This window comes from Bufo bufo, chromosome 4 (genome assembly GCF_905171765.1).
Source record: "Bufo bufo chromosome 4, aBufBuf1.1, whole genome shotgun sequence".
NCBI classification, from domain to species: domain Eukaryota; kingdom Metazoa; phylum Chordata; class Amphibia; order Anura; family Bufonidae; genus Bufo; species Bufo bufo.
This window is the reverse complement of record NC_053392.1, coordinates 300291342-300363430: the sequence shown is the minus strand read 5'-3', so window position 1 is coordinate 300363430 and position 72089 is coordinate 300291342. Positions and strand designations below refer to the sequence as shown.

At 38.9% G+C, this 72089-nt stretch overlaps 1 protein-coding gene across 1 annotated transcript; it reads left to right on the top strand.

Moving 5' to 3' along the window:
- The first annotated feature begins 17860 nt into the window (after positions 1-17860).
- TBX18 (T-box transcription factor 18) lies at positions 17861-62198 on the top strand. Its single transcript, XM_040428722.1, has 8 exons — positions 17861-18216; positions 19380-19569; positions 21055-21156; positions 25324-25495; positions 41670-41837; positions 44393-44457; positions 47624-47718; positions 60594-62198. The coding sequence occupies exons 1-8, from the start codon at positions 18045-18047 to the stop codon at positions 61310-61312; spliced, it is 1683 nt and encodes a 560-aa protein (XP_040284656.1). The 5' UTR covers positions 17861-18044; the 3' UTR covers positions 61313-62198.
- Positions 62199-72089: the final 9891 nt, after the last annotated feature.

Genomic DNA, 72089 nt, shown 5'->3' with positions numbered 1-72089 from the left:
CACTGGCCAATCAGCTTTTAGCAGCGCAAAGATCCTGCTGCTGATTGGCCAGTGTATCGCTGGCAGGCAGCAAGACAGGACGCTGGAGCAGGCTAAAGCAGGCTAAAGCACAGCACAGAGGCGTATACCTGCCTGAGCTCACGTGCTGCCCGCCATTTGCCGCCCTCAAGACAGTCAGCCAGGGAGTGCAGCACCCTCCCCCCCTCCATAGTGTGCCACAGCAACTTAATAAAAAGTTCATATAGGGTTGTAGGATCATAGAGGACTCTTAGGCCTCTTTCACACGGGCATCATGTTTTTTGCCCGGATAAGATGCGGGTGCGTTGGCGGGAAAATGCACGATTTTTCTGTGCGAGTGCAAAACATTGCAATGCGTTTTGCACACGCGTGAGAAAAATCGGCATGTTTGGTACCCAAACCCGAACTTCTTCACAGAAGTTCGGGTTTGGGTTAGGTGTTCTGTAGATTGTATTATTTTCCCTTATAACCATGTTATAAGGGAAAATAATAAAGATCGGGTCCCCATTCCGATCGTCTACTAGCGACCATGTGTGAAAATCGCACCGCATCCGCACTTGCTTGCGGATGCTTGCGATTTTCACGCGGCCCCATTCACTTCTATGGGGCCTGCGTTGCGTGAAAAACGCTGAATATAGAGCATGCTGCGATTTTCATGCAACGCACAAGTGATGCGTGAAAATCCCCGCTCGTGTGCACAGCCCCATAGAAATGAATGGGTCAGGATTCAGTGCGGGTGCAATGCGTTCAACTCACGCATTGCACCCGCGCGAAATACTCGCCCTTGTGAAAGTGGCCGTACTCCTACTCCGGGGGGGGGGGGGGAAGCCTCCCTAGCATTGCGGGTGAAGCTGGGGAGGCTCATTTCTGACGCAGCCTGCTATTGGGTCCAACCCCCCATTAGGCATAAGTACTATCTGTATGCAGTGCCTGGGTATTTTGGGGGTCATAATAGGGGTTAGATAGCCCCTTTAACTGGAGGTTTTTTTGTTTTTGCATTTTCTTTTTTCTTCCCTATCTTCCTTGAGCCATAACTTTTTTATTTTTCCGTTCACATAGATGTATGAGGGCTTATTTTTTTACGGGAGAGGTTGTATTTTAATATGGCATACAATGTAGTGGGAAGCGGGCAAAAAAATTCCAAATAGGGTGGAATTTAAAAAAACCCCCACTATTTTTCCACCATTTAACGCTTTTTGTTCCTACGGCATTCCCTTTGCGGCAAAACTGACCTGTGCCCTTCATTCTATGGGTTAGTACGATTACAATGATACCACATATGTATAGATTTTGTATGTCTAAATAGTGTAAAAATAAATAAAAACTTTGAGAAAAAAAATTTATTAACTTTTTTACATCACCATATTCTGACCCCCATAACTTTTTTATAGTTATATCTACTGAGCTGTGTGGGTGCTCATTTTTTGCGGGATGCACTTTTTTTATTGATACCATTTTGGAGTGTGTGTGACTTTTTGATCACATTCTATTCCATTTTTTGCAGTAAGTGAAGTGATGAAAAAATGGCGCTAGTAGCAAAGGGGTTAGGATGTGGAGGATAGGCTATGTCAGGCCTTAGCACAGTGGACACATGCAGGAGGAGCAATATGTATGCGGGCTCCTTCCCTGCACTCGTTCAGCTGTGATTGCATACATATCGCTCCCTGTGTCCACTGTACTGTGCCCATTCTGCTAAAGCCTGACATAGCCCATCTATGCCTGGCTTTACCAAAGCAGACAGGCAGGAGCAGTGATGTGTGCTGTACATCACTCACTGCAGCCCCAGTGAAATCCGTACTCCCATACAGCACTGTCATATCAGCGGTGTATGAGAGTACGGATTATAAAGTGCTATAGGCACCTGAATTCAGCATCCGGTTTCGGTAGAACATGTATACATTTATTTATTGGCAAATGGGGGTGTGGCAGGGGAGGGGCCAGGATGTGGGATGGACCAGGGGTGGGTAGTGGGCGGGGTTGGGGGACCCAATTCAGATTTTTGCAATAGGGCCCAGTGATTTCTATGTATGCCCCTGCCTGCTCCTCTTCATAACTCCGACGGATTCACCGCCACAGATAGGATTTATTAAGACCAGCATCTAAAATACCAGTCTTAATAAATGTGAAAAAAATGGATCATGTGACAGACCATGTGATGAGCACAGTGACGTCACCACAGGTCCTTTTCCTCCTGGTCATCAAAGAAGAAGACAGAAGAGAAGTCGGGCTGCGCGAACAAGTGGATGAGGTGAGTTAAAAAAATTTAACCCATCCATCCCTATTTTACTAAGCATTATGTATTAAGAATGCTATTATTTTCCCTTATAACCATGTCATAAGGGAAAATAATAAAGAACGGGTCCCAATCCCCATCATCTCCTAGCAACCATGCGTGAAAATCACCGCTCATGTGCACAGCCCCATAGAAATGAATGGGTCAGGATTCAGTGCGGGTGCAATGCGTTCACCTCACGCATTGCACCCGCGCGGAAATCTTGCCCATGTGAAAGAGGCCTTAGCCGATTTATTTTGATCAAAACACATCTATGCCCACCTACCCAGCGCCAAGGTTGTCTCAGGTCAGGCGGGTCCTTTGCTAAACCTTCCTAAGCCATTGGGCTTCTACGTTCAGGAGCGCAGACTCCGCACATAATAAATGTGCCCCTTAGTTTTAATAAATGACTTCTAAAATGTTGTTCATATTAACTTTATAGTAATGAGCAGATGTGTCCAAGTAATAAATTCCCATGAATTGCCATCCTCTCATCCTTCTCAAGAATATATGGTAACTGCTAAACTGCTGAAACAGTAGGCAAAATTATACAACAAAAAAAAAAGTAAAATACTGGTACTAACTATGACTTCTGGATAAGCTACCACAGTAGGAAAGATTAAAGGAATGCTAAAGCAGGCATTTTTGGCAGCTAGACAATTGGTCCTTTAACCAACAGATGGCAGCCCGCTCAAAACTTTTCAGCTTGTCATATGGTCTGCATGAAAATATTAAATTATATTTTGCCACAAAAACCAGCAAGCAAAATGTATTAAACATGACTAGATTAAATAAACTTGAACCGCTAAATATTCTAGAGTGTATTACAGTACGTGTAATATTTCTTGTGCCCATATGGTAATCAAATAGGCAGATGAAATGCTTGATTCAATAGATCAGGTCAGGCTTGGCCAAACTACGGTAGGCAATATCTTTGCTACAACTCCTATCGGGGAAACCTTGTCGCCTTGAAAGTACTGTAGGTAAAGCTTATCCATACCTGGAACAGTGGTGGTGCTAAAGTGTTCTAAATCTCCAATTAAATCTGAGAAGAAAATTTTTTTAAACAGTAGACAAAGACCAGAAATAATATAAAATGTGTTAATATATCAAATGCAACTTGAGACATGCCCAAGAGCAAAAACGGACACGTTACTTAAAGAGAGCCGCACTGTCAGTTTCACGTATTACCCTGGAATATAATTTAACATAAAGAGGAAGTCAGCTTTATTTCAGAGGTACATGATGCACATAGCTTTTGGCAGCGCTATAACACAGTGTATGCCTGGAATGTAATAAAGCTTATCCGGCATGGAGAAAAATGAGTAGGATATTAACTAAATTAGAACTGCCTGATTTCTAATGGAAAAACCATACGCTATTCATATTTGACCTAATTTCACAACCTCGGCATAATAAAAATAACACTTTCAGCTCAGCAGAAGCATCCAGGGAAGGAATAAAGAGAATTTCTACTGTTTAATCACATTAATGTCCTGTATTGGTGTGACTTTAATAAAATAAAATACAATGTGCGAGCTTCTATTACGTGTCGGAGGAAAATGCCTTCGGAATAAGGTCTTGTAGGAGAAGGTGCCTAGAGCATGATTGGTTTACAGTTACACATCTGACACATAGATCCATTCCCACCGTTTCTGCCGTGATTTAATACGATTACTGAGTTTTAATTTAGCTCAGAGGCAACACTTATATTGGGTGACAAATAAAATAACCGAAATCAGGATCTTTGATAGCCTTCCTGTTACAGCTAACAGCTCCTCACTCAAACGCCGATTTCAAATAGGTTTCTTTGGCTCGAGTTGGTCTTGAGAAAATGTCAGCTCTTTAACACATTCCCTGCCAGATGTTGAACTATACTTTTTTTATTTTGTCTGTTTGCAGTCTCCTTTTTTGTGCATTAGCAATTCTGTAAAAAAAAAATATATAAAAAAATTCAGGAAAGATAATACTTTCTACAGATGGTAAATACGCGTTGTCTTTTTTATGGGGGGGTGGGAAGCATTATGAAGACAAAATAGGGTGAACGAATATAAAGCAAAAAGGCATTTAGGTCAGATTGTTATGTCATTTTTTTCGTGGTTTACTCCGTATACAGGACACAACAATGACCTCATTTGAAGGGCATTTACTTCTTCAGATAGAGTGCACCATCACAATTTCAAAGCACAAACTCATAGGCATTATCCATAGCAATTGTGTCTGCCACACCTTGCGTCTCCACCTGAACTGAACTGGCTTCCTGAATAAGCACTAATGTAGTGTCTTGGACTGTATTCAGATGATGCAGCTTTTTCAGTTGCTATGGATAATGCCTATGAATTTGTGCTGTGAAACTGTGATGATGCACTCTATCTGAAGAAGTAAGTGCACTTTAAAGGGAGTCTTTCACGCAGATTCACCCTATTAACCTAATAACAGTGTTATGTCCACGGCATCCCCCCTATTAAAACTGTTCTTACCATTAGTTCCTTGCTAGCATCGTTGTGCAGAAAAACACTTTTAATCCGTTGCAAATGAGGCTGTGAAGGTGCCCAGGGGCGGAGTTACAACGGCCGGTGCCCAGGCCCCTGAGTCATTTTCATACGAAGCCACTCCCCCTCCGCCGCGTCTGCCTGCCCTTAGTCTCTGCTCTAACCTCCCTCCTCCCATCCGTAATCCCGCGCATGTGCACGGTAAACTGCGATGCCCTGGCCCGACTGTGCTCATTCATCGGCGCATGCGCGGGATTACGGACGGGAGGTTAGAGCAGAGACTAAGGGCGGGCAGACGCGGCGGAGGCGGAGTGCCCCTGGGCACCTTCACAGCCTCATTTGCATACGGATTAAAAGTGTTTTTCTGCACAACGATGCTAGCAAGGAACTAACGGTAAGCACAGTTTTAATAGGGGGGATGCCGTGGACATAACACTGTTATTAGGTTAATAGGGTGAATCGTCGTGAAAGACTCCCTTTAAATGAAGTTGTTGTTGTGTCCTGTATATGGAGTGGACTTGTAAAGATTAGGAGTGTCCTCTCACACACCATTACGCAACTTTGCATTCTTTGAATTTGTTTATTACGTTGGAACCAGATGTTTGCTCGTTGTCAGTAGAACAATGCATTATGCACTCTAGTAGTAATGAGCAAATTTCTGTTAATTCGATTCAGGTCCATTTAGATTCGACCAGAATTGAAAGTGCTTCAGATGCAGTGATGGCCAGTTCGCAGTGTTCGCCAGCAAACACATACGATCTGCCATCTTAACTGACAAGTCCGGAGAGGCACAGGTAAGTCCTTACCTATGCCTGTGCGAGAGCCGGTCTGAAATGAAATGCGGTCTCCGGGAGCAGGCAGTATTTCCTAGAAATTAGAAAGAAAAAAAACACTTTATTGTGATCTCTTTGAATCCACAACATGAGGGCTCATACACACAACCATATTTTTTGTCTGCATCTGATCCGGATTTGTTTGTGGGTCGGATGTGGACCCATTCACTTCAACTGGGCCGCAAAAGATGCATACAGCACACCGTGTGCTGTCCTCATCCGTATGTCTGTATAGACATAGAACATGTCCTATTCTTGTCCGTTTTATGGACAAGGATAGGACTGTTCTATAGAGGGCAGGGATCTGCAGTTTGGATCCGCAAAACAGGCTACGGTCATCTGCAAGAGCCCTAAGGTTGACATCTTTAAAACTGAATATATTATTTATGTAATAATACCTGAGACCAGTGGTTTGCATCTTTTGTTAAGTGCAGAGACAGAAGTGTGTGGATGCCTAGAGCATAGAGAAGACCACTGTAATATGGCATTCAATGGACAATGCCACAATTTTAATCATCCCACAGAAAACCCCCATATGGATAAGATATGCCATAACATTATGACTGGTGTAGATTTGACCTCTAGGACTCCCACCAATTATAGAAGAAAGGGATCTGGGTCATTGCATGTCCCCACTCCTGGCAACCTGCTGTGCAGGGAGTAAAGCCTCATTCACACGTCCGTGCCCAAATCCTTGGCAGGTGGTCAGTGATGCATCCGTGAAGCTGTCTGTGAAGGATCCGTGTTGGGTCCGTGTGTCCGTTTTTTGCTGTCCATTTTGCATCCGTGTTTCACTGGCACTGAACAGCTGAAAAATAATTTTCAAAGAATCTCTTCTTAATGATCCGTGAAACATGGATGCAACACGGATGGCATCCGTCGTTTTCATGGACCCATAGGCTATAATAGGCGTGATGGATCCGTGAACACAAACAAAATAGAGCATGCATCCGTGCTAAAAACACGAATCCATGGACCAGGCTAAAACACTGATGTGTGAATACACACATTAAAAAGAATGGGGACATGTGCTGTCAGTGAAGAACACGTACAGCACACGTCCGTGAAACTCTGACGTGTGAATGAGGCTTAAGTGCTCATGCACACGATCGTATGTATTTTGAGGTCCGCAAAAAAAACGAAACGGGCATGGAAAGAAAATTCGTTTGTGTGCATGAACCCTAAGGCTGCTTTCGCAGTCAGTGTTTGGTCAGTGACTTCTGAGCCAAAACCAGGAACGGGTCAAAAACACAGAACAAGTGCAAATCTTTCCATATGATTATACCTTATCTCTGTGTAACCTTCACTCCTTGGCTAAGAATCACTGATGGAAATTGCTGACCAAACACTGACTGTGTGAAAGCAGCCTTGGGTTAGGGCTCATGCACACAAACTTATTTTCTTTCCGCTTCCGTTCCGGGGTTTTTTTGCGGACCGTATGCGGAACCATTCACTTCAATGGGGCTGTAGAAAATACAGAAGTTACTCCATGTGCATTCCGTTTCCGTGTGTCCGCATGGCTGTTCTGCAAAAAAGTAGTGCATGTCCTATTATTGCCCGCAAATCACGGGACGAGGCCCCATTCAAGTCAATGGGTCCGCAAAAAATACAGAACGCACACGGAACACATCCGTATTTCATTCGTATTTTGCAGATCCATACTGTAGAAATGCTATGTCCAGCCCATATTGCTCATGTGTTTGCTGATTAATAAGTTACTGTTTCTGTATACGATCGGCAAAAAAACGATCAAATACGGAAACCATACGGATATGTTTTATGCAATAACGGAATGGAAGAGAACTTAAATCAGAGGAAAAAAAACTCAGATACTGAACAACGGATCAGTGAAAAACAGACCGCAAATCAACAACGGTCGTGTGCGTGAGCCCTTGAGTTGTAGTTTCTCACAATTGTAAAAACTTAAGGACATGCGTGCATTAGTTTGTCTTTGATTACTGCTAACATGGTGCAGACTGAGTATACTTGGGAACAGTTTGTCCAGTAAAAATGAATAGATTCATAATCTGATCCACTGCATTATGATCACTGATTTTCACAAAAATATACTATGAATGCTGCCAGTGCACTACAAAAATATACTACTAAAATGTGTTGTCTGTAAATACATTGCTGATGGTGGCATTCAAACTGACAAATATGGGTTAGGTATGAAATACCATGTGATGTCAGGTAATATAGCAGATATTTTGATCCATTTTTCATCTGGCATACCAACTCCAAAACATTTTTAAAATATAATATATCATGTCAATATATGTATGAACAAAAGACAGGCATAAATATATGGAAGGCTACATGTACATCTTTGCAATCGCATTTAGAACAGGTGTTTCTTACACACAACACTACTAATACATGACGCCTCATGATCAATAAATCATGATGACCCATACACTCTCCATTCATTAGAATAGCTGATGGGTTGTATCAGGTAAGGTCTGCTGGCAACCCACTTCTATTACCATGGCTTCTATGTAACAAAATAAAGGATACAACTTAGGCTACATTCACACAAACGTATTTTGCGGATAGGATGTAGACCCATTAATTTCAATGGGTCCACAAAAAATGCGGACAACACACCGTGTGCTATCTGCATCTGTATGTCTGTTCCGTAGCCCCGGAAAAAGAAATAGAAAATGTCCTATTCTTGTCCATTTTATTTTTATTTTTTTGTTACAATGGATCCGCAAAACACATATGGTCATGTGAATGTAGCTTAAAATGATGGAGATCCCAACAATTCTACCTGCATTTTTAATCCTACAGCACACACTGTCCCAGCTGATCCTATGAGAAAGTCCTCTTATCACTATAACCTGTGCACCATTTGTTTAGCAAACTGCTCACATTTGCTGCCTCCACTGGTGTCTGTTATGGTGGAGAAAGGACATGATCCCTACTGACAAATGCATAGATAATTGACCAGACTTCTCTGCCTTTGCTGCTGCCCCTGGGAAAATAACAAATTGTGCCACTGCTACCAGACACAGCAATACCAGATGAATCCATGGTGAGGATTCATGGTCAGAAAATACTGACCTTTCCCAAAGGAAAAGGCATTACTAATACTAAGTACTCTTATCATGCATGTTTTGTAAAAAACAGCAAATCATTTGGTTCCCCACAGTGAAAACTAAATGTATTTATATTCACATCCATCCAAAGTATGTGGAACTGTACTTCCATCCCTTCAGCATCTAGCAGACTGACGATTGTGTGGGCTGAGACATTATATATTCATCCTTATAGAGAAATGTAACGGTAATATGTATAATAAAATATATTATAGCTGTACTTCACAGAGTATATTTAACTGTAATATTTTTAATGACATATAGCAATTACATTATCACATATATTGTAAATATATTTACATTGCATACACTCTAGTTGTAAAGTGTTAATCACATATATTATAGCTGTACTTTATAGCATATATTGTAACTGATATTTATAACTACTTATATAATAGCTGTAACATTATAATCACATATATTGTAACTGTAATATTCATAATTACATGTGTTATAGTTGTAATATGTATCATCACATATATTGTAACTGTAATATTTGTAATTACATATATTTTAGTTTATAAAATGTATCATCAAATAAATTGTAACTTATATTCATGATTACATATAGTTGTAATATGTATTATTACATATATTGTAACTGTAATATATATAACTACATACATAATAATTGTAATATTTATTATTACATATATTGTAACTGTAATATATATAACTACATACATAATAATTGTAATATTTATTATTACATATATTGTAACTGTAATATATATATATATATAACTACATACATAATAGTTGTAATATTTATTATCACAAATATTGTAACTGTAATATTTATAATTACATACATTTATTTACTATCACATATATTGTAACAGTAATATTTATAGTTACTAGTTGTTACGTTATAATGTCATATACTGTAGCTGCAACTTTATAATAAAAACCTGTATTATAACTAATATGTATAATCTCATATGTTAAAGTTGAAACTTTATCACCTTATATGTTGTAACTAATATTTATAATCATTTATCATTGTAAATGCAACATTTCTAACTTTTTTAAACATAAAGGGTAAATGTATCTTTATGGTCAGCTATGCTACAACTGATCACTGACCGTTCCCAAAGGTAATATAATGCAGAAGAACGGCAATCTCCCCTCACATCTACTGTGCTAACATTATTGTGACTATAATATATATATATATATATATATATAACCTTCGGATTTGTAGTTTCAGAAGAGCTTTAATATATATATATATATATATCATCACTGGAAGAGGTCGAACAACTGCATCCATGTGCAAAAAAGGAATACCTATATAGAGTAGCTACCCAGAATGAATGCTATGGGATGTCGATGTAGTTATTTCTTTATCATACCTGCAAATTTCATTTTACCGAAAGAGAGCTCTGGGGAAGCTTGGATGTGGGTCTTAGTAATTCGTGTAGAATCGCTCTATACAGTACATCTGGTCTCCAGTTCTAAATGATTTTGTGAACAGATACAGAAGACTCATGAGCAGAAGTAGGTTGTCTGGTTTTCCACCACATTGCAGGTAAAAAAACAACAATAAAAAAAAACAACATGACAAACACAGGGCGAAGAATAAGAAATGTATTTAGCTGTGCTGCAATTTATAGCTTTTTCCTCTGCATCTCCTACAAGTCACAGAGCTTTCCAGCCCCATGTCTTCTGCCTGACTTCATTATAGAAATATTTCCAGCACTTGCTTCCACATATGCAGACAAGCTGAGCCCAGGGTGGATCTGTCATGATGATGTGCTGGGTGATGAGTGTGTAATTGTCACGTTATGTACTTGTAGAGCTATGATGGCTGTCACAGGGAGGTGATCTATAGTCAGCTTTTCTCCATGATACAATAATGTTATGACTTGTGCAGCCACTATGACACGTGTGCTACAGACCATTACCTTCACATAGTGATCAGAGTGATAGCATGGATAGTAGAGTGATCAGTTCCCCTCACATAGTGATATGGATAGTAGAGTGATCAGTTCCCCTCACATAGTGATAGCATGGATAGTAGAGTGATCAGTTCCCCTCACATAGTGATATGGATAGTAGAGTGATCAGTTCCCCTCACATAGTGATAGCATAGATAGTAGAGTGATCAGTTCCCCTCATATAGTGATAGCATGGATAGTAGAGTGATCAGTTACCCTCATATAGTGATAGCATGGATAGTAGAGTGATCAGTTCCCCCCACATAGTGATAGTATGGATAGTAGAGTGATCAGTTCCCCTCACATAGTGATAGCATGGATAGTAGAGTGATCAGTTCCCCTCACATAGTGATAGCATGGATAGTAGAGTGATCAGTTCCCCTCATATAGTGATAGCATGGATAGTAGAGTGATCAGTTCCCATCACATAGTGATAGCATGGATAGTAGAGTGATCAGTTACCCTCATATAGTGATAGCATGGATAGTAGAGTGATCAGTTCCCCTCACATAGTGATAGCATGGATAGTAGAGTAATCAATTCCCCTCACATAGTGATAGCATGGATAGTAGAGTGATCAGTTCCCCTCATATAGTGATAGCATGGATAGTAGAGTGATCAGTTCCCCTCATATAGTGATAGCATGGATAGTAGAGTGATCAGTTCCCATCACATAGTGATAGCATGGATAGTAGAGTGATCAGTTACCCTCATATAGTGATAGCATGGATAGTAGAGTGATCAGTTCCCCTCACATAGTGATAGCATGGATAGTAGAGTAATCAATTCCCCTCACATAGTGATAGCATGGATAGTAGAGTGATCAGTTACCCTCATATAGTGATAGCATGGATAGTAAAGTGATCAATTCCCCTCACATAGTGATAGCATGGAAAGTAGAGTAATCAGTTCCCCTCACATAGTGATAGCATAGATAGTAGAGTGATCAGTTCCCCTCATATAGTGATAGCATGGATAGTAGAGTGATCAGTTCCCCTCACATAGTGATAGCATGGATAGTAGAGTGATCAGTTCCCCTCATATAGTGATAGTATGGATAGTAGAGTGATCAGTTCCCCTCATATAGTGATAGCATGGATAGTAGAGTGATCAGTTCCCCTCACATAGTGATAGCATAGATAGTAGAGTGATCAGTTCCCCTCATATAGTGATAGCATGGATAGTTGAGTGATCAATTCCCCTCACATAGTGATAGCATGGATAGTAGAGTGATCAGTTCCCCTCACATAGTGATAGCATAGATAGTAGAGTGATCAGTTCCCATCATATAGTGATAGCATAGATAGTAGAGTGATCAGTTCCCCTCATATAGTGATAGCATGGATAGTAGAGTGATCAGTTCCCCTCACATAGTGATAGCATGGATAGTAGAGTGATCAGTTCCCCTCACATAGTGATAGTATGGATAGTAGAGTGATCAGTTCCCCTCACATAGTGATAGTATGGATAGTAGAGTGATCAGTTCCCCTCATATAGTGATAGCATGGATAGTAGAGTGATCAGTTCCCCTCACATAGTGATAGCATGGATAGTAGAGTGATCAGTTCCCCTCACATAGTGATAGTATGGATAGTAGAGTGATCAGTTCCCCTCACATAGTGATAGTATGGATAGTAGAGTGATCAGTTCCCCTCACATAGTGATAGTATGGATAGTAGAGTGATCAGTTCCCCTCACATAGTGATAGCATGGATAGTAGAGTGATCAGTTCCCCTCATATAGTGATAGTATGGATAGTAGAGTGATCAGTTCCCCTTACATAGTGATAGCATGGATAGTAGAGTGATCAGTTCCCCTCATATAGTGATAGTATGGATAGTAGAGTGATCAGTTCCCCTCATATAGTGGCATTTGTGTAATTCACAAATGCCAATTTACAATGCCATGGCATGCTGGGATTTGTAGTTTGACAAGAGCTACAGACATTGCTTTATCATATTCCATATTGTGATTTAACCTTCAAGCACTGGCCATTTACTACATGGGAGCTTGTGACTTGTGGCCCTTTGCAAGGGTGGTGGGCATTTGGCTGTACATATGCCAGGATCACCCGCTCATTGATGAGACTGGAGACTGTTGCTGATATGACTTCTAGCTGGGCAGATGAGCTCCATAGTCCCTATCAGTGTGGCAATGAGGACTAATGCTCCTCTAGGCTGAGGGTCTGGAGATTCTGGAGGGGACACTTGTTAGGTCGGCCGAGCAGTCGAGTCCTCCATGGAAATGATCGGATAATCTCATCACCGGAGGCACTGACTGCAGAAAGAGATCTAGAAACCCGGCATATGGACATCTATGTGGACTGGAATGATGGCGATCCATCCACAGCTAATGCTGGAAGGAACGATGACCAAGGATTATAGCAACAATACCAAAGTGTTTACTAAGTGTTTTCACTATTAAATAATAATAATTAGTAGTATTAGTATTATTAGCATTATCATTACGTCTAAGATTGCTGAAAACTATAATAAACTTACTGCTGTAAGGAATATAATGGGAATGATTAGATTAATGATTAGATGATAAGAGCAGATAATATCAAGCACTAAAGTTAGTACTAATTCAAATATTCATAGTAATGTTATTACTACAAAAATGAACTACACAACTAATATTAATACTACTTTTACTAACATTACTGCAAGTAAGACATATATATATATATATATATATATATATATATATATATATATATATATACAGTTTGGAATACCCAATACAAAGTTCGGTGCAAATCCCCAGGATAGACCCATCAATCCTTCCTATAGAAAATTTAAAAAAATGTAAGGTCCTGTATGGATGAAGATGTCGATGTATCTGTTTGTATTATATTGACACAGTAGAAGAACACGAGTTATTTCTAGGTGTATACTGTGCTTTCCAGTAAGTGCATATTATAGCACCGCATGCTTTTATTACTGCATTGTTGATACATTACACTATATATACACTCATACAGCTACACACACAGGGTAATGTTAGCACTTAGCACTAGATGTGCAAACAGATTGCTGCTGCTGTGCACTATATATATTATGTTTGGGGCTGTTCATTCATATGATGGAAAAACAAAGGTACAGCACAGAGACCATACAGCAGCTATTAGTAGTTCTACTACTCACTTTCGACTAGTACACCACTTTTGTACTTTATTATAATTCGTTTATATATATAACAGTTACACATTCTCTCTTTGTTTTGTATTGAGATACACATTCTGTTCTGTATTAAGATATGAGAGTATTATTACAAATATAAATTATAAAAAAAATATACATCATAATTTGTCTTTCCAACCCTGGTGCATATATATATATATATACGCACAGTTTCGTCTGAATAAATGAATAGTAGTGATAATAATATCTCAAGATACTTGTACTATTGAATGATACCTGAGGCATGTGGCAGGGAGTGAGTTAAGGAAATGGAGCTGGGCCACATGTGTACAGAGGCTGGGAGCCCCAGGTTCTGAGAACTGTGAGTGAGGGGAGACTGGGGGGCTGTGTCAGGAGAGCTGTGAAGTCCTCCATCCCATTGCACCTCTACACATTTAACAACTCCCAGCATAAACCTTGTCAACCTATAAAGAGGAAGCCTTAACTTTTTATTAAGGTGCTAAATTCAAGTCACTGTGCTGGAAACAGCAATCTTCTGCTTACAGGAAGGGCAAAGCCTCAGCTGCTGTGATAAAATTATACTGTAATTAGGTGAAAACCTGACTAATTGGGATGAGGATACAAGCATAGAAGGCTGAGCAGGGCCAACAAGAGCCTACCATTGTAATGATGTTACTGAGACCAGGTGATATCTCCATGTTCTGCTAATTCCTGTAGAACATATCCAGACCCTGGGGCCTACTAAGGCCATGTCCTCCATACTCAGTGTCAGCCAGCCTCCTCACACAACTTGTCCATCCTCTGTATTGGTCACCTTAACACAACATAGCCTGTATAATTCTCTCAATGGCTGCCATGTATGCTGATCCTATGGTGATTTCTAGAAGAGAAGTTTAGAAAGTCATCATTTGAGTGGATGTTCTTTATGTGATAAGGTCCTTCCTTATACATACATGCATTCATACTTACTGAGCTTTACACATAGGAGTACTGGACACCGAAATATCAGTAGTCATTGATGATGGTAATCAATATACATAGGAGCACAGGACACAGCAGTATGAGTAGTCTCTTATCATAATCATTATACATAGGAGCACAGGACACATCAGTATGGGTATTCACAGATGATCATTACACATAGGAGTACAGCACACTGCAATAATCACTGATGATTGTTATTAATATAGATAGGAGTAAAGGACCCTGCAGTAATCACTGATGATGGGTAATAATATACATAGGAGTACAGGACCCTGCAGTAATCACTGATGATGGCTAATAATATATATAAGAGTACAGCACACTGCAGTAATCACTGATGATGGGTAATAATATATATAGGAGTACAGGACCCTGCAGTAATCACTGATGATGGCTAATAATATATATAGGAGTACAGCACACTGCAGTAATCACTGATGATAGGTAATAATATATATAGGAGTACAGGACCCTGCAGTAATCACTGATGATGGGTAATAATATACATAGGAGTACAGGACCCTGCAGTAATCACTGATGATGGGTAATAATATACATAGGAGTACAGCACACTGCAGTAATCACTGATGATGGGTAATAATATATATAGGAGTACAGGGCACAGCAGTAATCACTGATGATGGTTAATAATATATATAGGAGTACAGGACCCTGTAGTAATCACTGATGATGGGTAATAATATACATAGGAGTACAGCACACTGCAGTAATCACTGATGATGGTTAATAATATATATAGGAGTACAGCACACTGCAGTAATCACTGATGATGGTTAATAATATATATAGGAGTACAGCACACTGCAGTAATAACTGATGATTGCTATTAATATACTTAGGAGTACAGGACCCTGCAGTAATCACTGATGATGGGTAATAATATATAGGAGTACAGCACATTTCAGTAATCACTGATGATGGGTAATAATATATATAGGAGTACAGGACCCTGCAGTAATCACTGATGATGGGTAATAATATATAGGAGTACAGCACATTTCAGTAATCACTGATGATGGGTAATAATATACATAGGAGTACAGCACACTGCAGTAATAACTGATGATTGCTATTAATATACATAGGAGTACAGGACCCTGCAGTAATCACTGATGATGGCTAATAATATATATAGGAGTACAGCACACTGCAGTAATCACTGATGATGGGTAATAATATATATATATATAGCTAATATATATAGGGGTACAGGGCACAGCAGTAATCACTGATGATGGGTAATAATATACATAGGAGTACAGGACCCTGCAGTAATCACTGATAATGGGTAATAATATATATAGGAGTACAGGGCACAGCAGTAATCACTGATGATGGGTAATAATATATATATATAGGTAATATATATAGGGGTAAAGGGCACAGCAGTAATCACTGATGATGGGTAATAATATATATAGGAGTACAGGGCACAACAGTATTCACTGATGATGGGTAATAATATATATATAGGTAATATATATAGGAGTACAGGGCACAGCAGTAATCACTGATGATGGGTAATAATATATATAGGGGTACAGGGCACCGCAGTAATCACTGATGATGGGTAATAATATATATAGGAGTACAGGGCACAACAGTATTCACTGATGATGGGTAATAATATATATATAGGTAATATATATAGGAGTACAGGGCACAGCAGTAATCACTGATGATGGGTAATAATATATATATATAGGTAATAAATATAGGGGTACAGGGCACCGCAGTAATCACTGATGATGGCTAATATATATATATATATATATAGGTAATATATATAGGGGTACAGGGCACAGCAGTAATCACTGATGATGGGTAATAATATATATATATAGGTAATATATATAGGGGTACAGGGCACCGCAGTAATCACTGATGATGGCTAATATATATATATATATATATAGGTAATATATATAGGGGTACAGGGCACCGCAGTAATCACTGATGATGGCTAATATATATATATATATATATATATAGGTAATATATATAGGGGTACAGGGCACCGCAGTAATCACTGATGATGGGTAATAATATATATAGGAGTACAGGGCACAACAGTATTCACTGATGATGGGTAATAATATATATATATATATATATATAGGTAATATATATAGGAGTACAGGGCACAGCAGTAATCACTGATGATGGGTAATAATATATATATATAGGTAATATATATAGGGGTACAGGGCACCGCAGTAATCACTGATGATGGCTAATATATATATATATATATATATATATATATAGGTAATATACATAGGAGTACAGGGCACAGCAGTAATCACTGATGATGGCTAATAATATATATAGGAGTACAGGGCACAGCAGTAATCACTGATGATGGCTAATAATATATATATATATATATAGGTAATATATATAGGAGTACAGGGCACAGCAGTAATCACTGATGATGGTTACTAATATACATAGGATTACAGGGCACCGCAGTAATCACTGATGATGGGTAATAATATATATATATATATATATATATATATATATATGTAATATACATAGGAGTACAGGGCACAGCAGTATTCACTGATGATGGTTAATGATATACTTAGGAGTACAGCACACTGCAGAAATCGCTGATGATGGGTAATAATATATATATATATATATATATATATATATATATATATATATATAGGTAATATACATAGGAGTACAGGGCACAGCAGTATTCACTGATGATGGTTAATGATATACTTAGGAGTACAGCACACTGCAGAAATCGCTGATGATGGTTAATATATGAGTACAGGAGACTGAGTGCCGTAGTCCCTGCTGATGATTACCCCTATCATGCAGTAGTAGTACTGGATGCAGCAGTCATGGTGTGGGGGATGAGTAGATAAATCTTGGTTAGAACTTTAGACCATTACATTCCCTAACAGCCCAATTAGGACGTAACCCCGCCCCCTGTGGAGGGCTGCACTTGTGGTTGGTCAGAAGCGAGATGATTGACAGCCACCAGGCCCCTCCCCGTCCCGCCGCTTTATTGTCACTAATGAGCAAGTTGTGCCGGCGGTTCTCCTGTCTCCGGCGCTGACAGATCAAGGCTACAAACGTCAATTAGCGGCTGCGATACCGCTGCTTCCCGGGACGCGGTACCGGACGCGGGGATCTGGAGGGGAGAGGCTGCCTGGATTACACTTCTCGCACTGGGGCATGTCATATATATGTGCCGTGTAACCGCGCTGTAGATGAGACATGGCAGACAAGAGGAGGTCACCCTGCACCATGAGCCTCAAGGCGCACGCCTTCTCCGTGGAGGCTCTCATCGGGGCTGAGAAACAGCAGAAGAAGAAGAGGAGGAAGCTGGAGGATGGAGCCGGGGAGCAGCCGGGGGTCCCTGAGCTCCCTGCCTGCAGCCTGCCCCCCTGTAAGTGCCCCCTCTGTACTAGCTGTCTCTATGTACTTCATCCTTTTATACTATTCTTGTTCTGCTTCTTCTGAGTTTTTGCAGCATGTAATCTTGCTGTAGATCTTTAGATATTTTAGAAGTTTCCGAAGTTTTTGAAAGTTTTATAAAAGTTGCCAAAAGTGTATAAAAGTGCACAGCGCAATATAGTTTACAGATAATAGTCATATTTCTCCTTAATACATTATATGTGGGGAGAGCAGCAGATATCATAGAGTGGTGCCCTGCGTGCTGTGAACCACTGTACCAGCAGAAGATAGGGCGACAATATCGGATGGGGACACAACTATTCAGATATAAAACATGAGATAACTGCTGGGAAGTAGAAAGTACAGCAGTTTGCTGAGTTCTGCTCTGAGGAGGGATTTTATAAAAAAAAAAAAAATCCATTAAAGGGACATCATGATATCTTGGCAGCAGATTGAATCTATCAAAATCTTTGTTCTTCCGGGTAGTGGTCACAAAATATGTGTAAAGAATTGAAAATATTGTGTTACTATTCAGTTTAAGGCCGATGGTTTTTTTTTATGTCATTTTTATAAGTTGAGGAATCCTAATATCTATGGAATACAAATTGCTGCAAAATACATAAGATTTCTATCAGTTCAGTAATGATTTTATTGTAATTTATTTTATGTCTTTTCTATCCTATAATTATATATATATATATATATATATATATATATCAATTAACATATTAACATATAAAGCATTTCAGTTAAAACTAATAAAAAAAACTAATAATTAGTATGTCGCACAAAGCGATTTCTGATAAAAAATATATATATATATATATACTAAACTTGCAGCATTAATTGTGTTATTACTGGTAGTAGTGGTATTATTACCATTTTGCTTATTTGTTATATTTTCCATATGGTATATTTTAATATCTATTGGCAAATTATTTTCAATTTGGTCACTTGTTTTAGTCATTCTAGGTTCATAATCTATATCCATAGTCCCAATCCCAGGTTTTAAATAATTTGAGACCTCATGTAAAAGTTATCCACCGGCAGTGATGCTTCGGTATCCATCAGAAGTGATTTTGGTGTATAGAATATGTATGATACAACTAGTGTATGGAGGTGGTGACCTGATTTTTGCACTGTGTGGCCCTGCAGCTCCCAGCGAAGATGGCTATGGTGGAGTGAAGGCTGCAGTTGGAACTTGTAGTTCTCCCCTGTCCTCTCCTGTGGTGGCTGCTCCTGGGGGACCTGCTGCCTCTGTCATTCGTGTGGATCTTCAAGGAGCAGAGTTATGGAAGCGATTTCATGAGATCGGGACGGAGATGATCATCACCAAGGCCGGGAGGTGAGGATGGTCCACTAATTTATTTCATTGATAGATAGATAGATAGATAGATAGATAGATAGATAGATAGATAGATAGAGCCAAGTCCACAACTCTCCTTCATGATGCTGGATGTAGAGCTGCTGCCAGAAGGCCAGTGACATCTCACTAGACAAGGTTTGGCACTCTCATCTCCCTGTGAATGTTTCCATCATGATGTGTTGGCTGGATAAACATCATACACTGTAAATCACCCCTGCCATTACATAGTCTGCAGGCTACACCAAAACCTGAAGCCATAACTGCTCACACAAACATTATGGGATATTCACCTGGAGCTGATGAGAGGACCTTGCCTTGAAAGCCTCAGTTCTGTTCTCCAGCCAGTAATGAGGGAGTAAACAAGACCCAGGATTAAAGTGAAATATGGTCCTATCAGTCCAGCATTCAGGTTCATGGGAGGGTTTATAAGAGTCCTCCAGCCAGGGCTCTACAATGTATATCACTGAGGGACTATGAGACCACCACAGGTGCCAAGAAAAGTTAACTTAGGTCAGGAAATAGGGTTGCTGTTAGAGTAATAGGGGACCAGCTTAGACTGGACTGGGATATCAGATCTATAGATATATTAGAATTGCCCCCTTTACACTAAGTGGCCATCTAATCCTGAAGATACTTATGAAAACATCTAAAAATTTAAAGTAGACCACATAAGTCCTTACTGTCACTAGTCCTCAGTAGCCTGCCTCTTGTAGTATTGGATGCTAGTAGGACACATGCTTAGCATTGAGTACATTGATTCCTGTACATCTTGTTTTACGGAGCCCTCTAGGGAAAGCTGGCTTGTGTAGATGGACAGCAGGATGGGGTCCCTGCATCTAAATTGAAGCTTACAGAATGATGAAGTGACTGCAGATGGGAAGTCTGCTCCAGCAGTTGGAGTCATGTAGCAGCAGCCTGCTCATTAGAGCAGCTCCATGAATTGGGTCTTCTCCTGAAAAGACACGGTTCAAAGACAGATGTACAAGAAAACCTGGATATTATACAAGGAACTCGGCTTATTAAATATTGCACAAACATATCTGATGAAATCCATATGTTCCAGACTACATTTCCCTACCTCTATAGCAGCCATTCTGCACAATGCACTGTTTGTCCAGTGGAGCCTCAGCCAAACCTCCATGTTCTACAGGTGCATAGAGGGAAATATCAGGAGGACACTTTCTTGGCTCTCAGTCTGCTAGGCAGTATTCATTCAGTATTCATTGAAGGCTCCCACTGGATGGACATTGTGTCATAATAAATCACCCATACACCTTAGGAACACCCTAGAACATCCAGCACCCTGTCCTTACTACCATTCACTGTAAAGGGAAACGAAACATCCAGTCTAATTCAGTTTGATTCAATATTTATTTGTTAATTATTTATTGTTGTATTGGCTAATATTTATTTTATTGCTTTTAAACCTTTTTTTTTTTTTACTAATATGGACTTATTTCACAGGCGAATGTTTCCAGCAATGAGGGTGAAGATTTCAGGACTAGACCCTCACCAGCAGTATTATATAGCCATGGACATAGTTCCAGTTGATAACAAAAGATACCGGTAATTATTCAGTTATTAGATATTTCATATTATTTGGTGACCCACATTGCAGTGGGATGTTTGGCATCCGGGCACAGTTATATGTTTTGGTATATATATATATATATATTTACATATTTTTATATATTATTTATATTTTATATATGTAATATATATATTTACATAGTGTGTATGTATATATATATATATATATATATATATATATATATATATATTGGGTATATATATATGTACCTATATATATATGTGTATAGTGTGTGTATATGTGTGTGTATTGTGTGTTTGTGTGTGTGTGTGTATGTATATATATATATATATATATATATATATAAAAGCGTGTATAGTGTGTGTGTGTGTAGTGTTTGTGTATATATATATATATATATATGTGTGTGTGTATATATCTGTGTGTATAGTGTGTGTGTATAGTGTGTGTGTGTATATGTGTGGGTATAGTGTGTGTGTGTGTATATATATATATATATATATATATATATGTGTGTGTATAGTGTGTGTATATATGTGTGTGTATAGTGTGTGTGTGTATATATATATATGTGTGTGTGTGTGTGTATATATATATATATGTGTGTGTGTATAGTGTGTGTGTGTATATATATATGTGTGTGTGTGTATAGTGTGTGTATATATGTGTCTGTATAGTGTGTATATATATATATATATATATATATATATATATATATATATATTAGTGTGCGCGTGCATATATGCAAAATCTGGTATTTTGCGGTAAAGAGTTGATATTGTCATATAGTTCTCCGAGGATCTTATTGGTATCGGTGATTTACATGACATAACTATACTTTAGTGAATTATTATTTTTATTTATGGCTGTTTTCTTGGCATAGTGTCAGGTATATTCATTATGATGTACTAAACGCTTCCGACTTTCCTGGTGCACACACAAAGCCCTGGAAGAAATGTTACGGGTCAGTGTAATGTGAGCGGTTTTCAGCACAAAGGATGATGATATTGATGGTAGTTTATATTGTATATTTCCTAGGACCACCGGTTGTATTATGTATTGAATGTAAATGAAATTAGCTTTTTGATATTTAGACAGAAATTGGCTTCATTTGCTGATTCTTTCCTCAGCAGTTATTGCAGGATTGCTGGGGGAACGAACACTGCTTACAGTGGAAACGAACTGACATACACGTTCATATAAGACAGAGCTTTATGTCTTATGTCTTATGTATCCATTTTATAGAAATCCCTGTAGAAAATGTTACCCGCTCTGTGAGGGCTGGATTATTCTACATTTCTTTGCATCGATTATGTGTTCTGCCTCCCCTCTCTATATTTTCTGCTAGAGCTGATTTGTGTTTTGTTTCAACCATATGATCCATTTAACCATTTCTTACTGTAGACATCTTTGGCTGTGGAGCACTGCAAATAATAACTGAAGCTATGACAGCTTGATAGATATAGATAAAAGGTAGATAAGTAAATAGATAAAAAGTAGATAGATACATAGATAGATGGTAGATAGACTGACAGATAGAAGGTGGAAGGGTGACTAGATAGATAAGTAGAGGGAAGGTATAGTATATATATAGAGAGATAGAGAGAGAGTAGATATGAAATAAATATCTGGCTAGATAGATGGCAGATAGATACATAGATTGAAGCTGGACAGATGACTATAGATGGCAGATAGATAAAAGACAGGTAGATATGAAGTAGATAGCAGGTAGATAAATAGACAAACAAGCAGCTAGATAGATAGAGATAGATAGATAGAAGAGATAGATAGATAGATAGATAGATAGAAGAGATAGATAGAGATAGATAGATAGATAGATAGAAGAGATAGATAGAGATAGATAGATAGATAGATAGAAGAGATAGATAGAGATAGATAGAGATAGATAGAGATAGATAGATAGAGATAGATAGAGATAGATAGATAGATAGATAGATAGGTAGGTAGTAGGTGATGATAGATCAGAGGTCCGATAAATAGATTACAGAAACATATTCCAATAACCCATAGCTAGGCACTGCAAATGCAAATTAAAATTGTTTAGCAGGAAATTATAGTGTTTACATATTTGTGCATTAAAAGTCCAGAATTATTACACTAATAACAGATATAGACAAGTTATTTTCGATGTAATACTTGATATTTTTTCACTACAGTACCCAGTGTCATGCAGATTTTATAGTCTAAATACAATATTCCATTTGCTGAATGAATTACTAAAAGAGTACATCTCAGCTCCTATCTTGGATCTGTGTGGGATTACTTTTCTGCCGGCAAAGTTCTATACTGTTATATACCTGCTCTCTCTCTATTGTCAAAGAGCCATCATACCCACTGCACAAAAATAGCAAAATGACAAAAGAAATGTTTTCCTTTATTAACATGTTTGGAAATTGGAAGTGAACAAAGAACTATAGAATCCTATAGACTAAAATATACATTCTCTATAGAGTTGTCAAGTGGATATGATCTGTTATTCAGTTTATATCAGTATGTAGTGTCATGCTAGATTCACACCACACTCCTCAGTTTTAAAGTAGTTTTTTCTTTCTTTCTTTCTTTCTTTCTTTCTTTCTTTCTTTCTTTCTTTCTTTCTTTCTTTCTTTCTTTCTTTCTTTCTTTCTTTCTTTCTTTCTTAAATAAAAGCCTTGGAGTAGATTCAATAGAAAGTATAAGGCTGGAATCACACAGGCAATTTTTTTTTTTAAATCAAACACAAAAGTGTCAGCCTTCCCTTCTTAGTTTTTCTTCCACTGCTGGCTTTGACACAAAAAACTGCATCCAAAAAAATGGCCAGGAAAACTGCATGTGTGATTCCAGCCTAAAGAAAGGACTTTTGTATTTATCCATTTTGGTGTTTGGCTGAAAATAGTCCTCTGCTATATAATCTATACTCCATTGACTTCCTATTTGTTGTTTTTAGAGAAACATTTGCTTTTCCCAAAATGTTTTCACATTAAGGTCAATAGAGCATGGGTTGGACAACAGAAGCAGAGAAATGCATCAAGCCTTCTCAAAGAGGCCAGAGCAAATGTGCAAGAATGTTTTGGTTGATGGATCATGATGGTCCAGTCAGTAGATCTTATTAAGATTATAATTTCTGAAAACTCATTTTGTGTCTGATTCATCTGAATCTTGTGTTACTTAATTCAGACCTGATCAGTGATGAGCGGCAGGGGCAATATTTGAATTCGCGATATTTCGTGAATATTTGGGCGAATATTCATCATATATTTGCGAATTCAAGAATTCGTGATCTCCAGTAATTTTTTTTTATTGCAAAAATCGGCAATCGGAAATTTCGCAATAAAAAAATTTTGCAATAAAAATTCGTGATACGAAAATTCGCGATCAACACTACTCCTAAAGTTAAAGATATTGCAGCCTTCTCATTAGCCAACAAGCAAGAAGCAGTGAGGGATCATGGGTACTGATGAAAAAAAATCTAGAATATTTACGATTAAGAAGATATAGCACCATATTCTAGGTATTCGCGAATTCTCGAAGTGCCAATATTCGCGATAAAAATTTGCGATTAGAATATTCGCGATCAACACTATCAGTGATACCCAAATCAAAAGTGCCTCAAACTGTATGAAAAGTAGCGCCCCTCTCTTCTTCTCCCCCACTCTTCTTTCTCTTCTCTCTCTCCCAAATGTATTCACTAGAAATTCTGTTTCAACCGAATCCAAATTTATTTATTTATTTTTAAATTTTGTCGGATTTTGATTTCATAGAAATGATTCGCTCATCTCTAATTAAGACCCCTTTTGTTGGAGAAAATGAAACGTTTAAAAACGTGAAGAATTGAGATGATTCAGAAGAGCATTATTTTACATCCATCTATTTCATTTATGTCAGAATCAGCCAGCTGAAGGAACAGTCGTAGTGAATGTTTATGTCAACGAGTGGTGGAATAAAAACAAATGCATTTCAAATTGTTACCCGTTTTGCAATCAATTTAGGAAAACTCCAGAGCAAAAAAAAAAATAAAGTGTGAAATCTGAATACACTGTATATACATAGTCCATGGACTTCTTTCCAAAATATGTAGATGTCCTGTAGAGTGCAGCAAGATGTGCAAGTGGCTGCAATGGAAGATGCTGTCAATAAGTGCATTATTTTGTGTAATAAAATCCTTTTTTTATGTATTTCTTCAGCTACGTTTACCACAGTTCTAAATGGATGGTCGCAGGAAATGCAGACTCTCCTGTTCCTCCACGTGTTTATATCCACCCAGATTCCCCAGCATCTGGAGAGACCTGGATGAGACAAGTCATTAGTTTTGATAAATTAAAACTTACCAATAATGAGCTGGATGACCAAGGCCATGTGAGTATCATTATTGTCTCTTTGTGGCTTATGATTTAACATGTATGTTATGACTGTACTCATCATGTAGGACGATCTATGTGGAGCTTTATAGAGAGCATGAGACTAATAAGAAGTAATGGGAAAGAAACTATGCTCATGGATGTTAGTTGGACTTTTCTTATCTACAATAGGGTAATAATCAGTTCAGTGAAAAATGGATGAAACATTGTTAATAGCTTACCAGTGCTCCAGATAAAAAAGGCTAATTTTTTTAAATATTTTTGTAATTATTTTATTTTCTGCATGGTAAGAAGTTACAAGATTCCATAAAAGAGTCTCAAAATAGAAATACAATTTTTTTTTATAACTGTGTCAATGAATCCAAGATGTATTTTCTAAATTTGCCAAAAGGAGAACTAATGAGTATCTGTTTACAATCTGAGACAAGGCATTGTAATTTTATGTTGGCTCTTGAAATTATTATCTGTTTCCATAATGTGGTATGCCTAAGTACAGAACATTAATGGATGGGCGTTGACTGGTTTTCAACATTTATGGCTAACAATGAGTTACTTTTCATTGGCATTCGTTATATTATGTGTTTATGTGATTTATAGTATACTGTATCTGATATTTATTTAATACTCTACATTTTCTTTCTGTTATTTTCTACTGTAGACTGAATATATGATATTGCAGTGCATGTTTATCACAGTGCAGCTTTCATGTTTTAAACTGTTCATAAAAGCTGAATAAAAGCTGCTCTGTGATTGGTATTGCAATTTGAATTTGATGGATTTTAATGGCTTTGGAGTGGACAATAACATGAATTGGGGTTTAACTGGGAAAATTGTGGAGAAAAGGCTTGGAGTAAGTAAAGTATGATCACCTCACTGATATCCCATGATTCTGTTTCAATGCTAAACTGGCTCTCTACAGGTTTTTTCTTTCTGGTGACGTCTTCATTTACAGGAAATGCTGGCTCAGTTAATCACTGGCTGCATTGGTGAACCTAATCAGGCAGGTATTGGCTGAGCAAGCGATTTCAGAGTGTTGAGAAGAGACCAGGAAGTAGAGACCAGCGGAGATCCTGTAGGCATTAAAACAAGAGTGTTGATGGATCAGTGAGATTAGTATTAGTATATTTCATTGTTTGAAGTACTGTAGTCTTAACCTTTTCCCATCAATGTTTCTGCTGGACAAGCCTTTTAATATATGAAGAAACGTGCACTATCAATAATGCATAATGGTTGGGAGGTTATATTAAATGGGTGCTCCAGGATTTTGATATTGATAGCCTATCCTCAAGATAGGTCCTCAGTATGGGATCGGTGGGGGACTGACTGCCAACATCCCCTTCAATCAGCTGTATGAAGAGGCTGCGGTGCTGCATGAGTGCTTAGGCCTCTCCCTAGGCCATGTGATGTCATATTACTACTGTCACATTGCCTAGGAGCAGCTCTGTCCCATTTAAAGGGAACCTGTCACCGGGATTTTGTGTATATAGCTGAGGACATGGGCTGCTAGATGGCTGCTAGCACATCCGCAATACCCAGTCCCCATAGCTCTCTGTGCTTTTATTGTGTAAAAAAAACGATTTGATACATATGAAAATGAACCTTAGATGAGTCCTGTACGTGAGATGAGTCCAGTGTGAAGGATCCCAGCACTGCTCCGCATTCTTAGAATCTCCTCCTTGCTCCCCGATGTCAGAAAGCTAGAGTGCCGCAATATCGCGATGCACGGGCTAGCGCATGCGCAGTTAGTTCCCTGAAGCTTATGCCTGCACAGGGAAGGAACATGACGACACTGCGCATAGAGCTTACAATTTATGAGGGTATAAGGGGTGACACAAAAGGAAAAAAGTGCTTTTTTGTGGTCCAGCCATCTTAACAAAATACAGGAGCAGATAAGTAAGTCAGCCATCGAAGAATGAATTTGAAGAGGAAGGGGGACAGGGGTAAATGGGGAAGAGTAAGATTTTTAAAACTGTGGATGTTGGGACTAACCTAATTGTTTGGGGTAGGGAACTCCAGAGAACTGGAGCAGCTTGGGATAAGTCTTGAAGATGGGAGTGTATAGCACTTGTTAGGTGGTAGACAGAAATGCGAAGGAGATGTAATGGTTGCAGCACTGTGGAGAGCTTTATGGGTGAGAGAGAGAAGATTAAATGAATCCCATACCGTATGGGCAAATAGTGCAGTGACTGGCACAGGGTGGAGGCATTGAAGGTGCGGTTAGACGGATAGATGAGCCTGGCTGCTGCATTAAGGATAGATTAGAGAGGGGTGAGTCTGGTGAGGGGGAGGCCAATTAGTATTGAGTTACAGTAATTGATACGGGAATGGATCAGGGCAACAATGAGAGTTTTTGATGTTTCCAAAGTAAGCAAGGGGTGGATTCTAGAGATTTTTTTAGTTGTAGGCCCATAAGTGGGCAAGAGATCGAATAGGGATTTAAGTAAAGATCAGTGTAAAACATAACACAGAGACAGAGGGCGTGCTGCCTCGTTGTAATAGTAATGTCACACTGAGAGGGAGAGGTAGGTTAGTAGATGGAGAAAACACAAGTAGTTCAGTTTTTGAAAGGTTCAGTTTCAGATACTGTAGAGAGATGACATAATGTTGGAGACAGTGGAAAAGCAGTCACTGGTCTTCGGTAGTACATCAGGGGTGATTTCAAGGGAGTGTATAGTTATTTGTTGTCAGCATACAAACGATACTGAAAACCAAATCTGCTGATGGTCTGTCCAATAGGGGTTGTGTAGAGAGAGAAGAGGAGAGGAGACAGGACTGAATACTGAGGGACCCCAACAGCAAGAGAAGGAAGAGCCAGCAAATGACAGACTGAAAGAGCAGCCAGAGAGATAGAGAGAAAACCAGGAGAGAGAAGTGTCCTTAAGATGAATAGATTAAAGCATGCTGAGTAGGAGATGGTGGTCTACAGTTCTTTCTGCTCTGCACTGATGAGAGGCAATCACCCTGAAACAACTGTCTGCGGATGAGATGCTGGTTTAGCTATGATCGTAAATTATGTCTCAAGGCCTGTTTTAAAGTTTGAACATTGAGTTTTTGGACAGCTACCTCACATCTGTTGGTGCTGTCATATGCTGCTGCCACAAGCCTGGCTGGATACCATACAGTGAAAACAGTGGGCTCTATCTGTGGGGTAGAGTGGATGGCGATCTCCAGACTATACTCTAACTGAGTTATCATCTCTACTCCTAATCTAAGTCTCATTTTTAATTTGCTTATAAAATGGCTGATACACTGTTGCGAGTCCCCTGATGAGTTGGCCCAAGGTGAATAAAACGGGTTAGAATAAGCTAATTGTAGTAATTCCAGGGCCTCTTCTGTTGTTCCCCTCTTTCTGACGAAGCTGGGAAGTCAACTGGCACAGCGTAGGGACAAAGAAGGGACATCTAAGGAGTTAGGAGTGACACGGTGGGTTCGCCCTTTTTAGAGTGAGCATTTTTTACCCCCTGTGCAGGGATAGATAGATCAATTTGAGTAGGGACTTGTAGGGGAAGAGACCAAGCACGTGGATCCCCTCTTTTCCTTACCTTTATCCCAATCAATGGCTAACCACCACTGATTACACTCCTTGTACATGGTTCAGCATTTTTTGCACCATTGTGTGTTACTGCTTGTTTAATGTTATGCACCATTGTGTGTGTCTGTTTGTGAATTGTCTTTAAAGGGCCATTATTTTAATTGATTATTAAAAGTTAAGTATTAATTAAGGTCACCCACTACCTTTGTCTTCTAATAATCACATCTGGTGGTACCAGAGACACAGCTTTCATTTCAGAAAGATAGCTAATTAGCATATCTTTTATCCCAAAGGAGCATTGCATGGGCTATATGACTCTTTACATTTACTAGGCACTCCCTAAAAGTAGAAATAGTGCTCCTGGATTTTTTTTGTAAGGATACTTTCACACTAGCGGCACGGACCTCCGGCAGGCTGTTCCGTTGGGTGAACAGCCTGCCGGATCCATCCTGACGCTAGTGACCGCGTGCCTCTGGACTGCCGCTCCGTCCCCATTGACTATAATGGGGGCGGAGTTCTGGCGAGGCACGGCAGCGCACGGCAAGAGGTTGCCGGAATAAAACTACGCCATGTCCGACATTTATTTCGGCAGCCTCTCGCCGTGCGCTGCCGTGCCTCGCCAGAACTCCGCCCCAATTATAGTCAATGGAGACGGAGCGGCAGTCCGGAGGCACACGGTCATTAGTGGCAGTCCGGGGGCACACGGTCATTAGTGGCAGGACGGATCCGGCAGGCTGTTCACTCGATGGAACAGCCTGCCGGAGGTCCGTGCCGCTAGTGTGAAAGTAGCCTTAAAATGCAATGATTATATTTATACTTAATCAGATTCCCCACAAAATTTTGGGCTATTGGTAATCAAACTAAAATATTGAGGAAGCCATTAAGAGATGACATATGAACTGATATATATACTATCAAGAAGAACGGGCAGCACTCCAAAAGAAATAAAATAAAAATGAAACCTTTTATTCACCCATGTGGGACAAGCGAGGTTTCGGCTCTGCAATAGAGCCTTTCTCAAACTTGAGAAAGGCTCTATTGCAGAGCCGAAACCTCGATTGTCCCACATGGGTGAATAAAAGGTTTAATTTTTATTTTATTTCTTTTGGAGTGCTGCCCGTTCTTCTTGATTGTGTATATTGGGGTCGTGCTTAGCCCTTTAGGGCTGTTGCACCTGATTATTATTTTTTCTTTAGACGGTGCTGCCATTTCTTTTCTTTATTTCAGTCTATTTATATATATATATATATATATATATATATATATATACAGTGTATTGTGTGATGGTCTATAATAAGGTTGTTCTAAGGAACTCCATGTATAAACACTTATTTTTTAACAATACTAGTTATGCACTCTTACAACTGTTCCTGTCACATTGAAATTTTATAAAATTTATTTGCATCTGAGCTCCAGAAAGTGAGCAGGGATGGAAGCCACAATGCCAAGCACAACCTGTATGTTTAAGGTTTCAGTTCTAAATTATGTACATATATATATATATATATATATATATATATATAGTTTACTTACTAGCCACATAGTGAAGGATTGAGTTAAAATCTTTTAGGAGGTCAGTAGTGAAGATGCCAAGATGAATGCAATGAAAACAAGTCTGTCTAGATCTATCATGTGTCTTTAATTTCCCAGAATTATTCCGCCTCTACCAATTAGGCTACTTTCACACCAGTGTTTTGGATGGATCCGTCATGGATCTTCAAAAACGGATCCGTTACAATAATACAACAGCATGCATCCGTCCTGAACAGATCCATTTGTATTATCTGTAACATAGCCAAGACGGATCCGTCATGAACTCAATTTAAAGTTAATGGGAGACGGAGCCATTTTCTATTGTGCCAGATTGTGTCAGAGAAAACGGATCCATCCCCATTAAATGTTTTAGTTTCCATTTCCTATTAACATTTATACTGAAATCCCATTCATCTGTCTAAATGTTAGTTTGCATTTTGTTTGTGGAAGTACACTGAAGTCCTCAATGACATATCCACATTATCACTATCTGCATATACATGTATGAAGAAAATAAAGGTGTAAGGGTCTATGTACAACAACAGATAATCAGGCTTGTTCCCGATAATTGGCCTGTGTAAAAGGTGCTGGCGATCACCTGATGAATGAGCAAATGCACGTTAGTCAGGTGACTGTGTCTTTTGGCTGGCAACTAAAATCAGTGTTTCTGTGCAGCAGATCGTGCTGTGTAAACAGGAATCTGCTGCTCAAGAACAATGATTTTCTGTAGAGATCATTTTCCCACATACAGTAGAGGTGATTGCTGAAAGTAAATCAAGCTCTCATCTCCACTGACGGGTAGGCAGTAGAGATGAGCGAATCGAATCCCAATTTCAGGATAAATTCGAATCACCTCAAAGTCAAATTTCCTTGTGCTTTATGTAAGCGAATTGATTTAACCTGAAATAGTGTAAAAAACAAAAAGAAATCATACTTACCTCCTTCATTTGCTTGCGACGGGCCACCAGCCGCCATCTTGATTGAAGATCTCGGCCGAAATACTGTGTGTGGTGACGTATGACGTCACCACATCGGCCGGCGTGATGGCGTAATCTTGTGCCGCGCGAGATTTTGCGACAGATCTTCAAAAAAGATGGCGGCGGCTGTCCCTTCACAAGCAAATGGAGGCGGTAAGTTTGCTAAAAAAAAAATTTATGTTCATTTCACACTGTTTTTACACTCAGATGCTGCGATCATGTATGAACGCGGCATCTGAGGGGTACAATGACTGGGGAAGGGGGAGGCGCTATCGCAGCTCCCTGTCATTGCATCCACTACTTACAAAAAAAATCGCTTTGTGATTAAGTAATTAGTCGCAAAACAATTTTTTTTGTAAAATTAGGGAATCAGCTGAATCAAACTTTTGAAACATTTGCTTATCTCTAGTAGGCAGCTATTGGGAACATTTAGTTTGTTACTGATAATTGCTCAAAACATCAGTCCATGTAAAAGGACCTTTAATGTGTAACATTCTAGAGCTGTCTTTCAGCTTTTTCTGTCAGATTTAGACAATGGACAATCTTGAAACTGAAACCCAGCAAAGAGCACCAAAGCAAGTCTATTAAGTAAAAGGGTACATAATTTGGAGATGTGTGTAGTTGCGATGCCAGTTGTAGGTGAATTACTTACCTACATAGATAATTAACCCATTGTTAGTTTACAGTTGCTGTGAGGGAAATATATTTGTTAGTAAAAAGTATATTTATAGAATTAGGTGTGAAAGCTCTATTGTTGTCTTGATAGGCTTAGATAACTATGTCCACAGAAGAGTAGGGGTGAGCGAATCGCGATTCGGATCCAAGATCCAAAGTCCATTCGTCCTCCAACTTTGTTTTAATGCTGTACGGAGACCTGTCTCCATACAGCATTAAAATGCATGGGCTTTGCGGTACCGAAGCCAACTTTGGATTGCTGCTTTAAAGTGTTTTTAAAGTTGTAGAATCGAAAGCCAAAGTTGTCCACTGAAATCTCGCGCAACTTCGAACATCACAAAGTTTGCCTCTGCAAAGCCCATACATTTTAATGCTGTACAGAGACAGGTCTCTGTACAGCATTAAAACGAAGTTGGGGAACGAATCGACTTTGGATCTAAGATCCAAAGAGCGATTTGCTCACCCCTACAGAAGAGCATTGCACTTATTAGGGTCATGTTGGATTCTCTGAGCCACTTATCTCCCTTCCCTCTCTGGTCTTAGAGAATGCTCTGATTGAGAAAGTCAAGTGAAGCTGTTTGCCATAAATTCCTAACAAAGATGAAGTTAAAGAGCCAGGACAGGAAGTAGAATGCAAGGAGTGACTTCAAAAAATTATATCCAGAGAACCACCCATTTTTTGTTAATTAATTACATAATATATTCATAATACACTCACCTAAAGAATTATTAGGAACACCATACTAATACGGTGTTGGACCCCCTTTTGCCTTCAGAACTGCCTTATTTCTACGTGGCATTGATTCAACAAGGTGCTGATAGCATTCTTTAGAAATGCTGGCCCATATTGATAGGATAGCATCTTGCAGTTGATGGAGATTTGAGGGATGCACATCCAGGGCACGAAGCTCCTGTTCCACCACATCCCAAAGATGCTCTATTGGGTTGAGATCTGGTGACTTTGGGGGCCATTTTAGTACAGTGAACTCATTGTCATGTTCAAGAAACCAATTTGAAATGATTCGAGCTTTGTGACATGGTGCATTATCCTGCTGGAAGTAGCCATCAGAGGATGGGTACATGGTGGTCATGAAGGGATGGACATGGTCAGAAACAATGCTCAGGTAGCCCGTGGCATTTAAACGATGCCCAATTGGCACTAAGGGGCCTAAAGTGTGCCCAGAAAACATCCCCCACACCATTACACCACCACCACCAGCCTGCACAGTGGTAACAAGGCATGATGGATACATGTTCTCATTCTGTTTACGCCATATTCGGACCATTTGAATGTCTCAACAGAAATCGAGACTCATCAGACCAGGCAACATTTTTACAGTCTTCAACAGTCCAATTTTGGTGAGCTTGTGCAAATTGTGTCTTTTTCCTATTTGTAGTGGAGATGAGTGGTACCCGGTGGGGTCTTCTGCTGTTGTAGCCCATCCGCCTCAAGGTTGTGCGTGTTGTGGCTTCACAAATGCTTTGCTGCATACCTCGGTTGTAACGAGTGGTTATTTCAGTCAACGTTGCTTCTATCAGCTTGAATCAGTCGGCCCATTCTCCTCTGACCTCCAGCATCCACAAGGAATTTTTGCCCACAGGACTGCCGCATACTGGATGTTTTTCCTTTTTCACACCATTCTTTGTAAACCCTAGAAATGGTTGTGCGTGAAAATCCCAGTAACTGAGCAGATTGTGAAATACTCAGACCGGCCCGTCTGGCACCAACAACCATTACACGCTCAAAATTGCTTAAATCACCTTTCTTTCCCATTCTGACATTCAGTTTGGAGTTCAGTAGATTGTCTTGACCAGGACCACACCCCTAAATGCATTGAAGCAACTGCCATGTGATTGGTTGACTAGATAATTGCATTAATGAGAAAAAGAACAGGTGTTCCTAATAATTCTTTAGGTGAGTGTATATATCAGTGTTTTATGGCAAAAACCAGGAGTTTCTAAGTTCCTTTCCTGCATTTGATTTTCAAATACTGATATAAAATACTGGAAAAAAAAATGGCCTAAAACGTTCATCTGTAGAGACTGTGATAAAATGCCACCATCCATTTTCTTGCAGTCCCTAGTTCTGTATAATAACTGGTCTGGAAAGTGTAATGCTCATGACATTTGCTAAAACAATTTAAGGGAGACCTATTTATGCAACTACACTAGAGATTAGCAAATTTCTGTTTTCCAGTTCTCCATTTCATCACCATTCCATGGGCAGCCTGCTCTCCACTTACTGCTTTATGAGTTCAGGAAATAGGCAAGCAAGCGCACCAGGCTATTTTTGGAAGTCCCACAGTGGTGAATAGAGAGCGCATCATGCATGCATGGCCATCTCTTCTTTCATTGCTACGGTACTGCTTGCACTTGGTTATTTTAGGAACTCTCATAGCAGTGAACAGAGGGTGGCCAATGCATTCTCAACTGCTCTGCCTTCATTTTGGGGAACTCGTTCTAGAGGTAGGAGCAGGTCCCAAATGTGGGACCTTGGTCTATTTGACACTGAAGGCATATCCTAGCGAATAGCCATCATTGTCTGAGATAGGAATACAGTAGACAGCCACTTACACTTTCAGGATGTTATATATAGTAGACAGCCACTTACACTTTTAGGATGCAAAGATGTACATCCACCCAGTTCAGCCTGTTATCCTGCAAAGTTGATCCAGAGGAGGGAAACAAACCCTCATGAGGTGGAAGCCAATTTTCCTCATTTTAGGAAAAAAATCCTTCCCAACCCAAATTAGGCAGTCAGAATAACTCCCTGGATCCATCACCACCTCTAGTTGCAGAGAGTTCCATAGTTTCACTGCTCTTACAGTAAAGAATCCCCATTCTCGTGTTGTCTCGATAGGTTAACCCCTTTCATTTCTAGGGAGTTCGATTTACTCCAGATTACCATTTTCTTTTAAAATGTAGCTATTAACACCAGAAAGGTGAAGGTGCAAACTGACCATTTCAGTAGTCAGTAACTCTGCTTTAAGGCCAGAAATTAGAGTTCGCTAGGCTTGGAAAGGAGTGTTTATCACTATATGCTGAAAGAGACACTCATCTGAATACAAAATATCATACTCATGCTTCTACTCCTAACCTTTAAACCTAACTTTAGCAACATACTTTACATTGACAGTCAGCGTACATGTCATTGATTAATTTGTGATCTTACATTGCTGAGGAGGACTTAATGGGGTCTTTTTGTTTGGTTTTCTCATTGCTACAAAGAAAATGCTGCCAGACATCCTTGAGGCATCACATTACAGTTGAGAAATGACCAACATCATGTCAAGGGTGACACTAACCTCAGCGACTCTTAATACTGGTCCAGGAGGATTTATGGCAAGCAACTGGGATCACTGTTGGCTATTTCTGAGTAATGTCTATAGTCACGCTGAAGTCCGGGGTAACCATATGGCTCTATGACTTTTATGTCATGTGTCAATATAATGATGGTACATTATGTGGTTTTTATTTCCTTCATTTTACTGTTGTTTCAGTGATTTTCTAATAGTGGACAAATAAAGACTGCCATAAATGAATTCACTCTAACACACAAGAAATTGAAGCCAATTATGATTTTTATATATGTTTTTGCCTAATAGAACTATTGTAAACTGGAAAATTATTTTTATATTTATGTATTTTATCTTTACTTTTTCAATATAACTTTTTGGGAAGATTGTTGTATCAAATTTTCTATTAAGTATATCACGTTTGTCTATTAATTATATCATATAAATTGGATATGAATGAGAGATATATCCTGTTGATATTTTGTCTGTGGTGTTAGTAATGGTAATATATTCACTTTCATTAACATCAGGATTAAATATAAACTTAATTCTATTTTTAAAAAAAGTAAAAGAAACACACAGAACAGATGTTAGCTGTTAGCACCATGTCTAATTAGATTACTATTATGTTAAATTAGTGTAATACAATAGATTATGGGGTTATTACTAAAGGATTTAGTGTAACTTGGTCACATGAAGTTACATGTCATATTTCTTAAAATCTGTTTGTTCCTTTTATGCATGTATAAGAATTATAAAAATTATTAATCAATTTCTTCACTTGAATTTAACTCTTTATATTAAGAAGATTAATTTGATTTAATCTATTGTTATGTAACATAAGGTCTTATTTTTATCCATGAATCCTTTGTTGGTAGGACCTAAGAATTGTACACACAGCCATACTTATAAAGAGCTAAAGACAGACTTGGATCCCACCCTGTGAGGTCATTTAAACCTTTCCCACTATGTTATTCATCTCACACATATTTTTGTGGTCTTTACATAGCAATAGATGCCATTATTACTATAACCACATATAGAAAGGCCTGGAAGCATAACATGCAATCACTGGGTTTAATAATTACACATGAAAAAGTGACCACATCTTTGCACAACATGACATTTACTTCATTTGAGCAATTTTTTTCTTGCCCTTTTTGGTGCAGTGCAATGTATATTATATAGTTACTGACCTTAGCAATGAATTCAAATTAAATATTGATCCATATACAGTGCTGCCCATAATTATTCATACCCCTGGCAAATTTTGACTTAAAGTTACTGTTATTCAACCAGCAAGTAATTTTTTGATGGGAATTGACATAGGTGTCTCCCAAAAGATAATAAGACGATCCCGCATTATTGTGGAAAAAACACATTTCTCAGCTTTTATTTACATTTGAGCAAAAAGTGTCCAGTCCAAAATTATTCATACCCTTCTCAATAATCAATAGAAAAGCCTTTATTGGCTATTACAGCAATCAAACGCTTCCTATAATTGCAGACCAGCTTTTTGCATGTCTCCACATGTATTTTTAACCATTCATCTTTAGCAATGAGCTCCAAATCTTTCAGGTTGGAGGTTCTTCTTGCCATCACCCTGATCTTTAGCTCCCTCCACAGATTCTCAATTGGATTCAAGTCTGGACTCTGGCTGGGCCACTCTAAAACGTTAATGTTGTTGTCTGCTAACCATTTCTTCACCACTTTTGCTGTGTGTTGGGTCATTGTCATGCTGAAATGTCCACTGGTGCCCAAGGCCAAGTTTCTCTGCAGACTGCCTGATGTTGTCGTTGAGAATCCTCATGTATTGCTCTTTTTTCATGGTGCCGTTTACTGTGATTAGGTTCCCTGGTCCATTGGCTAAAAAACACCCCCAAAGCATTAGGTTCCCACCACCATGTTTGACAGTGGGGATGGTGTTCTTTGGGTCGAAGGCTTCTCCTTTTTTACGCCAAATGAAGGAAACATCATTGTGACCAAACAATAAAATTTTTGTTTCATCTGACCATAACACAGAAGACCAGAAGTCTTCTTATTTGTCCAGATGAACTTTTACAAAGGCCAAGCAAGCTTTTGTGTGCCTTATCTGGAGAAGTGGCGTCCTCCTTGGTCTGCATCTGTGGAACCCAGCAGTGTGCGGTGTCCGTTGGATTGTCTGCCTTGAGACATTGCCACCAGCAGAGCCCAGATTCACCAGGATGGCCTTGGTGGTGATCCTTGGATTCTTTTTCACCTCTCTAACTATCCTCCTGGCCAGCACAGGTGTCACTTTTGGCTTCCGACCACGTCCTCTGAGATTTTCCACAGTGCGGAACATCTTGTATTTTTTTATAATACTTTGCACTGTAGCCACTAGAACTTGAAAACTAGAAATGGCCTTGTAACCCTTTCCTGACTTGTGAGCAGCCACAATGTGCAGCCGCAGGTCCTCACTGAGCTCCTTTGTCTTAGCCATGACTGTCCACAAACCAACTGCAGAGAGCTGCTGTTTTTCACCTGTTGAGTTGATTAAAACAGCTGTTCCCAATTAATCTGGGTAATTAGGATGCTTTAGAACAACTTGGACTATTTGGAATGGTATAGAACTTTTGATTTTCCCACAGACTGTGACAGTTTGTGAAGGGTATGAATAATTTTGGACTGGACACTTTTTGCTCAAATGTAAATAAAAGCTGAAAAATGTTTTTTTTCCCCACAATAATGCCTCTTGTACATCGTCTTATTATCTTTTGGGAGACACCTATGTCATTTCCCGTCAAAAAATTACTTGCTGGTTGAATAAAAGTAACTTTAAGTAAAAATTTGCCAGGGGTATGAATAATTATGGGCAGCACTGTATGTACCTATAAGATTAGTTGTGTCACATTTCTTTTAATGTCAATGTCACTCTATCTGCAAAATAAAAATTGTGTCCAGTAGTTCTAGTCTGCCCTACAGATTAAGGGTCCATTCACACCGTCTGTAGTGTATTGTGTATAAAACTCCCTATTCTTGTCCGCAATTGCGGACAAGAATAGAAAATGTTCTATTTTTTTTGGGAGCCGTGGACCGGAAGATTGGGGCCGCGCTCCGGAAATGCGGATGCGGAGAGCACACTGTATGCTGTCTGCATCTCTTCTGGCCCCATAGAGAATGAATGGGTCCGGATTCGTTCTGCAATGTTGCGGAACGGACCTGAACCCATTCTATGGACGTGTGAATGGAGAGTGATTTTGTTATGAAAAACTGCCTTTCATATGTTTATACATTTGACTTTTTATCGCAATTGAAAGATGGAACTGAGCATGTGTGTCAACTTCAGTAGGTGCATGTGCACATTGCTCAATGCTATAGTGTTTAAACACCAGGAGGAGCCATTATATTGACATAAGGGGGATATTTCACAACTGGAGCTTTTCTGTAACAGGAAATAAATTACAAAAGTAACTATATTTTCATACTCAAGTATATTATAATAACATTTAATGGCACAACTCCTTTAAGCCATGCACTCACCTCTTTGAAAATGTCCAAACTTTCAGACAAGTTTTATAGTAGCAGTCTTATTGGTTGTCCATGTTAAAGGGGTTATCCAATCCCTATAATCATCCCCTCTAATGCCCAGAGCCTTCATGTAGGTTATACTTACCCTGCTTCCCAGCACCCACGTCGCTCCTGCTCCCCCCACGGCCACTGTTGCATCTTCCCGTCGCGTGGATCAAAACATCTGGTGACTTTGTTAATAGCAGGCCATTACAGGACAAGCCTCCCTAGCATTGTGAGTGACGCCAGGGAGGCTCGTCCCCTTCACAGCCTGCTATTGGCAGCCCCCCAAATGGCAGATGTTTTGATCCATGCAATGGGGAGATGCAGCAGCGGTCGTGCGGGGAGCAGGAGCAATGTGGGTGCTGGGGAGAAGGGTAAGGATAACATATATGTGGGGCCTGGGCATTAGGGAGGTAATTATAGGGGTTGGATAACCCCTTTATGTCAAATCTAACAAATTGCTAATTATTGTCAAATGATCTCTGAACCTTCTCATGTATTTCTATAGTTTTTAAGTGACTAGTGGTTTAACATTTTTCTTATCTAAAAATTATTGACTAGACTAAAAATAGTACCCCAATTCATGAGTGCAAAATAAATAAATAGTGGTCTCAAGGACTCTACATAGCAAAAAATTACTGATGCCCTCAAAAATACTCAAACTTTCAAAGAAGTTTTCTATTAGTAGTCTTATTAGTTGTCCATGTTAAAGGGGTTCTGCAGGGGATCATCAGCATATGATCGGCGGGGGTCCGACACCCGGGATCTCTGCCAATCAGCTGTTTGAGAAGGCCGCGGTTCTGGCAGTAGTGCCGCGGCCTTCTTGTTGTTTACCGCAGGCCCAGTGATGTCACGACTAGTATCAATGGCCTGGGCGGGGCTAAGCTCTATTCAATTGAACAGAGCTTAGCCCTGCCCAGGCCATTGATACTAGTCATGACGTCACTGGGCCTGCGGTAAACAGCGAGAAGGCCGCGGCGCTACTGCCAGCACCGCTGCCTTCTCAAACAGCTGATCAGCAGGTGTCCCAGGTGTTGGACCCCCGCCGATCAGATGCTGATGATCTATTCAGAGGATAGATAATCAGTTTAAAAAAACTGCAGAACCCCTTTAAGTCATCGCTAACAAAATACAAATAATTGTCAAATGATCTCTGAACCTTCTAATCTATTTCTACGGTTTTTGCGTGGCTAGTGGTTTAACATTTTTTATCTTAAAACTTTTTAGTGGCCTGAAAATAGGAGCCAGTTCATGAGTTCTAAAGAAATAAATGTTTTGGTCTCAAAGATTCTTCATAGCAAAAGATGACTGATAGCAGCCATTTCATTTCTACTCTCAGCTTTAGTTGTCTGAAATTAAAATGTTGTCAAGGTTCTTATGGTAATCAATATTATATGAAATATACTGATATTACCTACACTATCACTGAACAAATTCACTGGTGTAGAATTAAAATGTAACTTGAAACAAATAAATTGATAAAAAGAAATGATAGGGAAAAAAACCCTGATATGTAGACCAGTATCTAAGAGTAGGTTCCAGGTCTGGGAAAGTAACAGTAGTAACAATAGTCTTATTCCTAATGTATACCCCTAAGCAGCTACAGTAGGGCTTCCACTCTAACAACCCAATTATGAAAGCTGACCTTCTCTTGTACAGTAGGTCCTATGGACTATTAACAGGTTTCTTTCTCACTCTTTCACTCTCATTTATGTCCTGCTTGTCTCCTGATTGTTTCTATATGATGAAACACTCTAGCATAGGAACAAGAGGGAGTCAGGTTCCAGCATTAGGTCGCCCTTTTCAGGGTGGTAGGCCGACCATGAATTAGGGCTTATGACTAAGGGTCATATGATAGGAAATGGATCACTGAAATTTTCTTCACAAACCTGGAATCTGCCTTAATCTTTCAGTCTACACAACATTTTGTTATGTTATCTATTTATTAATTTTATTAACTTAATTTAAATTTATTCATTATGATTTAACTATTCAACAGTAAATATGTTCAATGATAATGTGATCAATATAATAATTGCTGGACAATGTGAAAGAAGAGTTGGTTGTCTATTTTGGCAAATATATGCCATGCCATCTTGTGTGCTTTGTCAATATTATTGTAACCTAATTCTGTTGCATTAATGCTTGCGGTATTCTTTTAACTGGAAACAAGTGACTGTCTTCTCTATTATTGTAAAGAAGTGCTCATAATGTTTCTATAAAAAGTTAAGAGGCATTGATGACTTCAATAGGGTATGGAAATGGTCAAAGTACCACTTCCAGCACAGTTTGTTCTTGATTATTCATGTCTTCCAACATGAATTTGAAGTCATCAGCATTACAATAAGTTAATATTAGTTTTTGAAGTTGCCGGATGAAAACAAAACCACAGTTTCAAACATAGTTTTTATGACCATTCAACTGTGGATAATTAGGATCAGAAAGGAATTCAGAATGAATTAAATCTTATTGAAGGCTTAAATATTAAATTAATTTCAAACTGATTCCCATTTAATTACCTCATTACATCGATCAACATACACAATTACTGGGTAAAACATACAAAAAGGAAAAAAAAACATAAAAGTGCTTTACTTTAAATAACTAAATTATGCATTTGCCTTCTAGATTATTCTTCATTCCATGCACAAATATCAGCCACGTGTCCATGTGATTCGCAAAGATTGTGGTGATGAACTGTCTCCAGTAAAACCGATTCCAGCAGGAGAGGATGAGAAAGCATTCACATTCCCGGAAACAATATTTACTACGGTGACAGCATACCAGAACCAACAGGTATTCAACATTATCTTAATTATCATTTTTGCATTATATGGATAGCTCATTGGGAAATCAGTCATGGTAGATTAAACATAAAATAGTATTGTGTACTTAAATATATAACCATGGAAATTTGAACTTTCTTCAACGGACCAATGGTGATACACAAATTTATATGTCAAACATGACATACTGTACTCCATGTTCTACCAAATTGTTCCTCCAGATTGCACCAGATTACAGAGGGATTTCCACCAAGAAATAATACTTCTTGAAGAGAATATCTCTACAATACAATATACAATGGGACATGACATTTTTACTTGCCAGATTCTGTTTGTCTATGTGAAATCAGGGACATTGAAAGGAATGATATGGACCTATAGACGTCAGTCAGTGCCATATTACTGCTCTGTACAACCAGTCTGGAGTTATAATACAGCTTTGTGCATAAGGCCTGTAAAGGATAATATTTAAGCTGGCCATACTTTTTAGATAACTATAGATAAATATTATTATCAGTAATTTTGTTGTGGAAGTAATCTTTTACCAGATGAAATAAGTAATCCAGTGCTTTTTTTCAAATTGAAAAATGGCAGGCAATGAGCTAAAACGTCTGCTTTTGTCTATCAGGCTTCAAAGGCCTAAGGAACCATCCTTTATGGAGGTACAGTTTTGACCCATTGCATTCCCTAAAATACATAAAACAGTTTGTTGAAATCTATGACATTAAGATACATTTCTTCTTTCTGTTCATATGCACACTATTTTCAATTATAAGCAGCTTAGGAATTCTTAGAAATTCTGAGGAGAAAAACAGCGTGACCCAGTAGAATCATTAACACATTTAATGTGACGTATGTGTACGTATTTAGGGAGATCACAGATGTAGTCTATTAAAATCATGTTCCTTATTTATAGGAACTCCAGGCAAATACCTCTAATAGTACAATTACTTATTTAAAGTTCTTGAAAATTATTATTTATACAGTGATTTAATATAGATATAGATAAGTTTGATAAGATAAACACAGATTGAGGATTCCATGAATTGTCAGGTATACATTTCTTGCTATGTTCCTTAACGAATTTGTAAGTGTAGGAATACTCTTTGAAATCCAGATTACACTAGCTTCTCATATCATAATAATACAATAACATACTTTGTTTCTGCATAAATAATAAAGCTGCTCAGGTTATTCCATAGTTGACCAATAATGATTTTTGAATTGTTCCAAAACAGTGTTTTGGAGTCTTCAGAGTATGTATTGCAAGATGATCCTAAGCATATGCCTAAATCCACGTTCCCATATATCGAGCCATCTGTAGTTTCCCTCAAGTGTAGAACAGAAATGCCAGAGAAAACTGGTGCCAGAACTGATCCCATGATTTTCTATGGCATTGTTTCTGGCATCTGTGGCATTTGTTTTGATGTTTCCTAGCTTTAGACAGAAAAACGTAGTAGAGATTTATACTGACTGGTGGTATTATACGCATGCCAGTCCAGATACTCTGTGTGCCAGAGTGAGATGCACTTAATTTATTAAGAAGCAGATGCTTTTTTAATAAATTGGGTGACTCTCTGCCCGTCCGTGCACCAGAAACTCAAATCTATGCCAGCTAAGGGCCGGTGTAGACTTGAGTATATCTTATGCTAGTTTCTGGCATGTTAATGTAAATCTCCTCTATGCCCACCCCTTTTCTCATCACTTTAGAAAACTGATCAGAAGCTCAAAAAGTCACAAATGCTGTGTGCCATAATTTGTGACTTTTTTTTTAACGCCGCATTAATGGGATAATATTTGAAATAAATCCCCCCTACAGCATGCAGTGTTTTCCTGTCTGGTTGACCTTACGCGAACATACCAGGGGCGTAGCTACCATGGAAGCAGGGGAAGCGGCTGCTATGGGGCCCAAACTCAGGAAGGGGCCCAGAAGGAGGACAAATTAATTTATTTTCAGAGCCCAGGGAGCATTGGGTACCGTGCTCCTATACCTAGCACTGGTATTATTCACCGCTCCCTGGTTTTCTTCTCGTGGCTCCTGCACTGCACTATGTCCTGGCAGCGCATAGATTCAGGATGGGACATAGTGTGCATAGGAGCACACTATGACCTGATGCTGTGCAAAGTAAGGTCACAGTATAATGTGTGCCTAGATGCAGTGCTGCATGAAGAGCAGAGACACCCACAGAAGGAGAAGAGAGGTGAGTTAATTTTTTTTGTCCAGTGTGAAATCTGCATTAAGGGGACCAAGGGGTGTTCAAACTTTTTGCTGTGGGGCCCAGTCAGTTCTAGTTACTGGAACAGGCATATATGTGAGTTGTGTCTGGCATAAAACAGCTAGATTAACACAACTGATATATGTGCACCCACCCTAATTTCACACATCATTGATCTGTCATTGCACCTTGACTTTGTTAATTACAGAATCAATGTCAATTTTTTGAAAACTAATAATGTATTATATTTTTTGTGTGGTGTTTATGCTCCATTCATTTTGTTTCATATTTATTATACACAAAGAAAATAATCCACTGTCCTTTTGTGTTATTTTTTATTTCTTTTTAGATAACCCGCTTAAAAATTGACAGAAATCCATTTGCCAAAGGATTTAGAGATTCTGGACGAAACAGGTTGGGAATTTACTACTTATAGTCTTACGCAGTTATAGAGTAACATTGTTATACAAATCTTCCAAGTACATTCATTCTAGTGTGCCCAAACATTTAAAGGGATTTCCAGTATATACATTTTTCTTAAATTATGGAAGTGCTTTAAAATTTATAAAAAAACAACTAATGCCTCCTCAACTGCTGCTTCAGTACTGCCACCATTCTGGTCCCCGCTGGTCTCCATTTACTTCCGGACAGCAATCACATGCCAATCTAAGTGCAATGACTAAACACCGGTCTCAGCTAATCTTTGGGCCACAATGGTCACATGAATTCATGATACGTGATGCTGCAAATAATGACCAGTGGAACTAGAGAGGCAGCACTGGATGAATGGTGGCTTAAACAGGTGAGTATTCGGTGAGTAAGTGTTATTTTATTATTATTTTACACCACTTTCATAACTTAAGAACATATTTTGATATATTGGACAACCTCTTTACAGTTTTCAAATCTTGAGAGTGTCAAAAAGTGTCTTCCAGATTCTCTTCCAGATCAACACTAAAGATTTGGCCATTTACTCAAATGGACATTTTACCCCATGTGGGTATTAGTGGTCAATATGGTCCTTATTGATTAACATAGTTAAAGGGACAATCCTATGTTAAACATTTATACCATATGCATTACTTTGCCATTGTAGGCTTTCTCGGGACTTTACACATAAAGTTCATTAACATAGCTGTAGGTTTTACTTCTCTCCATATACAGATTCAGTTAACTGTACTAGACATCTGACTAAATCCTTGGCCAAAGCCTGAGTCATCCCTTCCCCTGGAGCTCAGCACTTGGGTCACATATTGCCCCCAGGTATGCTCCTGTTATTTAATTTACATGTTCATGAAATATTTACATGACGTAGTGTAAATGGAAACCAACGCAGAAGATTGATCAAATGCCTATAAACCAAACTTCTGCTACTGCTTACAAAATGTGATCAGGTACAATGTTTACTGGTGGATCTCTTATTTTCTTGTTCACGCTTAAATGTATAATGCTAAATTATATTCCGTAGCTTTTTAAACTTTTCAAATAAAATGCTTAGTTTACAACTTGCCCGTATCTCACATACATGGTGGTAAATTATTGTCACAGCAACACAAAGGGAATTAAATATTAAAATGCACATGTTGCTGTTAGGAAATGACTTGCTTTGCCTCTTTATTGCTTTTGCTCCTACCTGAAAAAAAGTGTTTATTCATTTACAAAAAGCGCTGCTTTCTCCCTCTAGCCTCTTGCATTTGTTTGATCTGCAAAAGGGTGACAGGCTAAAATCTGGTTTAGTTTAAGTGGTGATTTAATCATGGCTCAGAATTAGCTTAGTTTAAGACCTTAGGACCTAGCTTCACAGATATTACTGATTCTGGACTACAAAGAAGTGGACTTAAAAACAAAATGTATAAATTTCAGCACATTTCTTTCCAATAACTATATTATGCTAGAAATTTCCTATGGCTATATTGTTAAAATTGTTTAAAAAAATAGCAAGACTTTTTTTTAATCTTTAGTCTTTCTCCGATAAGAATCATTAATTCATACACCTAGAGTCATACACCTAGAGGTCATCAGATATTACACCTCTGTAACTTTATAGAGTTATATTGCTTATAATGTATTTAAAATTACACTTTAGAAAAATTGCATAAATGGCAGACTAAATAAAATGCACATCAAAAAATAAAACTAGCACCATAAATCTTTAACAGTCACATATTGATATTAGCAGCAATTTTAGTGGGGCATCTCTTTGTTATTCAGCACAATAAAAAAATGCTATGTTAAAAAGTATCACACATATACGATTTAACTAAAATGTACTGTTTAAAAGAAGAAATGTATGTTAAGAATACTAGTTACCTAGCAACCTATACATAAATGTTTAATTTTTTTTAAGATTTTGTATTTTTTTATGTTTTTCTTAATATATTTATTGCAATTTTATTAAATTGTTATTTTTGAGCTGTAGTTTTGTAGAGAAATGTGTTGAAATGTATGTATTCTAAATCTATTATATATATAAAGTACAGTTAAGTATAATGTAACTTTACAGCATAAGAAAAAAATCATACTTTTTATTGCAGTCATTTTATACATGATTTAAATCTGACACATTGTAAAGAATTTTTAAGTAGATCTAAGTGTCACCCTATTAGGTCACTTGGGTTATTGTAAAGCCAGTATGCATGACCCTTTCATAAAAGGAAAAACAAAATGATCAAATGTCAGCGCATATAATACAGTTTTGTTAATTTACTAGATAGGACTCTCTTAACGATTCTAACAGCTTAAACATTCTTTTAGGCATAATGCAATTTAGTTTTATATATAGAATTTCACCCTCCTTCAAGTGGTATATAGTTGCAGGGTTTATTTAATAGAAATCAGCAGCTTAAGCCGTTAAAAGATATCCTGGAGAATATTAGCAAAGTGAAAGCAAATTTATGTGGTGAGAATAAAGTTCCATTCTTTTGCTAAACTTTGAGCCTGACCCTATAAAATGTTAAATCAGGAAGGCGAAACAATTTCTTCCCTTTAAATAATTGTAAGTATTTGACTAACTTAATGTGGCCATTTGATTGCATAAATTAAACTGGTGATAAAACTTGGAAATTGTTGGAAAGCATCTTGTATAAATTATCACCCAGGCTACACTTCTCCAGGAGGTACCTTTTTATCTCCTATTTAACTAGAAGTGAAAAGTCTGGGTTACTGCTGAAAATGAAGGCATTTCTACCCAGCTTCATCTAATAAACGCTTTATAGCCCTTGCCTGTACAATATCTGTGATCTCAGAAAAAGCTTGGCATGGAACTGTTTGATTGTTATAATGGGGTTCTAAAACTGGCATTAAATAAAAACAAATCGCTTACAATAAAAGCGTTTTAGAAGCTCATTGTTAGCAGAAATTATTTTTTTACTTTGTCATAATGTCCAGATTTTTTCACCTTTTTAAACAGTTTGTTAAAATGTGCAAAGTTAAGTGAGTCATGGAAGAAGTCATTACTTTTCAAAGCAGCTTAGACTGCGTATTGAGTCTTATAAACTTATGGTACTTTATTAAATAGCAGTATTACACTTTAGGATTTTTGTATATTTGTCTATATAATTGATATCATTTGTATTCTTAGAATGGGTTTAGAAGCTCTTGTGGAGTCTTATGCGTTTTGGAGACCTTCCTTGAGGACCCTTACATTTGAAGACATACCTGGTATTGCTAAACAAGGTAAGATTGAATATATTACACTTATTGATAATAAAATTCAGTACTTAACACAACCCATTGTCTATATCAGCAGTTTTAACAGTTGAGTTGCTGGTCTGGTGTTTGTGAATGAGTTTGGCTTTATTGGATAACAGTATTATGAACGAGTGATGCTAGTTGGTGATCTCCTGGGGCCACCCAAACGGCCCATTATATTTAGTATGTACTGTATGTATTTTACTCATTTATATATTGTCAACATATTCTGCAGCACTGCACATACAGTAGCTTTCCATTGCTCACCGGTCCCCATTGGAGGTCACAATCTAAATTTCAAATGAATCATTTTAGTATGCTTTTGGAATGTGGAGAAATCAGAGTACCTGGAGAAAACCTACAAAAACACAAGAACATAGAAACTCCTTGCAGATTTTGCCCTTTGTCATACTCGAATGTAGGACCCCAGTGCTGCAAGGCAACAATGCCAATTACTGAGACACCAGTCTTTCTACCTATGCTTATCCCAACAGATTTGATTCTAGACTGGCATGTCTACAGATATAACCCACAGGCACTCAAGCATTTTTTACTTTTTAAATGTTTGTTAAAATGGGGTGTGTTGCTTAGCCATCCCATTCAAATATGCATTGATAGGTTTTGTATGCTGAAATAGGGGGTCTCTTAATTAGCATCACCCTTATAACCTATATTTAAAAGTGCTTTAAAATGTGCATTAAAGTATTTATACATGAACCTCCTCTTGACAACAGCTGATTGTGGGGTCTCCCATTAGCACCTTCTCCCCTCCAGTAGTTAAAGTCAAGATATCACTTGGTTCAGTGGCTCGTTGTACAAGAGAAAAATCCCATTGGGGGAGTTAGGTGATCTCACAATGTGAGAAAGAGCTGTGCACACAGGACAACTACCTTACCAAGGCTATTTCATTTTCCTCTTTCATTTTATTAATTTGAATGTATGCACCTAACTTGTGAACTAAAGGAGAAAAAAAGAGCATTAATATAGTATTTAATATAGTATTTTTTTTAATTAAATGTGTAAATATTCAGACCATGAAAACATAAATCTACTCATATATAGAGATGATCTAATTCAGTCGAATTGGCTGGCTGATTAGATTTGGGTTTGAATAAATTTGACCCGTGTGGAAAGTGCCCCAAATTGGAGAAATATTTCTCCCTCTCTATCTCTTTCAGTCCTCCCAACCAATTCACACAAAAATTCTGCATTGTTAGAATTAGAACTTTTTGGAACATTTAGATGGAATTTTTGGATTTTAGAATCAATTTGTTCATCTTTATTCATATAGCATTTCATAAATATAACCCTATAATATTTCATAGTATAACTTTTTTTTGTACTTTTCATATAAAAAATACTCAACATCAGCACTTATTAGTACAGACTTTTTTTTTGATATTGACATGCCAAGTACAATTAGTTACTACATATGGCATTGTAGCATTAACTATTTCACCTTCCATTAATCTATTCCTATTAAATTGATACACTGTGATTAGTAATGTAGTATTTGTGTAATCTGAAGAGAATTACTGACAATTTCTAAATGCTGCAAAATAATATAGATGCTTGACATTAATGCCAATATAAGTATCACTATCCTGTCAGCCAGGGGATTGAACTATAATCTGTTTGTTTTTTAGAAATATTCCCCATATTGAAAATATTGAAAGAAAATGCAGTATAAGTTACAATGTTTTACTTTTACTAATACATTATTTCATTCTGCTTTATGTTGGCCTGTCCAGGATGAATAATACTGATCATACACATTTTAAAATTTCATGGCAAAGTATGTCATGCTTTCAGGATTAATGTGAAAATGAAATCATCACATCTGGCCCATTCATATATTAGATTCAATGAGGTGATGATAGTCAGTTAATGATCAACACTTGGCGGTAACTTCTATACAGATGGGCTTCATTTGGTGTAGTTTTGCTGTTAATTCTGATGAAAGGATGTTCTGTCATGCATTAGTATATTGTAACTGAAATTTACTTTTTATACAAAAAATATGAAAATATGCAAAAGAACCCTTTTACTTTGTATTTCAATAGTAGTCTTAAAGACTTAAATTATGTAAAGAATGAACATGAAACCCTAGGTGAATTGTGTACCTCCTTAATATGATTCCTTATACTATATATACCGCACTTACACATACAGTATAGTGCTCAAACTGGAATAAATGCAGCCCATCATTCATCACCGTTATATAAGTAGGCTATGTCTATTTAATTGGCAGTTTATGGAAATATAACTGAATATGTATTACTTAGCTCTCCTTGAAAGTTCTCGTATGAAAATTTAGCCAGATTTTCAATATGAACATGTAAAGAAAAAACCTGAATTTTTCCTGAGAGTACATGTTTGTCATACACTCTATATATTGCTTTTCTGTTTATATGTTTGCATATATTTCTGCACTCTGTGATGCAGTATTTAGGTACTATGCACTGTTTTCTTTTAATGCTTTGCTTTGATCTCTCTCTCTCTCTATATATATATATATATATATATATATATATATATAGTGTATATATGTTGGTACTGTATTATATGGGTGCAGTGTGTTTACATTTGGTATTTTTTGGTTTTAGTTGTGTACAGTATACTTTTATTTGGAAATAGTAGGCCATACAATTTTGGTACAATATGCTGTATATTTAAGGCTTTACAGGGAGTGCAGAATTATTAGGCAAGTTGTATTTTTGAGGATTAATTTTATTATTGAACAACAACCATGTTCTCAATGAACCCAAAAAACTCATTAATATCAAAGCTGAATATTTTTGGAAGTAGTTTTTAGTTTGTTTTTAGTTTTAGCTATTTTAGGGGGATATCTGTGTGTGCAGGTGACTATTACTGTGCATAATTATTAGGCAACTTAACAAAAAACAAATATATACCCATTTCAATTATTTATTTTTACCAGTGAAACCAATATAACATCTCAACATTCACAAATATACATTTCTGACATTCAAAAACAAAACAAAAACAAATCAGTGACCAATATAGCCACCTTTCTTTGCAAGGACACTCAAAAGCCTGCCATCCATGGATTCTGTCAGTGTTTTGATCTGTTCACCATCAACATTGCGTGCAGCAGCAACCACAGCCTCCCAGACACTGTTCAGAGAGGTGTACTGTTTTCCCTCCTTGTAAATCTCACATTTGATGATGGACCACAGGTTATCAATGGGGTTCAGATCAGGTGAACAAGGAGGCCATGTCATTAGATTTTCTTCTTTTATACCCTTTCTTGCCAGCCACGCTGTGGAGTACTTGGACGCGTGTGATGGAGCATTGTCCTGCATGAAAATCATGTTTTTCTTGAAGGATGCAGACTTCTTCCTATACCAATGCTTGAAGAAGGTGTCTTTCAGAAACTGGCAGTAGGACTGGGAGTTGAGCTTGACTCCATCCTCAACCCGAAAAGGCCCCACAAGCTCATCTTTGATGATACCAGCCCAAACCAGTACTCCACCTCCACCTTGCTGGCGTCTGAGTCGGACTGGAGCTCTCTGCCCTTTACCAATCCAGCCACGGGCCCATCCATCTGGCCCATCAAGACTCACTCTCATTTCATCAGTCCATAAAACCTTAGAAAAATCAGTCTTGAGATATTTCTTGGCCCAGTCTTGACGTTTCAGCTTGTGTGTCTTGTTCAGTGGTGGTCGTCTTTCAGCCTTTCTTACTTTGGCCATGTCTCTGAGTATTGCACACCTTGTGCTTTTGGGCACTCCAGTGATGTTGCAGCTCTGAAATATGGCCAAACTGGTGGCAAGTGGCATCTTGGCAGCTGCATGCTTGACTTTTCTCAGTTCATGGGCAGTTATTTTGCGCCTTGGTATTTCCACACGCTTCTTGCGACCCTGTTGACTATTTTGAATGAAACGCTTGATTGTTCGATGATCACGCTTCAGAAGCTTTGCAATTTTAAGAGTGCTGCATCCCTCTGCAAGATATCTCACTATTTTTGACTTTTCTGAGCCTGTCAAGTCCTTCTTTTGACCCATTTTGCCAAAGGAAAGGAAGTTGCCTAATAATTATGCACACCTAATATAGGGTGTTGATGTCATTAAACCACACCCCTTCTCATTACAGAGATGCACATCACCTAATATGCTTAATTGGTAGTAGGCTTTCGAGCCTATACAGCTTGGAGTAAGACAACATGCATAAAGAGGATGATGTGGTCAAAATACTAATTTGCCTAATAATTCTGCACTCCCTGTATATATCATATGATTTGGTTTCAAGAAAGTTCCAGTATACCTTTCCAGTATACCGTAAGCTAAGGGCCAGTGGTGTATCCAGATTTCATAGGGCCTCATAGCAAAACTTAGTATAAGGTTCATCCAATTTTCATTAAGCGGATATATTTTTTAATAAATAAAACAAAAGTTGTGCCACTCACTTAACACAACTTCTATGTTGGAAAAATGAAACAACTTTATAAATCTGGTGCTCATACTGAACACAATATTTCTCAATGTATTTACACCAGACAATTGGCATAAATAGGTAATCTCTTCCTTACAGTCCTGTCTCCTGCTTCCCTTCATACTGTACAAAATAAAGCATGCTGTCTGCAGCCACTACAAGGGGTAGCTCAGTGCATAGGAATCCATACAGTTACCATCAACATTAATGGAAGCTGTACATTTTTTACACTAAGCAATCTTTCTGCCCCTAGGGGTGATTGCCAGAAAATTGTGTTTGGAACATAAAGAGAGTTAAGCTCTGGTGCCCCCATAGCAGTCGCATGGTCTTCCTCCATGCTAAGTGCACCACTGCCCTGGGCTGTTTACAAAACTTGTGCCCCCCATATCTATAGTCAACAGCAAGTCTATATCAGCTGAATAGTTTTTGCCTTCAATTCTGGCACATATTTGCTACAAAATCTGCATGAGTAACTGCACCATCACCCCTTCTACTTTTTCCTATGTTGAGTGCGATATCTCTTGTGAATGTGGCCTGCCACACCACAGCCATAGTGGTGATAGCAAATTGCCAAGTTTTTAAGATGTACTGTAGGTGGTTTAATGACCTTGGGCCTCCCAGAATCTCAGGCCCCAGCCAGCTATCAATGTGATAATTTGGGTGCAATATGGCATACAGTATTATTTGGGCACCGTTTTCTTCCATTTGGTTACAGTATGACATATTATTTGGGCAATGCATAGCATTTTATTTCAATACCGTATGTCACATTATTTGGGTACAGTATGATGCATAATTTAAGCACTGCATATCATATTATGCTGATACCATATGGCATATGTTTGGATACAATGATTATGTATTATTTGGTTTTGTATGGTGGCATCATTTGATCTTTAATTTTTTTTAAAACGGTACCCTCTGTACTTAATGCTGAGTACACATTTTGCCTATTTTGCCACTTTTCCACTGTGTATTTCTGCAGAAAAAGTCAAAGCATCGAGATGTTTCATGTGTTTGATCTGTTTAATATTTGCGTTTCATAATTGGTACTGGCGGAGATCCAGCCGCAACCTGGCAAGTATGCCGATTCTCTGCATATTTAAAGGGTTGTGGCTGGATCTCCACCAGTCCCCATTATAGTAAATGGGGCAAGACGCTGATGTGGTAGCTTCCAGCAATGCGAGAATCCAGAGAGATCCAGAGAACAGCCTGTCTGAACTCTAAGCGCTAGTGTGAAACTAGCCTTAAATGTTAAACTTTGTCATGGTCCTAATGCAAATGGCAGAGCTGATGGTAGATGCCATACGTGTCAGATATTCTCCCCTACAATCATTACCTGTGAAAATATGAATATGTGCTGGAGGCTGGAACATGCCATGATTGTTTTTCTCTTTTGCATTAGTATGAAATATTCAGCACATAGTGGTACAGTAAGGCCACACAATGGACTGGGGTTCCTTGGGCCCACCATAGGAAATTATTCTCGGGGCCCAACCCTGTATCATCGATGAAGTCTAATAGATTTTGAGTCAAAGAAATAGACCCTATTGCCCATATGTTGTCTCCAAAGGCAGCTTGAAATGTTTTTTTACTCCTGGACCTTTGGGGACCACCAGAGGAACCTCTGGTACTCTGATGGGCCAGTCCAATGCTGCCCCACACATCTATTGCATTTAAGCTAGACTACTATGTGATTCTGATGAGCAAATTGATTCTAAATTAATTTTCTAAAAATCTGTGTCAAATCAGAATTTTTAACAATTAAGCTTTTCCTCAATTTTAGCAGGCATTTACCACAAAAATACAATTTTGTAAAAATATAAAATATCCTACAGTGAAGTTTATTTTTAAAAATGCTGTTTGTTACCACTGGCAACGAAGCATTTACCCAAAGCCATATATGTCACTGTCACTTTAAAATTAAGACTGTGTTTCCTTGGCATTAAAGAGCTTGAAATGAGTTGCATACTATCCTAGGTGACCCCAAAATGTCATCCTCATATTTTCAGGGCAATTAGAGCTCTTTCTATTTGGGTTAAATTTATTTGAACCTGAATTAAATTACCCAACTGATTTTGCCGACTTTAATCCAAATTGAATTTCAAGAAATTTAGTAAAGATCTATCATAGAAGTTCACAATTATGTTCACCATTATTCTCTCATTTCCCTCTAAGGCCCCTTTCACACGGGCGAGATTTGTGCATGGGTGCAATGCGTGAGGTAAATGCATTGCACCCGCACTGAATCCAGACCCATTCATTTCTATGGGGCTGTGCACATGAGCGGTGATTTTCACGCATCACTTGTGCGTTGCGTGAAAATCGCAGCATGCTCCTCTTTGTGCGTTTTTCACGTAACGCAGGACCCATAGAAATGAATGGGTTTGCGTGAAAATCGCAGGCCTCCGCAAGCAAATGTGGATGCGGTGCAATTTTCACGCACGGTTGCTAGGAGACGATTGGAATGGGGACCCGATCATTATTATTTTCCCTTATAACATGGTTATAAGGGAAAATAATATTATTCTGAATACAGAATGCATAGTACAATAGGGCTGGAGGGGTTAAAATAAATAAATAATAATTTAACTCACCTTAATCCACTTGTTCGCGCAGCCGGCATCTCTTCTGTCTTCATTTGTGAGGAAAAGGACCTTTGATGACGTCACTACGCTCATCACATGATCCATCACCATGGTGATGGATCATGTGAATGACCATGTGATGACCATGTGATGAGCGTAGTGATGTCATCAAAGGTCCTTTTCCTCACAGATGAAGACAGAAGAGATGCCGGCTGCGCGAACAAGTGGATTAAGGTGAGTTAAATTATTATTATTATTTTAACCCCTCCAGCCCTATTGTACTATACATTCTGTATTAAAAATGCTATTATTTTCCCTTATAACCATGTTATAAGGGAAAATAATACAATCTACACAACATTGAACCTAAACCTAAACTTCTGTGAAGAAGTTCGGGTCTGGGTACCACAGTCAGTTTTTTATCACGCGTGTGCAAAACACATTGCACCGGGACGCAAGGGGCCTAATGGAACAATGCAAGTGTTTATGTAGATGGTGATTTGAATCCAGACCAAATGGTCTTATCAAAATCTCTCAGTTTTGCAGTCTCCACTATTGGGTCTGTAGCCTCAAGCATCTTAGCATGGAAACAAAATATAATAAGCAGTTCTCACATTTCACAAATTAGTTCTAGTAGGTCATCTTTGCCTTCCATTTTCACAGCCTGTTTTTAAAAGTGAATGACTTAATGGTTTCATGTATAATCATATGTTTTTCTTCAAGAAGATCCCACATTGATTTCAAATAATGACTTATACCATATTATGTTATATCACATATGAATATGTCACATGGAAATTGTGATGAAAATCACCTTTTAGCACCTAGTTGGCTCATGTGCAATTGGGCTTTTAAATTGTTTTGGTTATGGTTACTTCCTGTCACAATTGACTAATATGAAAGCTAAAAGGGCAGCACCAGCCAAATCAGAACATTGAACTGAGACTGCAGACAACCACAATTTCCCACTTTTCTTAAGTCATCCTGGCATGACTCCAGGAAGCTGAGACATGGAGATCTCTCCATTAATTTCTCTAATTGCTCTGCTGGATTTATTTCAGGCTGGCAGCTCAGGGGGCATGTCCTAGCTCAGGGGGCATGACCTGTCTGCTGCAGCTGGTGGCAGTTGAAGGATAGAACTAAGTATGTGTGTCCACCTCAGTAAGCTAGACAGAAAAAGGAGGAAAAGAACAAAAAGAACAGGTGGCGCTATACAGATACATTTTATTAAATAACTCAGTGGCTTACTAAATTTGGAATTACATGCAATTTCAAAAGTATTCAGATCCAGGTGCTAGTTTGAAAAATGTACAACATTTTTCGTGGGACATCATCTTTAACCCGATACTTAGCAAACTTTACCTTTCTAATGCTTTGTATTTTTTTAAGTGTAAATACTGCCTACATGCACTCATAACGGTGTAAGGGACTTTCACACTAGTGTTTTTGTTTTCCGGTATTGAGTTCCATCACAGGATCTCAATACCGGAAAAAAACTGATCAGTTTTATCCTAATGCATTCCGAATGGAGAGCATTCCATTCAGGATGCATCAGTTCAGTCCCTCTTACGTTTTTTGGCTGGAAAGAATACCACAGCATTCTGCAGTTTTCTCTCCGGCCAAAAATCCTGAACACTTGCCGGAATGCCGGCATTATTTTCCATTGAAATGCATTAATGCCAGATCCGGCCCCAAGTGTTCTGGAAAAACGTGAAAAATGTGAAAAAGATAAATACCGGATCCGTTTTTCCGGAAGACAACCGGAAAGACGGATCCGGTATTGCAATGCATTTGTCAGACGGATCCGAATCCGGATCCGTCTGACAAATGCATCCGTTTGCGTCCGGATTTCCTAGTCCGGCAGGCAGTTCCGGTGACGGAACTGCCCGCCGGAATCCTCTGCCGCAAGTGTGAAAGTACTCTAATGGAGGTTGTTTAATTTGGTATGGTTGATAAATATTTTGTAGTGTGTATTGACCCTTAAAGGGGTTGCCTAGGAGCCGACAACCCCAATGATCAGAAGATGAATGTGTGCCCAATAAAAAAAAACTGAAAAGTGAAAGGGGTTGTGTCACTTCAGCAAATAGCATTTATCACGTAGAGAAAGTTCATACAAACCACTTACTAATGTATTGTTATTATCCATGTTGCTTCCTTCACTGGATGGATTCATTCTTCCATCATATTATACACTGCTTGTTTCCATTGTTACGACCACCCTGCAATTCAGAAGCGGTGGTCATGGTTGCACACTATAGGAAAAAGCACCAGCCTTTGTGAGCTCCCGCAGTCTTGGCCACCAGAGAGGCCATAACTTTTTCCTATAGTGTGCAAGCACGGCCATCGCTGCTGGATTGCCGGGTGGTCGTAACCATGGAAATGAGCAGTGTATAATGCGATGGAATAATGAACACAGCCAGCAAAGGACGCAATATGATGATTGCTGAGACCAGTAATTGGCTGCAGCGGTCAAGGTACCAAGCCAATTCTGGTCCAGCTTGTTCTGGCAGCAGTCAGGAATTGGGAATTAGTTCAAGAACTTCAGGACTGCAGACAGAAAAGTGTTTTTTTCTAATTCAATTGTGCACAGGATCAGACCATTGAGATTGTCAGATGCCAGGCCAGACAACTCCTTTAATCCATCTACAGGTTTACAAAATGGAAACAGGTAGTCTGTCTGCAAGCATATAGTGTATTCTTGGGACATCACATTCTGTGAATATATAGGCAGTGCAGATCTACCTCTAGTAATAATCATGCAGGTTGCTTGAGATTAAATATTACATTCTCTTGGTGCAATGACCCCAAGTGTCCTGGACTCTCTGCAATGAACTCTCTCAAGCCCATCCCCTCTGCTATGAGTGACAGCACTGGCATCCAATTAGGAGACTGCTAGAGCTGTCACTCAGAGTAGAGTGGAAGGTCTAGGAACCATTCATTGCCCAGAGCCCAATACATTGAACATGAAGGTACTGCCTCTAGGACACTTGAGGTTGGTGTTAGAGATGAGCGAATCGAAGCTGATGAAGTGGAATTCAATCCGAATTTCAGGAAAAATTTGATTTGCCCCGAAGCCGAATTTCCTCGGGCTTCATGGTAACGAGTCACATGTTTTCCTAAAATGGCAGCTGCACATTTGAGGACATGGAGAAAGGAACACTGGGAAGGCGGGATCACCCATAATGCCATGCATGCAGCCAATCAGCAGCCAGCCCTGTGATGTCACAGCCCTGTAAATACCCTCAGCCATCTTGGATTCTGCCATTTTCCAGTGTACTTAATGCAGGGAGAGACATCAGCAGGCGCTTGGGACAGTAATAGGAAAGGCTTCATTGTGCTAAAAAAACGATTTACAAGTGAAGGGAAAGATTATTCAAGTTGTAGGGAAAGGATAGGGAGGAATCACTCCACAACATTTATGTAGAACAGGGTTCAGTAGGGGAGGTTACAGCCTGGGTAATTGGAACAATCCTATTGCACCTTGCTACACTGACTTGGGACCCAAATTGCCATTATACAGCTCTGTAATTCCAGAAAACCGTTCTTATTAGGGTGCAAGTGCTGTTTGAAACAGGCATTAACAGGGTTTATTACAAGGAAATATTTCTACGTCTTATTTGCTCTTGTGCGGTGCAGTTATATGTTCTAAAGCATGTATTTGCTTGTATTAGTGGGAAAAAGGGCTAATTAGCTGTTGGGTAGTGAAGTGCTAAAATTACAGCCCTTTTTGTTGTGTATTTGTGGCAAAAGTAAAATGTATTTGCCGGTCAGCGGTGCAGTTATATGTTCTAAAGCCTTTTGTGGCATGTAATAGCGGAAAAAGAAAAAAATATATTTGCAATTCAGCGATGCAGTTATCTGTTCTAAAGAATTTTGTGGCGTGTATTAGTGGAAAAAGAAAAATATATTTACCGGGCAGCGGTGCAGTTAAATGTTCTAAAGCCCTTTTTGGTGCGTATTAGTGGCACAAAAAAGTATTTGCCGTTGTGTGGTGAAGTGAGAAAATTACAGCCCTTTTTGGCATGTATTAGTGGTAAAAAAAAAAAGGTTTATTAGCCGTTGTGTGCTGAAGTGAGAAAATTACAGACTTTTTGGGGATGTTTTAATTTCCTTTTTATTTATTTATTTGATCTAACAGCATGACAGAGAAGTGCCAGGCCTTGCACAGGGGAGGGGCAGAGGCCTTAATATTTCTGGCGCAGGCAGAGGTTGCAAGAGAGTAAGGGGCCATGGCAGCAGGGGTCGCAGCGAGAGGCCTGAGCTCCCGGTGTCATCTAGCGGTCGTGTCTTGACTAGCAACCCAGCGGTTCTTGAATGGTTGCCTCGGTCATCTCTGTTTTGGATCCACTCCTGTTTTTTTTGGGCATTAGCAATACTGATGGATTAATGACCAAATTCTGACCAAGTGAAAGCGGATGCTTCACAGACAGGATCCGTTTTTTGTGTGTTATTGTTCTGACGGATCAGAGAAAGGGCAAAATAATCAGTGACGTCAACGCAAACATACTGCTGACACCCTCTCCACTCTGTCGGGGGGGCTCTACTTGTATAAGTGCTTAATAGAACAGGTTCTGTAGACATCTATGTGGAATCAGCTGACGACGGTGTAAAAGGATTGCTCTTCTTCTGTCGACCTGTAAGATTGAGTTCATACTTGAGTTATTTTGTCAGTTTTGGCCCTGTGGCTGCCCAAATAAGTGAAGTGTGCAGTGATTCTAAGAGTGACGCCTGTCATCTGCATGTCATACGGACTCACAGTATTATTTCACTACCAAAGAAAAAATTTGGCGAACCGACGAATTAAATTTTTGAAAAATTCGCTCATCTCTAGTTGTTGTGTTGGGGGGATGGAAATTTTTATTTTTTTGTCATGCAACCTGCCTGAAAATCTTTCTAGTTATGTCTGCACCTCTCTCCCTGTCACCTATATTGTCCTTTCAGCAGTTTTGAGGGCCCAAAACTGCTGACAGTCTCCCTTTAATTGTCTACATGGAATAAAAGCAGATTTGCCAATCCTTGATTTTCCACTAGAGGAGAGAGAAACAAAAATAAACATCTGAAAGTTGTATTTTGAAACTAGAATAGCTTTATTTAAGACAATGGATCCTTAAAAACAGATATAATTTGTCAGAAATGTGTTTTTTAATAGGAAAGAAGTAAAACTCAACCTTCCAGATCTGCTGACGTTTTAGAGTTTCTAAAATGATTGGTCATTACACACTGAGAGCTTGAAAAAAACTTTATAAGGATTATTAGACAAGGAGTAAAGTTAAATCTGTTTTGTGTTCAAAAGATGAAAGAATTACGAAATGGAATAGTAAAAAATATGTTTCTTAACGAGTCCAATAGTAAAATGTTAAAAATGCTGCTATGTTATCCAGTTATTTTAAACTTTTTACTTTCAGGAGTGACTCCTATTAGTCATTTCCAACACCGTGGGCTTACTATCGTCTTATTTCGATTTTCTTACCATACACTTGGAAAGTAATCTGTGGAAAGAAAATAACTATCTAATATGTGGGAAGCCAAACCAGTACTTAGTCATGTACTACTTTATTTAATGTAAAATAATATTTAGAAAAAACTGAGGAGAACTAAAGGAAAATGTAGTGGATATAGAGGAATGCACATTCACATTTTTCCCTCCCTCACAGTACATATAAATATGTATCCAGACACAATTGTTTCACAGTTACTTGGGTGGGATGCTGTACTATATTTATATATATATATATATATATATATATATATATATATAGGAATATAGATAAACATAATGAGATCTATTAATTTTTACTATTTGTATTGTTATTTTAGGAAATGCAGGAGCATCATCTTTACTGTCTGGCTCCGGAGCAGCAGCAACTCATTCTCACTTATTGCCAGGTTCCCCTTGTTCTTCTCCAGCTTTCCATCTTGGAGCAAATCCAGGTCAGCTTTGTAGCCTTTCTCCAGCAGATTATTCAGCATGTGGCAGATCTGGCCTTGCACTTAACAGATATAGCACTTCTCTTGCTGAGACTTACAATAGACTTGCAAACTCAACCAGCGAATCCTTTGCAACCCCAAGGACCCCATCCTATGTTGGAATGGGAGGCAGCACTACAGTAAATATGTCCATGGCAGGAACTGACAATGAGAACTTTGGGTGTCCCCAAACAAGTTTATCAATGCAGATTTCAGGAATGTCTCCTCAACTGCAGTATCTCATGCCTTCACCATCAAGCAATGCATTTGGCAGTGGGCAGCCACATCAAAGTTCTTACAATGCATTTAGACTTCATAGCCCATGTGCTTTGTATGGATACAATTTCTCCACTTCCCCTAAACTAGCCTCTAGCCCTGAAAAAATTGTGTCTTCACAAGGAAGTTTTTTGGGGTCTTCTCCTAGTGGAACCATGACTGATCGTCAGATTCTGTCTCCTGTGGATGGAGTTCATCTACTAAGTGGAACAGGACAGCAAAATTTCTTTGACTCCAGGGGATTAGGGAGTCTTACACTATCAACATCTCAAGTATCTGCACATATGGTTTGATGGAAATATTATTAAAGCAATTTTTTTTTCCAGTAATGAACTTTAAATTAATTTGTTTTTCTTTGTACATATGTATATATAACACTAAGATTAATGCACTAACCTGCAATTACATTATTTTTTAAATAACTTTTTTGTATTGTAGTTTGCTTACTCACAGAATAAATATCCAAGACACAACCACTCACTTAGCCAAAGTCGTCCACTAAATAAATATGTTTCTTCAGATCATTTGTAATTCATGTTTTTATATCTATTCTAATCTTAATGAGTGACCATTATTAAAATGGATGTGAACTATTTCATAATATCAGTATTTTAGAAAGTATTATTTTATATGTGTGCCTATACAAAAGTCAATACTTTGATATACATCTGTGAGATAACCATTTACAATTGAATGCGGTTCAGAAAAAAGATGGATTATTCATATGTAAATTTAGTTTACCCCTGATTTTGAATCCCCTGATACAGTCCCCATGTATTTTGGCTCTATTTGCTCAGAGGACTATCCTCTTGAAAACCATTCTTCACTGTAATTTTAGGTGGTCATTTTAAAGAGGTTTTATGGTACTATATTTATAATTTGAAGAGTATAGTCCAAGGTAACTGTCACCTAGCAGCTGGGAAGCAGTTGCTGACGGTTAAAAATTAAGTTTTGATTGATTACTGGCAACACGGTTATCCACAAAACTGGGCTCAATTATCAATCAACATTCAATTATATGAACAACCTGCAATGTGGATCTTTTTAAATTGTGGATTTTCCCCCATTAAAGGTGTTATCCCATGACTAATGTAAAAAATGAAAATCAGACATCATATAGTACATGACAATGTCTTTCTAACAAAGCTAGAACCTGCCCTGTACCTCATGGATCCAGAAATCTCCCCATTTATTGCTCTTCTAGATTGATATCAAGCTGACAGCTCAAGGGGAGTGTCTTTTCTGCTGCAGCTCAGGGGGTGTGTCCATGCTCTCCCTATCACAGCTCAGGAGGCAGTCGAAGGATGAAAATGAGCATGTGCGTCCTTCTCAGTGAGCAGGACAAAGAAATAAGAAAAAAACAAACAGCAGGTGGTGCTATACGGATACATTTTATTGAATAACTCAGTGGCTATGCTAAATTTTTAATTACATACAATTGCAAAATAACTCAGATCCATGTGCTGGTTTGAAAACTGTAGAATATTTTCATGGGACAACTCCTTTAAGTTCAAAATCCAACTTTTGCAGATTTCGCTTTGGATCACTTGCATATCTGCAGCAAATTCATCTACCAGTTCCTTGGCGTTTCCATGGTTCTTCACCTTATTTGTCTCCTGGCCTCCAGCAAAGACTTGCTGAGGCTGTAGTAGTCACATGGATCAACATAACATTGCTTGAAGCTGGGAAACAGACTGATATGGGAGCATGGAAATGTCACTATGAGAGGAGATTGCCAGGGATTCGGGAGTATATTCCTTTTTTCTGCAAAAGGGAAATTTGCTGCACAACCTGAAAAATTTGATGTAGATTTACCCTGTGGATTTTTCTGTAGATTTCATTAGATTTCCTGCAGAAAGAATCTGCAGTAAATCTTACCACTGTGGATGTACCCTAAGGCTACATTCATATGTATGGGCTCCATCTATCCGTCAAAAGAGTCAAAAATAGGATATGTCCTATTTTTGGACAGCCATTATTCATGGGCATTTACAAAATCTGCCTTGTGATGGTCGTTTATATAATAGAAGTCTATGAGTCCATTCATACAGCTGTTTTTCTAATGACCCTTATTCTTATTCATAATGATAGTAAAAAAAATAGGACATGTCATGTTTTTGGCTTTTTTAAAGGCTAGATGGACCCAATACAATTGAAGGGAACCATTTAAAGGCCATTTCTTGGAAAGGCATCAGTCAACAAAAATGGCTTTTAAAATCTGACCTTTTTCCCATTTGTAACGGCTAGTTTCAGTTCAAATGTGTTCTGATGACAAATTACTACAGATAATACTGATTTTACTTGTAAGTGCAACTCACAAATATATCTCTGTATACCTTGATACATACAGTCATGTGACACTTTTTTCAGTTTTTTTAGCATACGTGGACCTATCATTATATTAAAAAATATATTTAAATGATGATAACACATTTCAGCAACATGGAGCAAACCAAATTAGGCTACTTTCACACTAGCGTTTTTTGCGGATCTGTCATGGATCTGCAAAAACGCTTGCGTTACAATAATACAACCGCCTGCATCCGTCATGAACGGATCCGGTTGTATTATTTCTTCTATAGCAATGACGGATCCATCTTCAACAGCATTGAAAGTCAATAGGGGACGGATACGTTTCCTATTGTGCCAGATCGTGTCAGAGAAAACGGATCCATCCCCATTGACTTACATTGTGTGCCGTTTGGCTCAGTTTCATCAGGCGGACAGCAAAACGCTGCAGGCAGTCTCCAGAGCAGAATGGTGACTGATCGGAGGCAAACTGATGCATTCTGAGCGGATCCTTTTCTATTCAGAATACATTAGAGCAAAACTGATCCGTTTTGGACCACTTGTGAGAGCCCTGAACGGATCTCACAAACGGAAAGCCAACGGCAGTGTGAAAGTAGCCTTAAACACCTTCATTTAATTTTTACATCTTGACATCATGATAAAAGGCGTTTCTCCCACACAAGAAAATGGCATAATGTAGGTGTGCAATTTTTGTTTAATAAAATATTACAAAGCCTTATTTCCTATTCTTTTTGTATTCATTGACATCACATTTATCTTCATATACTATATGCTAGAAGATAAGATTAAAATGTCCACATATGTTAAAAAAATTCAGGACTGTAAATGCAAGTATGAAAATGAAATAATCATTTTATAAGTGGCTCTATACACAACCATAGATATAGGAATATATGGACTAACGGAAAATAGTTTCCTTTTAAATTAAGTAGGTGACTAGGGTGATTTATTGATACTCATACAAGGCGGGCAAGTTGTCATTTGCTCTGTGACCTCAATTTCCAAGAGGCTGGGAACATCAAAGGAAATGACTCCTCAAAAATACTTAATATGTGTATGTCTACTCTAAATTTCATTGTAGACACCCAATTCTGGTATAACTGAACACAACAGCGATTTAACCCAATAAGGTGAGAGACCTTTAGGACAAATAATCTGTTCCCTTAGCTTCATATGGGTTTGTCCTCTGATGGACCTCTTAATAATATTAGTAATAATAATGATAATAATAATCCTTATTTATACAACAACATATTCCTCAGTGCTTTACAATCAGAGGGGTCATGTACAAACAGACTGATACATTACATAAAAACAGAAAAGTTAACAAGAGGACTGAGGACCCTGCTTACAAGAGCTTACAATCTATGAGGAGATAGGGGTGACACAAAAGACAAAAAGTGCTTGTTTTGTACAATGGTCCAGCCATCTTAACATATTAGCAGCCATAGGGGATTTAACAGTTGAGTAATGGTTAGTTATTTTTTTAATTACATTTCCTATAGTTATGTTACTTTTTAAAACTCCTTTTACAGCCTTTCCTAGTTAAACCCCTGGGCAGGGCATTCCAGAGAACTGGTGAGGTTTAAGAGAAGTCTAAAAGACGGGAATGAAAGTTTCAGATTATGGTGGATGTTAGCCATAAATCATTGGCAGGACGGAAGAATGGAGAACATCGGTAGGATGGTAGAGGAGATATTGGGGGTTCAGCACCATGAAGAGAGAGTGAGAATGACCCAATGAATGTAAAAAAGGATAACTGCTTGCAGCTCTCTGTGCTGTCCACCACTTGGTCTGTTTATGGCAACCTGAGCAGTTAAAAAATGAAAGTTACACCGAAAGGAACACCGAATTGTAGCACTTTCACATAGCCTCCCAGTGTACCAATCTAGCAGTATAGTACAGAATTGTGTTGGTCTCTATTGTTAAACCTTCTTACCATTTTTTACCATTGTCTTCAATTCAGCAGAACTGACAGAATTTCAAAAGAGAAGCCACAAATAACTGGTCATGGCCTACCCACAGGACCAGTTGTTTAGTCCTAGTACTTGATCTGCAATGTTCAACTTCCATACATCAGAGGGTACATGTGAAGCTACTACAAAAGTTAGTGAAAAGTTGTAAAGAATAGACAGAGGAGTAGCTTGAATGTCTTGGGAGGTAATGAAAAGGCCATTTCTGGGTCTACCACTGAACCACCTATAACTTTATGTTCCCTTGGATGAATTGATATCAAGCTATATGTGACGTATAAACACCATTAGGACATTACTCCCTGAAGTGTCACTGCAGTATCATTTAAATTGCATTAGATATCTCTGCAATCTTGTAGAACGCTGCTTTCTTAGGTGTTGTGTCCTATGTGGCCCTCTGGAGTGGAGACCTGGTTGTAACTGTAACCTCTGCAACACCTCAAAGCTACTCCATTGAACAGCATGTCATAGCTTATAAGTCTACTTTCACACTGGCGTTTTGGCTTTCCGTTTGTGAGATCCGTTCAGAGCTCTCGCAAGCGGTCTGAAACGGATCAGTTTTGCCCTTATGCATTCTGAATGGAAAAAGGTCTGCTCAGAATACATAAATTTGCATCAGTTCCGTCTCCCTTCCGCTTTGGAGACGGACACAAAAACGCTGCTTGCATCGTTTTCGTGTCCGTCTGATGAAACTGAGCCAAACGGATCCGTTTTCACTGACACAATCTGACACAATAGAAAACGGATCCGTCCTCCATTGACAGTGGTGTTCAAAACGGATCCGTCTTGGCTATGTTAAAGATAATACAAACGGATCCATTCTGAACAGATGCAGACGGTTGTATTATCTGAACGAGTCCGTCCATGATGGATCCGCACAAAACACGAGTGTGAAAGTAGCCTTAGCCAAACACTGAAGGTTGGCTTCAGACGATGATTCCCCTGCAATGACCTATGTTTGCGTATGGAGATTCATCTGCTAACCATATGAGTGACATTGTTGTCATTGATAACACAATAAAGTATACATCAAAGTGCATTTTGCTTTAACTATTACAATTAATCCTTAGTAAAAACACATTCCAAAACATATATTACAATCTAATCTCTAGTTAACATTTGGGATGGCTTGCAGTCCATATTTAAACATACCAAAGGCTGGAATCTTTCCCTGTCATTAGACTGACACCTGTTACAACACACCAGCAACCCCTATCCATGTCAAAGGAGGAATCTGCTGGTGACTGGCATAACAAGGTCTGAGAATTGTTGCATCCATCACATTACAATATTCTGATGTCTCTAGATTGTCGCTGATGGCTCTTGTCTACAACATTCCAGTGTCCACAAGACGAGACTGAGTGTTACAGTCGTTATCTTTCGCACATTAGAGCATTGTGTTTAGGTAAACCTTTTGACTGATGCATAGGAATGATAAAAGCAGCTGTTAAATCACATTTGAAGGATGTAAATACTGATGATCTCTGAACTTATTGGATTCATTTTATTCTTGTTGATAATAATTAGAGATGAGCGAATTTTTCAAAATTTCGATTCGGCCGGTTCGCCAAATTTTCAGAAAAATTGGGTTCGATCTGAATTTATTTGCGGCGAATCATGTTAAAAAACGGCTATTTCCTGGCTGCAGAGAGCCTTTATAGTGGTGTAGAACACTGTGCCTTGCAGTAACATGCATAGGGAGTCTGCTGTGGTAGTGAAACAATACTGTGAGTCAGTATGACATGCAGATGGCAGGCGTCACTCTTAGAATCACTGTACACTTCACTTATTTGGGCAGTCACGGGGCCAAAACTGACCAAATAACTCAAGTATGAACTCGACATTACAAGTTGATGTTAGCGCCAAGAAGAAGCACACTCCTTTTACACCGTCATCAGCTGATTCCACATAGATGCCTACAGAACCTGTTCTAATAGACGCCTATTCAAATAGAGCCCCCCGACAGAGTGGAGATGGTGTCAGCAGTAAGTTTGTGTCAACGTCATTGATTATTCTGCCCTTCCTCTGATTCGTCAGAACAATAACCCCCATAAAACGGATCCAGTCTGTGGAGCATCTGCCTTCACTCGGTCAACATATGGTCAGTAGTGTTGATCACGAATATTCGAATTGCGAATTTTAATCGCGAATATCGGCACTTCGAGAATTCGAGAATATTTAGAATATCGCTAAATATATTCGTAATTGCGAATATTCTATTTTTTTATTGCGCAATAATGTCTGTATGACAATGTAAATTCACCACATTATGGCTGATGACACGTACCATATTTTTTGCCCTATAAGAAGCACCGGCCCATATGACGCACCTAGGTTTTCAAGGAGGACAATAGGAAAAAAATATTTTTAATTATACCTCAGGTCAGACCACCAATCAGACCTCAAGTCAGACTCCAATGTGAATGACCCCCAATCAGACCTCAGATATGAGCCCCATTGCCTCATATCAGCCCCCAGCAGCCCACATTGCCTCTCATATTAGCCCCCATTGCTTCAGATCAGCCCCCAGCAGCCCCATATTGCCTCAGATCACCCCCCAGCAGCCCCATATTGACCCAGAACATCCCCCAGCAGCCCCATATTGCCTCAGATCACCCCCCAGCAGCCGCATATTGGCCCAGAACATCCCCCAGCAGCCCCATATTGCCTCAGATTACCCCCCAGCAGCCAATATTGCCACAGATTACTCCCCAGCAGCCCCATATTTCCCTAGATCATCCCCCAGCAGCCCCATATTTCCTCAGATTACCCCCCAGCAGCTCTATATTGCCTCAGATTACCCCCCAGCAGCCCCATATTGCCTCAGATCAGCCCTATATTGCCACAGATCAGCCCTATTTTGCCTCAGATCATCCCCATATTGCCTCATGTTTTATAAAATAAAAAACCCACTTAACTTTCCTGCTCCTGGACGCCGCCGCTCCTCACCACCCCCGTGATCTTCTTCCTCCTGCTGTTGGCTGTGCTGTGAACTGGCGCGCACAGCGTGAGGTCACAGAGCGCCCTCACGCTGTGAGCAGCCACTGCACAGCTGACAGCCGGGGACCAGGAAGCGGTGAGTACAGCGCCTTCAACGCTTCCTGGTCCTCCGGTACTAATGAGCGCTTCCATAATGGAAGTGCTCATTAGTATTCGCCCCATAAGACTCAGGGGCATTTTCCCCACACTTTTTGCCACTAATACACACCAAAAAGTGCTGTAATTTTCTCACTTTACCACACAACTGCTAATAAGTCCTTTATCTTTTTCCGCACACATGCCAAAAAGAGCTTTAAAACATATAACTGCACCGCTGAATGGCAAATACTTTTTTGTGCCACAAATACAGGCAAAAAAGGGCTTTACAACATATAACTGCACCGCTGAACGGCAAATATATTTTACTTTTGCCACTAATACACAACTAAAAGCGCTGTAATTTTAGCACTTCACCACACAACAGCTAATAAGCCCTTTTTTCCCAGAACATATAACTGCACCGCACTAAGACAAATAAAATGTTTAAATATTTCCTTGTAATAAATCCTGTTAATGGCTGTATCAAACAGCACTTACACCCTAATAAGAACGGTTTGCTGGAATTACAGAGCTGTATAATGGCAATTTGGATCCCCAGTCAGTGCATCAAGGTGTAATAGAATTGTTCCTATTACCCAGGCTATAACCTCCCCTACTGAACCCTATTCAACAGAAATGTCGTGGCATAATTCCTCCCTATCCTTTCCCTATACCTTGAATAATCTTTCCCTGCACTTCTAAATAGTTTTTTTTAGCACAATTAAGTTTTTTCTAGCACTGTCCCTAGTGCCTGCAGACGTCTCTCCCTGCACTAAATACACTGGTAAATGGCAGAATCCAAGATGACTGAGGCTATTTATAGGGCTGTGATATCACAGGGCTGGCTGCTGATTGGCTGCATGCATGGCATTATTAGTGAACCCGCCTTCCCAGAGTTCCTCGCTCCATGTCCTCACATGTGCAGCAGCCATTTTACGAAAAAAAAAAAGTGATTCGTTACCTCGAATCGCAAGGAAATTCGGATTTGTTGTGAATCGAAAAAAGAAATGAAATTCTGATCGAATTCCACTTCGCCAACTTTGATTCGCTCATCTCTAATTATAAGCTATAATTTGCCATTTTCTCTTCCCTACTGTTCCATAGGCCTACCTGACTATTGCAAATTTTCTTCTGTTTTGTATTTTTGAAAATTCTCAATAAAACTAGACTGCTGAAAAAAAATAACACATTGCAGTTGAAATAAATTTATATTAGAGTAATGGATATCTATCTAGAAAAGATCCTTGTCACTACTAGATGGCTGTACATGGCAAGACATACCTAAGGGAGATAGATACATAGATATATATATGTGGCAGACAGATAGATTAAATATATATACATATACACTCACCTAAAGAATTATTAGGAACACCTGTTCTATTTCTCATTAATGCAATTATCTAGTCAACCAATCACATGGCAGTTGCTTCAATGCATTTAGGGGTGTGGTCCTGGTCAAGACAATCTCCTGAACTCCAAACTGAATGTCAGAATGGGAAAGAAAGGTGATTTAAGCAATTTTGAGCGTGGCATGGTTGTTGGTGCTAGACGGGCCGGTCTGAGTATTTCACAATCTGCTCAGTTACTGGGATTTTCACGCACAACCATTTCTAAGGTTTACAAAGAATGGTGTGAAAAGGGAAAAACATCCAGTATGCGGCAGTCCTGTGGGCAAAAATGCCTTGTGGATGCGAGAGGTCAGAGGAGAATGGGCCAACTGATTCAAGCTGATAGAAGAGCAACGTTGACTGAAATAACCACTCGTTACAACCGAGGTATGCAGCAAAGCATTTGTGAAGCCACAACACGCACAACCTTGAGGCGGATGGGCTACAACAGTAGAAGACCCCACCGGGTACCACTCATCTCTACTACAAATAGGAAAAAGAGGCTACAATTTGCACGAGCTCACCAAAATGTTGCCTGGTCTGATGAGTCTCGATTTCTGTTGAGACATTCAAATGGTAGAGTCCGAATTTGGCGTAAACAGAATGATAACATGTATCCATCCTCTGATGGCTACTTCCAGCAGGATAATGCACCATGTCACAAAGCTCGAATCATTTCAAATTGGTTTCTTGAACATGACAATGAGTTCACTGTACTAAAATGGCCCCCAAAGTCACCAGATCTCAACCCAATAGAGCATCTTTGGGATGTGGTGGAACGGGAGCTTCGTGCCCTGGATGTGCATCCCTCAAATCTCCATCAACTGCAAGATGCTATCCTATCAATATGGGCCAACATTTCTAAAGAATGCTATCATCACCTTGTTGAATCAATGCCACGTAGAATTAAGGCAGTTCTGAAGGCAAAAGGGGGTCCAACACCTATATATATACTAGCAGAAGGACTCGGCTTCGCACAGGTATATTTCATTGAAAGTTTCTGTGTCTCGTTAAAAGATATCGACAGTATCTCCATAACAGTGATCTACACAGTTCCCGTTCCTTTAACAGTGACCTGCACAGCATCCTGCCCCCTTAACAGTGACCTCCACAGTGAACGCACATTTAACAGTGACCTCCACAGTGCTCGACCCTTTAACAGTGACCTCCACAGTGCCAGCCCCTTTAACTGTGACCTCCACAGCAGTTGCCCCTTCAATAGTTGCCCCTGTCCCCTTAACAATGAACTCCACAGTGCCCGCCCCTTTAACAGTGACCTCCTCAGCGGCCTGCCCCTTTAATTGTGGTCCCTGCCAACTTAACAGTGTCCTCCACAGCGCCATGCCCATTTAATTGTGGCCCCACCCCATTAACAGTGACCTCCACAGCGTCCTTCCCCTTTAAGGCTAGGGCTACATGACGACATGTGTCGAGTGACATTTTCTAGTACCAATGTTGCGCAACAATTTTTATAATGATAGGCTATGGTGTTGCACTGCGACATGCTGCGACATGACAATCGCAAAAATCCATCCAAGATGGATGCATGTAGCAATGTAGTTTTGCCCTATGTGTCGTGTAGCCCTAGCCTAAAGCTGACCTACAGCAGTGAAGAAAAATGGCTGGGTTGTTATGCAAACCTGGAGTAAAGCTATGTGTATGTGGAGACTAAGGGCCTGCGAATGTCTATTGTCTGATAAGGGACATGTGACTGTGTGTATGGCAGTTGGGATATGAAGAGAAAGACTTGCAGGCTTCTATTGGCTAATGAAGGTAATTTTTTGAAAATATCTCAGGAACGGTACGACCTAGAGAGCTGTGACCCCCACAAGATAGGTAACAAGGGATGTGTATACCAAGTTTCGCTGAAATCAATGGTTGCGTTTTTGAGTAATCATGGAACATACATACATATAAACGTCCTTCTTTATATATATAACTAGCAGAAGTACCTGGCTTCGCACGGGAATATTTCATCTATTTCATTTAATGTTTATATGTGTCATTAAAAGATATCGACAGTATCCCCCATAACAGTGACCTCCACAGTGCTCGCCCCCTTAACAGTGACCTCCACAGTGCCTGTCCCTTTAACAGTGACCTCCACAGTGACTGCCCCTTTAAAAGTGACCTCCACAGTGCCAGCACCTTTAACAGTGATCTCCACAGTGCCTGCCTCTTTAACAGGGATCTCCACATTGCTCGCCCCTTTAACAGTGACGTCCACAGTGCCCACCCCTTTAACAGTGACCTCCATAGTGCCCGCCTCTTTAACAGCGACCTCCACAGTACCCACCCTTTTAACAGTGACCTCCACA

Coding starts and splice junctions, on each gene's coding strand:
- TBX18 (XM_040428722.1), top strand. CDS start 18,045: ATGGCAGACAAGAGGAGGTCACCCTGCACCATGAGCCTCAAGGCGCAC. Junction 25,496..41,669: donor AGCTGGATGACCAAGGCCAT/GTGAGTATCATT, acceptor TTTGCCTTCTAG/ATTATTCTTCATTCCATGCA. Junction 47,719..60,593: donor ACCTGGTATTGCTAAACAAG/GTAAGATTGAAT, acceptor TTGTTATTTTAG/GAAATGCAGGAGCATCATCT.